This window comes from Dipteris shenzhenensis, chromosome 9 (genome assembly GCF_047967505.1).
Source record: "Dipteris shenzhenensis isolate YYH24624 ecotype China chromosome 9, Dip_SZ_1.0, whole genome shotgun sequence".
In the NCBI taxonomy this organism is placed as follows: Eukaryota; Viridiplantae; Streptophyta; class Polypodiopsida; order Gleicheniales; family Dipteridaceae; genus Dipteris; species Dipteris shenzhenensis.
In genome coordinates, this window is record NC_141604.1 from 48,213,652 (window position 1) to 48,285,740 (window position 72,089).

Here is a 72,089-nt window from a genome sequence, read left to right on the forward strand (position 1 = left end):
ATAGGTGTATTAGTGGAAGGGTATTAATCCCATAATCAATATTGTATGCTTGAGGTTCTTGTATATGTGGGCTAAATTGAGGACCTCTAGAGTATCCCTCCTAGGATTTCTTGGGAGGCTATGGAGGAAGAGCATGGCTAGGAGGTAGGGGATTGGGACCCCCTACACTCATTGTTATTCAACATGTGACAGCCATGCAGAGGCTGTCCAACATCCCTTTGTCTCTCTCTCTCTCTCTCTCTCTCTCTCTCTCTCCTTCTCTGTCTCTATCTCTTTGTCTCTCTGTCTCTCTCATAATATATATATATATAATTATTATATTATATTCTCTCTCTCTCTCTCTCTCTATATATATATATAATACATTATATAATATGATAAATATTATATTATATTATATATATAGTATAATATTTCATATACTTATTATAGGTATATCATATATAATATTATAAAATTTAGTCTACGATGAGCCACACCACGTCACCTCATTGCGTGCAGTTTGCACTATGCCATGCCATGTCATTGGTTTATGTAATGCCACATCATCACTATGCAAGTTGCGCTTCACCACGTCGACAGGTGTCATTGTCCTATTTGGGGGTGGCCCTTGTAGCACTAGCCAAATCGCCGCTGTGCCACCTGCAATCTGCCTCTTTCCCCCCACATCGGTCGCCGTGTGTCTGTTGTCCTCGTTGATTGTTTCCTCCATGCATGCGCATCGGCACGTGTCTTGGTCATTGAGGAAGCATTTACACGCATGCATCAGCGTGTAAGGTTGTCAGGAGCACGGGCTTAGGAGGCAAGCCTTGGCGATGTGACACGTGGCGACGAGTGGGGACAAACTGGAACTGGCAACAAACTACGTTGCAATATGTGGTGGAGATCAAACTAGCGCAGACTCGTGCGGAGCAGCAAACTCATGTAGAGCAAACACGTGGTGCAACAACGCTCAAACTGTAAAGCAAACTGTCCCCCATGCCCTCCACTCCGTGTGACGTGGGACCGCCTCCCCAAACCTCGACCCGAAGCTCCAAAATTCCTCCTCCTCTTGTTGAACCTCCCGCAAACCTCCATTCTGGGTGTTTTCAAGTTTTTTTCCAAATCCAAACATTGGTATAAGTGAATGCTAACTCTTTAGATACCAAATACATAGTAAAAAGCACACATGGGCCGTCCTCTCTCTCTCTCTCTCTCTATCTATCTATCTATCTACATGTATGTATTTATGTATGAATGTATATATATATATATGTATGTATGTATGTATGTATACATATAAAAGAGAATGTTCATATTTTCAATACTTAATACATAGTAAAAAGTAAACATGGGCCATCGTCTCTCTCTCTCTCTCTCTCTCTCTCTCTCTTTGTGTGTGTCTATGTGCACATATATGCACGCATGCACTTGTCACAGGCACACCTTGCTAGCTACTATTAGTGCACAAGTGGCCCTTCCTAAGTTATAGTTCTATATGAATTTTTATATATGCAATGAATCATGTAGATCACACTTTGATTTGGATACTATATATATATATATTTATTTATTTATTTATTTATTTTTCGATAGTACAAATCCATCTTATACAAATAATCATGTCTATGCACTATACATCTCATGACCCACATATAGATAAACATACCATCACCATTATTTGTATGAGTCAAATCCAAGGTGGTATTGAAGCCATGATAATTTTTTAAATGCTTCTCCAAAAAAGAGTGCCTTCATTTATTCTCTATAAGAGGAATTGAATACTTATCATGAGTACTACATTCTATAAATGACGCTATTATATAATAAATTTATCATTGTTGAAAAAAACTAGCTTGTGTATTGCACTAAAATGTATAGATGCCTCCCTCATGAGAGCGCAAACTAAGTGTGAAAAGTTAGGGGTATATATATATTTTTATTATGGAATAGGGACACAATAACTCCATGGTAACTTTGTCATTGCTTCAAAGAACTAGGTTGTGTATTGTAATAAAATGTACAATTGCTTTCTCACAAGGGTGTATGCCATGTGTGGAAAGTAAAGAGTATCTTTAAACAAAGGAGACACATATGAGAAATGAACTAAATGGGTACAAGTAGTGATGATTATGGTTCTTGGATGTGGTAAAAGTAATTAAGAAAAAGAAATAATTCTTGTTAGGTTATAAAAAGAATAAGGACATATGTTATGTGGTCAATGTAGTTTGAGTTGGAAATGAGAAGGCATACAAAGGTTGGAAGTATTGGGGGGATAGTTTGCATAGTTAAGGGTGGATGGTCAATGAATAAAAGTGGAGTAAAGGTGGAAAGGTTGGCTGAACAAGGCATAAGGGTTAGAAGCTTTAAGGACTTAATTAGTGTATATTCATGGTTGGGGTGTAGAGCTATATATCCTCTCTTCCTTGTATATTTCTTAAAGCGTGAATTCTTATTGAAGCATGAATTCACAAGTAATTCTAGTGCAACAAGAAGACTAATAAGCCTTTTTGAAATCTTGTCAAAAGTAAGCTTGTCAAGTGTGGATCATCTCACATTCTCACGGAGAGTTGGTCATGCAAGTATAAGCTTGACGTACAAAATTTGACATACAAGGAAAGGAACATGCCACACAATCAAGCATTGCTCGCATAAAGGATGAAGAAATCAACGACAACTCACAAAGAAGATTGGTGATATGATCTTTAGAAGGAGAACATCAAATATATAGAAACATTAGCCTTAGCATGCTAAAAAATGCAAGGAAGGCTCTTTCTATAGTAGTAAAATAATTTAAAAGCGACACCAATAAAATAAGAAAAACGATAGCAGATACTAGGAGCTACCTTTGGTGAGCTATACGCCCTATCACCCAATGTATGCGTATGTGTATGTACATATGTATGAGCAAGGTACATAAAGCCTACGTTAACACTATGTCAAGAGTTACAACAACTCATTGATTATCGACGTAATAATAAGCTTGTGTTTGCATCAAATAGTTCCAGGCCAAATTTTGTGAAAGTGATGAGGCATGTCAACATATGATTTTCAGGGGCGATGGATTCGGATTCGATGGACACTAGAAAACCTTGGTTCCATTAAAAGGTGGAATACTAACAAGATTCAAATCTCTCCACAATAGAGCTAAATGCATATAGCATGTGTCAACCTCTTTGTTAAGCATGACAAAAAAACAAAGAGGCTAATGCTCATGGGATTGGGTACTCATCTCTTTGATCCAAAGTGGGTGCTCCTCAAAGTGGGGCCACATAGCTGAAAAGAGCCCTATATCCATAGGCTTATTGTATTTTTTTCATAGATTGGATAATGTGGTACCATGTGGCACTAGCGCTTATTGCATTTTCTTGGCATATTAGATATTGTGGTGCCATGTGACACCTTGCACTTGACCAAATCCACAGAAGAAGATCGTTAGAGTGCCAATTTATGCATACCTCATACCCATGAGATGTTGAGGGGTAAGTCATGAAAGCTTTTGAAGGAAGGTTGCACCAATGGAAGTAATTGGCATCAATGTGGCATGACTTGCGTCAAGTTTCTCAAGAATAACATCATGTATTCCCCTCCAATGACAAACATTGTTAGATTTTGTGGAGACTCCCACAATGAGTTGACTGTCGCATGACTAGAAGTATTGTGGGGACTCCAAGAACTAGTGGAATTTTGAGACAAATCTTAATCAATAATGAGTGGAATTCTAGAGGGATCAAGCATGATATTATTTGTCATATCGAAAGATTCTAGATGGGGAATTGATGAAAGCAAGGCACCAACGTGTCACTAAACTCAACATAATTACTTTAGTTGTATTAAAGAATTTCATTTCCATTGGTACCCATTATATTTTGCCTAATATGACAGTACACTCAACATAATTACTTTAGTTATATTAAAGTTAACGATGCGTTATTATTTCGGAGGGTCCAAGATACGTCGTTCTCACTTTGCCCGAACTCACCCACCCACTCACACATCCTACGAGGAGGCCTATGCTACAAAGCAGTAGGAAGGCATCCCAAAGGATTAGAATGTGGGTGGCCAGCTCAGATGGGCAAACGTCCTATTGCCTGAGTTGTTGCAACTGTGCACTCCCACCTATAATCAGGCTAAAGCAGCAGTAGGATGGCATCCCAAAGGATTAGAATGCGGGTAAGCGAGCTCAGGTGGGGCAGACGCCCTACTATCGGAGCTCTTGCTATTACTAGTGTGCACTCCCATGCGTAATTGGGCTTAGTTTTTTGACCTGCCATAGGTAGGTCTTAAGTGAAGGCAAAAATAGCCAAGTTTTATTTTCAAAAATTTCTCCATTTTTTGTTGATCCACATGCTATGTTAGCCCCCCCCACTCTCTCTCTCTCTCTCTCTCTTTCTTTGTCTCCCTCATCAGTATCAATTCATCATCTCAGCCCTCTTTAGCTACTTGGATCTTGGGGAGGCCTTATGAATGATTTGTTATCATTCACCTTGTTATGTTTGCTCGAGGTAATGTGCTGGCTCAGCGACAGAGTATGCTGACGCCGAGGACCGGGAGTCAGAAAGTGGTCGGGAACGGGCGAGCGAGCGACAGATGGGGAGATGACGTCATTATCATCATCATCATCGTCATCATCTTCCCCATTGAAGACGCTTTCAGTCGATACAGCGAAGTAGGAAAGCCATTGCTGTCTGAAATAATAGGGTTTCCGCCGTCGCCATCTCTCCATTGAATCCAGTGTGTAGATTCATCCTTCACCAAGAATCTTCTACTTGTTCATCGTGATCATTTGCATCAAATCAAGCATATTGCTTTCATGATCCTCACGCAGCATTTTTGCGTCAAGCAAATCCAAATCGTCGCAATGATCCTCTGAAGTAGCGCGCTTTGCATCAAGGACGCTGAAAGATGCCTCTCGATCATGACTCGTGAGATTCTATCGGCAGACAGTCGTACTTCGAGTAATAGAAGCCAAAAATCGTCGTGGGCTCCTTCGGCGGCCGTCCAGCCCACTTTATACAATATATTGAGAGGGTACTTAAGTTTCTACAGGAACATATCGATCTTGCGAATGATCTGCGTCCCATTCATGATTAATCTGATAAGATGGCTCTTCCGGCATGCAGTTCACAGAGATATCTCACAGGCGACGGAAGTGTCTGGTCGTACTGCTGGAACTATCTTAGAATTGTGGACTATGCTGTTGCGCTCTTAATGGGCTGCTTTGGGTCAAAGCCTCTGAAACTGCCCCCCGGCTATGAAGATCCGATGATATTAGCATCGGAGACAGCATGTAAGTCTATGGGGTGGAAATCAGAGGAAATTGACGTTTTGATTGCTGCTATTCACTAAAATTTAATTAATTTTTGTGGGAACTGGAGTCCGTACTGTTATTTTATGATTCTCGTAAAATCTTAGATTAGGACTTGTGAGCGTTAGAATCAATACGAGTATTACGCGCAATGCATTTGAAGTTGGCCTCATGTTTGCTTTGTCAATTCTCTAATGTTTGCATTGTCCGGCGGAAACATTTTCATCCTGACTGTTTTATGAACTAACAGACAGTCCGATGCAACAGAAAAAATAGGACCCTATGTCTAACGTTTCAGACATAACAGACATCCCAATGCAACATGAAAAAATACGACCCTATGTCTACGGTTTCACCGGAAACTTTACGTCATGTCTCATCGGAAATGCTTAGTCAACTAATTTGTGTACTTGATGCTGCCGCATTCTGAGTCTCATGGCAGTTGAATGCCTATACTCGAGTCTCAGTTCAACATGGACCCATGTCCAGGGTAATAGATCCAATAAGAGTTGGCAGAGTTTTTCAGAAACGCACCAGCTTGCTGCGCGTTATGAGCCGATGTACAGCAGCAAGAATAAAGCCTGGGTTGCACCGCAGAGAAGTTCCCCACTCCCAACGTGGGGGTTAGTTCAGTGCAGTACACGGGCAAAGGAGAGGAAATTGCTGGAGGACATGCACAGAGATGAAGGCCTTTGAGGTACTAGCACCTACAGCAAGCCATCGGTTGGTGAGTTCAAGCACAAGTTCCTCTGCATTGTGCTTATACCGTTCAAGGAGACATATCAGAGGTGTAAGGATCCCCAAGAACGAGATGGAATTGCAGATTGATTGAGATCCTAAAATCTCTGGTATGCCACGTGTCATGCATAGTACCATGTGCCTAACAGCTCTGATGTCACTCCCTGTAAAAGGGCTTGGATGGTGACCATTAAGCTCTGCCAACTAATCTCTTTGCCTTATATACATGGCCAGCATTGTGGCTTGTGGTTCCAACACCCGTTCTCATGCCACAATTGGGCTCAGGGGGGTGCATGCAGGTTCTATGCCTGCCACCCTGTTGCTCAAAAAAAATTGTTCCCACCCTGCATCTTTAGAGGGAAAAGTATTACGGGCTCCTTTTTGCTGGGGAAGTGTCATCATCACCTGGGGGTCCTGCTGCCACAGTTGTCATCTAAAAAAATAAAATGAAAATAAATATAATTTATAAGGGGCCATGCTAATATTCTCTGCTACAGTTCTGTCTTTTTTTTTTTTGCGCAAAAAGTAGTGCTAGTTATATTACTTGAAAGCGAGAGTACAAGAGAGCCTAAAGGCCAGCGGGCTGTAATCACAAAATGGATACAGCCCGAGGAGCCAAAATGCTAATTACAAGCCTCTCATGGCATAATCATCGGAGAGTGGACAAACAGCCACGTTGGGGGGGCGTAATGCCACTGAAGACTCTGAGCAGAGTGCTGGAAGAACAGCTCCCAGTGGTCCTAGTCGCGAAGGAAGCGCCGTCTCTTTTCCTTCCCTGCCCGGGACTCCCCCTGAATCTGATCCCACTGACCCTTGAGCGAGTGAATGATCGTGCTCCAAATGTCTGCTAGGGTCTGGGTAGCTGAAGAAGCCTGATCTCCTACGGTCTGCGCGCATCTGGAAGTCCAGATATGCCAGCCTGTAATGCTCCCTATGATCTCCCAAACTGGGTGCCAAGTCATCGCTGCTGCATCTGTCTCTGTCAGATGCCAAGGGAAGCTGTCCATGTATGCCCAGGTGGCATGCGTGATGAAGAAGACTGGATCCTGCCTAGAGAACTCATAAGCCAAGTGATGTCCCATCTCGGTGCTGCACCAGCAAACGGCTCCCCAAGTGATCGGTCCTAGCTCGGGTGCAGCCCTCGCTAAGATCCCCATGACTCCCTTCCAAACTGTCTGCGCATGCAAGCAGCTCCAAAGGTAGTGCTTCAGGGACGACTCCTCCTGAAAACACATATGGCAGTGCCCCTCCTGCCCCATCTGTCTCAGCCAGCTGCCAACTGGTAGCCCCTTGTGTGCCACCATCCAAAGAAAGTAAGAGATCTTCCTCGGCCACCAGCTTACCCAAAGAGTCTTCCAGAAAGTGCGAAGAAAGACCAGAGATATCCCTTGGGCATACCAACTATGTGCCTGTGTGGGTAGCCCGCGCTGGAGAGCCCCAAGAGCACGCCTACCAGTACGCGCACTGTAAGAGAAGAAGGGGGTAGGGTTCTCTGAGGTCTCCAATGGTGGCCAACGCCACTCCCCTGGGTCCCACTCCACCTCTGTCAAGGAACGGCCCTCCCATATCCAGAGTCTCCAGTTCTAGTCTTGCATAATCAGGGGGTCTATATGCCACGTTTTCCCTTGCAGCCCTATGATGCGAAGGCGTTGCCAGGGAAGCTGGGGGTCGATCACAGCCTCTCTGCTCTGTAGGCGGCTATCATCGGTGACGGAGAAGAAGTGGATCGAGGTGTTCGAGAAAAGGCCTGCAACCACCAAAGGAATGCCCCGTGGAGTGAACTGTCCTAGCCACCTCTCATCTCCTGGGAAGAGTTGTTTGGTGACCATGGGAATCCTCCAACCTGCAGGAATGGTAGCATCGATCTCTGCTCGCTGAGCCTGGATCCCACGTGCCGTACCTACTGCTGCTGCCAGCTCGCCTGGGCTCAGCTGGCTGTAGATGTCCCTCCAAACCCGGAGCGAGCGCGCGGGCCCACGCTCCCAGAGTGTCCAAGGGATATGGGATCTCTCTCCAAGCTGGCGACCTGTATCATCTGTCACTTGGCTGCTCCAGATCAGGGGCTGTCTGTCTATCTCCTCTTGGCAGCTAGGAGGAACCTGGGAGAGGCTGTGTCGCAACTTCCTCCAGACCGAGACGAGGCTACGGAGGAAGGGGGAACGGGGCTGAGTCAATGGGACAGAAGTGAAGATCCACCAGATAGATGGCTGCCAATCACCCGGGTGCACACGCTGAGACCATGCTGAAGCAAGAGCTTCCACGTCTGCCCTCCTGGGGTCAGACCGCGGATGACTAGCTTGCCAAGTAGTGCCTGACTCTGTAGTTTTGGATCTATGATGCCAAGGCCGCCCTCTGTCTGGGGGAGAATGACCGTCTGTCAGGCGACCCGGGCCCTGTTGGTGCCGGAACCATCTGAACCAGACCAAAGGAAGTTCCGCACCAGTCTCCTAAGCTGGGCTACACGTGATCTCGAGAAACACCAGCAAGAGGCCACATACCAAGCAGTGGCAAGAAGGACCTGGTTGACCACAAGGGCCCTGCCTGCCAAGGAACGCCGAGCCGTGCTCCAGAAAGCTAGCTTCCGTCGTATGGAGGCTAGGACCGGCAAGAACTGCTGAGCCGGCGTGATGTCCAGGTCTACCTGGAATCCCAGGTAACGTGTCGTCTGTCCTCTAGGGATCCATCGAAACCCCAAGAAAATACCCCACTGTGAGCTGGCTGCCGGGTCCGTAAGAAAACCAACTGATTTATGCCAATTGATTTTCGCCCCAGCGGCTAGGCAAAAAACCTCTAGGGACAGTCTCACTCGCTCCAGTGACTCGATATCATCCTGCACATATAGGGTTGTTTCGTCTGCATACTCGGAGTCCAGAAGTTCTGCATTGTCTTGAATAGGGAGACGCATCCCGCGAAGACTAGTGGTACGGGCTCATAGGAAGTGGGTCATGGCCTCCGCAAAAAATAGGAAGAGGTAGGGCGCAAGCGGACAGCCCTGACGCACCGAGCGCTCGAGGGTGAATCTCTCCCCCATCTTGCCGCTGATGATAACCCGGCTGGAGGCTGACCTGTAGAGGCTAGCAATAACTCTGATCCACTCGTCTGGGAAACCAAACCGAGATAGTGTACCTTCCAAGAAGGACCAGTCTACCCTGTCGTACGCCTTCTCAAAGTCAAGAAGGAGTATGGCAAGGTGCTTGCCACTGTGCTGGGCCCACTCCGTCGCCTCTGAGAGAGTGAAGATGTTGTCCAAAATGCTGCGATCTTGGACAAAACCAGTCTGGGTGTCATAGATCAAGTCGTGTAGCAGGGGGCGGATGCTGGCTATTGATCATCTTGGCGAGGATTTTGTAGGCGGTCGGGAGGAGGGTGATAGGGCGCCACTGTCTGATCTTTTGACGGTCCCCCCCTTTGGGGATGAGGCAAATCAAGCCTGTCGCAAGGCTCTCTGGCATCTGTCCACTGGAGAAGATATGCTAGAAGGCTGCGAGCAAGGGCCGGTGGATTTGCTCCCAAAAGGTGGTGAAGAAAGCTCTGGAGAGACCATCCTCACCTGGGCATTTCTGCCCATCAATAGCGCTCACCGCATCCTGCATCTCTGCCACGGTGAAAGGGGCGAGAAGGGAATCACTTATGCTAGGCTGCACGAGCAGCGGTGTAGACCTCCACACCTCTTTGCATAGGTGGCCACGAGGGTCTGGGGGCTCCTGCTGGAACAGTGATCTGTAGAAATCTGTCGCCAAGTCTCGGACCTAGTCTGAATCTGTCTTGACAATACCATCCTACGCTCTAAGAGATTAGAGCTGTTCCCCTGCTGACCTCTAACCATGAGTCCTGAAGAACTCTCTGCACATCCTGTCGCCTTTCCTAGCCCAGAAGGACTTGGAAGCATGAAACGAGAACTCCGAGCGTCGCTGGGTGATCTCCTCTAGCATGGCTCGGGCCCGAACCTCCTGCTGTCTAAGCTCCTTAGAGCGTGGCGAAGACTGCTGCATGCGTTGAATCAAGGCGAGATCTCGTGTGAGACCCCTCTCCTTCGCCCAACACTGTTGCCTGACCTAAATCGCCTCCTGCTGATAGATGAGGCTAGACTCAGCAAGCGCCTGAGCTACCTGTGCTGCCATGTCCCCCGTGGGGTCCCAATCCTGCTCCCACAGGTCCACTATCCTACTGCGAACCGCTGCTCTAGAGTAGATGGAGTCTAGGATTTGGCGTGAGCGTGAAGGTGAGGAGTGAGAGGCTGAGTCCAGGACTAGGATGACTGGGGCATGGTCTGAGAGTGTCGTCCCTAGAACCACTCCTGACTCTCCACCTCTGCCAAGCGCCCAATCGCTGACATAGAAACGGTCCAGCCGCTCCAGAAGTCTGCCTCCCTCCCTCCTGTAACCCCAAGAGAAGTCCAGACTCTCTGTCCATCTGCGAAAGGAAGGCTCCCTGCAGCTGTCCCGACTTCCCACTGCGAATAGGAAGGAGTCCCAATCTGCCTGCTCTGCCTGAGCTATACCGAGGAACTCTTGGCCCCGTCCCTGCTGATCCTCTAGGGTCTCAAGGTTGTTGAAGTCCCCTCCTAGAATCCATCTCTGGCAACAAGTCTCCAAAAAGAGGCTCTCCGTCTGAGATCGGTCGGGGCATAGATATTGAGGATGCCGATACGGGATCCCTCAATATTCAAGCCCACCCAAAGCGCACGTCCTGGGATCAGAGTGCCAAAATCACACACATGCTGAACTAGAGAAGCGTCGATGGAGGTACAGACACCCTCGCTCCTCCCCTGCTCGCCAATCGAAGGTTCCCAGTAGGTGTGGGAGCGTCCTGTGAGGACCTTCCCACAACTACTGGTCTGAGAAGCCGAAAGCTTGTGTTCCTGCAATAGGAGCACATCTACCCTTCCCACCAAGGTTGGCTGGAGCTCCTGTCTGAGCACCGTCTTCCTGGGGCCGCGGGTTCCTGATGAGTGGAACCCATTGACATTCCAAGAGATAATGCGTATACTCATGAGGAGGGAAGGTGGGCCACAAACAGCTGTCTGCTTGCGGTCGATGTCGAGGTGGTCGGAGGATGTCCAGTGTGCAGACGAAGGCGTTTCTGTGAGGGTTTCGAAGGAGAGGCTGGATCATCGGGCCCATCCTCTAAAACCTTCAACAGAGGGGAGAGGCCCTTCGTCCCATGGTGGTAGGCTCTTTCTAACCAGCTCGACGCCTCTGCCAGGGAAATACTGTAGAAGCCCGCTACCTCTGAGGTCCTCCACGGGTGGAGCCCTTCTGCGTAGAACCACTCCAGAGGCGGCCGAATATTGACCAAGAGGCGGAATCGTTTGTTGGCGCTGTGGCGCCATCTCAGACGAACGTCACCCTCCTTCCACTGCTGACCTGCTCCTGGGACCGATCTCGTATCGTCTCCCAAACATTTTCATTCGTCCATTGCTCATTCCCGTCACTGGTGATAGCGAAGGAATAGCTAGGACCATTGTGTGGGGCAAGGTCTGACACCTTATCCTCCGCCCCCTGGCGGAGGAAGAAGATGTTGATGTCTAGGCATGCAGGGAATGAGCCAATACCCGCTGCATCCAGATAATCCCAAGGTCCTGCTCGGTAAAACTCCAAAGGTAGAGCTCTAGGAGCAGCCCTTGGGTGTGGGGACGAGGATGAGGAGTCTGAACCAGAGAGAGGGGTGCTGGCCTTCTGCGGGGAAGGGCCTCTCCCCTCCGCCGGGCCAGGAGGGATAGGCACGGGGGAGGTCTGTGCTGGCTTCGGGGCTGCAGGTGGCTCAGGTGGAGAGGGGGGTTTCCTCTGGATCATGCTCGAGGAAGAGAGGGGAGCGGAAACCACCGGTGCTGGGGGGGGATCCTGGAGGGGGTGCGGGTCGGGGGACCGAGGAGGAGGGGGGAGGGGAAGGAGGGCGGGGTGAAGGATGAGGGGGAGGCTGGCTGATCTTTTCCTTCCCTTTCTCCTTCCCCTTATCGGGCTGCTGATGATTAGTGACCACAGGGGGGGGCTCTTGCTGTAGATGGGAAGGCTTTTTTGGTCCTGCTTTGTTTCCTTTCTGTTTTCTTTTGACCTCAGTCCAGCCTTCCCCTTCGGGAGGGGGTGTCGAAGCCTGGTGGGGGGGATCCTTAGTTGCCTGGATGGGCCTTCTGAGGTTCTGTACCCGTGAAGCGAGGGCAGGAGCGCCCCTGGTGCCCGAAGCCATGGCATCTTAGACACTGATTTCGGCGACTAGTGACCAGAATGCGCTGCGTCACCACACCTGTGTCCGTCTCGATCTCGAACTCCGAGGGGATACCCTGCGGATCTAGGACTGCCACTCTGACACGTGGCACCCCTCGGGCTGCCGCCGCATCAACGTAGGTGTCCTGCATAGGCCAGCCAAAGTGCGCCCCCAGGTCCTTGATGATCGGGCGAAGCTCGGTTGCGAGGCCTGGGAAGATGAGGGTAACTGGATGGCGAGGAATGCGAAAGCGGGCATCGAAGTCGGCTACACTGAAACCCCTATACCATGGGACCATTAGGATGATCTTCCAAGTTCCCACCCACAAAAGTAGGGGATCGCCTGACCATATCGCTCGCAGCCTATGCTGAGGAGAGCTTGAGCCAGAAGATACCATGTCCCATGAGTGCAACCTCCTCAATGTGGCTGTCCTCAAGGTAGAGGGTGGACTGCAACCAGTCCCTGATGTTTGCTCGTGAAGGGGAGTAGCCAATGACTCTCCCATAAACGGATGTATGGGAGAAGTCCGTGGCGGCCTGCTTCACCAAGGAGACCTGGTGCTCTGTTAGTGTTACGCGGTAGGCTGATGGAGGGGGAGGGTCTGTCTGGGCCACCGGTTCCGGGCTCGTGGCTGCCATACCGCACCGACAAACTGCGAACGCTCCAAAGTCGGGGGAAGGAGAAGGAAACGGCAGAGACGAAGGATGGGGGGAGTGGTACGGAGGCGGGGGAGGGAAGAGGGGGGGATGGAGAGGTACGGGGAAGCGGGGGGGGAGAGGTGATGACGAGGGGGTGGGTGGCGGAGGGAAGGAGGAGGAGAATAGGGGGGGGCAGCGCAGCGCAGGGAGGGGGAGAGGAAGGGGGAAAGGGGGAGGTGTGGCAGCGCCGCACGAGAGGGGGTAAGGAGGAGAGGCGGGGAAGGAGGGGGAGAAGGGGGGGGCAGCGTTGTGCTGCAGCGGGGGGGCAGGAGGGGGCGGGGGGGTGGTAGCGCAATGCGAGGGGGGGAACTGAGAGTGGAGAGGGAAGGAGTGGAGCGGGAGGGGGGGCGGAGAAGCAGGGAGGGAGCGGAGAGTGGAGAGGGGATGAGCGGAGCGGGGGGGGAGACGGGCGGAGGGGGAGGAGAGGGGGGCGGAGGGCCGCGGCGGGAGGCGACGGTGAGGGAGGAGGGGGAGGGGAGGGCCGCGCAGCGCGAGGGGGGTAGACGGGAGTGAGGGAGGGGAGGGCGTTCGCAGGAGCCTATTCCTCACATATGCATTGGAGTAGTGCTACAGTTCTGTCTTGAGTGCTACATATTGTGGGGCTTACCACCATGTGTGTCTCTTTGTAGAGTTGTTTGACTCTGCACAGCCTTATTCGCTAATTGCTCTGCCCTGCTAGTGCCATGGGTTGGGGCGCGTGCAGGGAGCAGGCGTGGATCTTTGAGAACTCATTGGTACTAGCCAGCCGTGTGGACTCTGTGCCTTTGGCACCGGTGTCGTCGTATGGTGATATTGTTGTGTCTGTGTAGCCGATATTGCAATTCACTCTTGGATCTACAAGATCAGCTGTGATGATTCGCCTCCCAGCGACCAGTGCTTTGGAGCCTCCCTTTATTGGCACTGCTGTTGTGATGTGTGGCGATATTGTTGTGTGTGTTAGTATTCACGTAACACCTATCACAATTCAGTCTTGGACCTATGAGAGAAGCTTCGATGATTCGCCTCCTAGCCATGAGTGCTCTGGAGATCCCTTTTTGTTGGACCATATGAGCAATAGTATGCACTGGTCTATGAAACCAGGTCCACTTTTTCTCGCGAATTGCAAATATCATACTCATCCTGCAAAGGGCAATGTAATTTGCAAAGCTAAACTTTTACCAAACATAATGGGCTATAACTAATATTTGCATCGTATTAATATTAATAGGTACTGAACTTGCAAGTTTGTAGTCGAAAGTAGTAATCAATTACTTGCCTGGCAATGTGCATGCATGAACGGCCTCGCTACCTTGTCCCTAAGTTTAGATGCGAGACTTATGATGCTGGGCAATGTAGAGAGGTTGAATGATCCCCACAATGTGTGAAAAACCAGACTTTTCGAGAATGCAAATGTGTGCAATGCATGCAGAATTTGAATGCCAATCGGCCCTCCAATGGGGAAGAGCGCCCTCGTGAGAGTACTTGTTTCTATTTTCGACCTACATGCAAGGTGTGTGAGAGATGGCGGATGAATGCAAGGTGAATGAAGAATGCTACGTGAGATTCACAATGAAAGGGTGATACCCTTTCATTAATGTCCTTTGAGATCACTCAAGTTCCATCTTCCCATTTACACCTACCCTTAGCCTATGACCCATGCATCTACCATTCAATGCACCTTAATGCACCCTTCCCTTCCTATTGCCCCTAGGACCTAGACACGTGTGTGCACATTTTTATTAATAGAATAAGTATCACACGTCCAAATTCGATGCCGTCTGAAGTAGTGGCTCCAGCTCGACTAGTCCTATCTACTCAGATGATCCACTGCCATAACAAATCGGTCGGTGTCCATCATAAATACAAATATATGTTACACCATTGACGTATAATATATAATAATGTCTTAATGTCTACTAATCACAGATTAGTGATTTCTCTTGTCATGATACAATGCATGTAGCATTATGCCAGAACTCCCCATCAAACTTAGTGTTGTCAAAAGTGCGTGCCTTGGGTGTCTTATTCCAACACCATGAAAAGATGAAATAAAGTCACCACAGAAGAACCTCACATACCAATGGAATGCGAATGAGGCTGCTTCCCTTGCTTAGCAAAAGGTTGCTCAATCCTACAAAGATATTCTATCCTTATCCTAAAAATAGAACATTTGTGACTGTTGGACATAATTCTAAGGCCCTAACTATCTCAAGCATTAAACTCATATACAATTGAAAGTAAATCAATCTGGTGGTTCGGATTCAATTATAAAAAGTTTTCGTCCAAGTTGCGGCCTGTTGGTATTGCGATAATTCTTTCTATCTTAAATGGTGCGTTGCCCTATCAGCTAGATGTAGATGCTCGTTTGGGAGAGACTAAAATGAAATTGTTTAGACTTCACAAGCAAGTGTAGCTTCAATGAAGAGATTTTGGACTACTTTTTGATTAGCTTTCTCCTTTAGTGCTAGCCTTCGTTATGGCTGAGTCTGCCCTTCACCTCCAGAGTGCCAACAGAGACTCAGTACGAAGACTTTGTATAAATGGATGCTCAAGTATGTGACGGTGTGTGGATTTGTATGTGCGAGAGCATATTTTTATACTATTGTCTACACCCACTGTTGGGCACTGATGACGTTAGTGGGGATGCCATAGTAGCTAGTCCCTGCTATGCGTGATGGAGTTTATGTTTTTCAATCTTATGAGTAACTATCATGAGATTGAAACTGCACTATGTGTGTTTTTAGAGGATGAGTTTGGGAATGTTCCTGGATTCATCTAGTTATATAGCATTTTGCATAGATTGGATCAGTCTTGTCAGAATTTTAGGAGCTGAAGTATGCCCCTGTGCGCAGTGTAAAATGTTTGCAACTCTATCGCAATACACAACAGTAAACTGAACCCACAAACTGTAAACAAAACAGGAGATAGAGCAGCAAAGGAATGCCCAAAATACACTCAGTTTTAGGTCACCGCAAAAGTGGCTGAGCTGCTTCAGGGTGAAGCACAAACATCCAGCAGGGTGCCAGGCAAAATACAGTCAAGGAGGACTGTTCAAACTGAGGTATAGATGAAGGAAGAGATGCTCCAGAAGTTACTGCTGCTGCGTCCTTTGAAAGAGCTCAGTGGGATGCAGGATAGTGAGGCGAAGGCCTCGTGTATATAGGGAAAGGAAGCCCTAGAAAACTGACTGACTGGGTCTATCCCAGCCAGCCAACCAGCCGACCAGACTGACCTGCAGGTTGTTTGACTGCAAGGTCAGCTGACCTGGTCAGTCCTGAAATTGTGCCTATCCAAACAGGTGCCTATAATGCGCACAGTTTTCTACCCTGTTTTTCTGCTGGTGGAGGTCGCTGTATTTGCTACCCTAAACCTGCAGAGTTGCAGCTCAGCCTACCCTCATCTGCCTACAGATGCACTGCCCGTGCCCTGTGGGGCCTGATAGGTGGGTCAGTGATTTTTTATAACACTCCCTCTCAGTGACTCAATGTGGGACAATGCTCGGACCTCGAATGAGATCCTCCATCTGCTAACGAGAAAGAGCCTTGGGTGAATTAATTGGCAGCATTTTCTTTTGCAGGGTAGGAAGTCAGCTCGATCAAGTCGTCCATGATCAGCTCTGATGAAGTGGTAGTAAACCTCAATGTCCTTCGTCCAAGCATGGAGCACTGCGTTCTTCACTATTGCAATGCAACTCTGGTTGTTGCAGAAGACCTTCACTATTGAGTCTTGTAGAACCTCCATGTCTTCAAGGATCGACTTGAGTCATAAGGACTTGCATGATGCCATACAGGTTGCTTTATACTCTGCCTCCATAGATGAAAGAGCGACTGTGGGTTGCTTCTTACTAAGCCACTTGACTCTAGTAGAAAGCATAGCCAGTCATGGAACCTGGAGGGTCCCCATCTCTGGTCCAATCCGAATCACAATACCAAAAGAGGTCAATCTGTGTGTGGTATGTGATCCCATGTCCTGAGGTGCCCTTCAAAAGTAACGTAACACAAGCAAGAAAGCTTGCCAATGATTCTCTCGGCAAAGCAGTCCCACTGATAATGCAATGTCAGGAAGAGTGTTTGAGAGGTAGAGCAAGCTCCTTGAGTCCACCAACTCAGAAGAAGCTTCCTTGCTGAGGTTGTTCCCAACTTCCATAGGCGACAATGCCTCTTTGCACTCTTCCATTTGGAACGGCTTCAGAATCTCTTGGTAGTGGGAGATGAAAGTCTTCTCCTCCTCGTGTGATATCTCTATCCCCAAAAAGTAGTGCAGCAAAGCAAGGTCTGTCATTTCAAGCTCTTCATGCAAGAGAGTTGTACCTTCCTTATCTTGCAGCTGTGATCCTCCATTAGGATAAGAGGGTAGATGTCGAGAATCACCATCATTCTCCTGTCCCCCTTTGAATGGATGTACAGATTTGCATTCGCAAAACTTTGAGAAAGGTCAGTCTATGAGAAGTAACCGTCGATGTGTTGGTACCATGCTCGGGAGCCTGTTTCAGCCCATAAAGCACCTTCCTCAGTTTGCACATCATGCTTCTCGTGGTCTGAAATCCTTGTGACTTGTCCACCTAGACTTCCTCCTCCAAGTTTCCATTGAGGAACACATCCATCTGCTAGATGGGCCACTTGTGGTGGGTAGCTGGTGCTATCAGTGTCTTGGATGGTCTCCATCCAGTCTGTTGATGCGAAGGTCTCGCCACAATCTAGACCTTCATCCTGTAAGTAAATGTTGGCCACCAACTCTGCCTTGTACTTGTTGAGTCCACTGTCTGACTTGTACTTGGCTTTGTAGACCCACTTGTCCAATCACCTTCCGTTTGGTTGGCCGTTGTATCAGGTCCCATGTGTAGTTCTTCTCAATAGCAGCCATCTCAGCCTCCATTGCTTAGGAACATCCTTTGCCTTCTCGAAGATCTTTGGCTCATGAATCAACTTTATTTGAGCCCATCAAGGTGTAGTTCACTGTTAGAGCTTTCTGGTTCCTCTGAGACTACCTCTCACCATTTGAACTCGCTTTAAGGATATTGGTCACCCCTACGTCTTCCATGGTCTTCAGGTACCACCAAAGTAGTCTCTGTTTGACAAGAGTCTCCTTCTTGGTCGGCTCCAGCTCTTCTGGTTCTGAATGTGAACTTACTGGACTTGCTTCTGTTTCTTTTGCTTTGATCTGAGGCACTTCCAGGAGTAGTGCAGGTGCAGAGGCAGTCTCATTGTCGAGAGAGGGCTCACTCTCTTGGGAGATCTACATCCTTGTTGATCACCACCTTCTTTGCTTCTTTGTCATACAGCTGATAAGCCTTGGACTTGTCACTGTAACTGACAAACATGCATTTTGTGCTTCTCACATTCAGTTTGCTTATGGTCTCTTTTGTGAACATGCACCCATGCTCAGTACCCAAAACTCTTAATTGCTTGATGAATATGTTTCTTACGTGAGTAAGCTTCTAGAGATATCTTCCCCACAACTGTTTTAGAGGAGAGCATGGGTGAGGTGGATTGAGTTAGATTAGGGGCCACATGAGCTGAACTAAATGAAAGGTTGCCACATGGACAGCACATCGGCTGTTACAAGCACACACACAAAACAAGTCGGAACAATACCTGGCTGTGTGGAAGACTCTTGTGCAGGTTCAGAGATGCATCAGGGCATGGAAATCTGCCAGGAAGTGGTTCAATGCCACATGGCATCTTGTGGGGCTTGTAAACGCTCTGGAACGAATGAATTGGAGCAGGATCAGATAGCGCAGCAGTACGGCTAGTACATGTGGAGGTTGGTCCAGGAAGAGGAGCTTGGAAGAGCCCGGGGTTGCAGGCACCTCTGTCTAGTACAGTACGAGGGCTGCAACAGGTTGTACGCAGCCTTCAAGGCAGCAGCAGGTCCAACTTCAGCAGCATTGCGTCTGGCTGGAGCAGGCTTTGGGCCAGGAATGAGGCCTCAAAACAGGCGAAAATCAGGCAGGGTTGACCCAGGCCAGTGTCATGCTGACACGTGGCAGGTTGGCCTGTTTGGTTGGGTGGTTGGTGAGCCAACCAGGTGGCTGGTTGGGGCTAGGGAGCCAACCAGCTCAGCTGGCTGGTGGAATCCAGTCGGTCAGGTTGGGGGCCAGTGGGAGCTATAAAAGGAGAGCCTAGAGGCTCATTATCTAGCTATTTCAGGAGCAGATTGGTGCTGCACAAAGCCTGCCCCAAGGTCCTACAAAGGAGCATCTACTGCTGCAAGGGACGTGGCTATTGGCAGAGATCAAAGAGCTCAAAAGAGTCTTCACTATTGGCTGTCCACAGAGCAGCAAGAAGATGGGTGAAAGGGGAGCTTGTGCGTCACTATTGGCTGCATTCAGAGCAGCAAGGAGGTCAAGATTTCAAGGCAAGCACTGCCTTATGTGTTACTGTCCGGGAGGAGCAACTTGAAGGTGTGTTTGTGGGGCACGACGACAAGCTCATAGGGATCACGTAGGCCAAGTGTTTTGGGAGTGCCACTGAGGTAGGAGAATAGCTTTTGTTTGTGTACAGGGGTTCACACCTAGATAGCACTCTATTCCTAGAGGGTGATACACTTGACATTCATTTTGTATTGTGTCCATCTTGGATGGAAATATAAGTTTTCTGGTTCTATATCTTTCTTGTCCATTGTCCACTTGCTTGCTGCACATCTATCTAAGTACACACTAAGGAAAGAAGTTTTGAATTCCAAGTATAGCACTGTGAGTTCCTGGGTTACATAACTCAACGCTTGGGTTAGCTTCCGGTACATTGTTATTCTGTAACAAGCCTTTCCATTGCTCAAGGTTGTGATCTCATGCTTTATGCTCATCCATGTTCAGCCTCTCATACTCATCTGCGCTCAAGTTCTCAATTTATGTGATGTGTTATGAGTCATATCGTAGCTCACAATTGCATTCAGACTTGTAATATGTACTGAGTGTTAAAACTTCTCTAGAGTCTAGCCTAAGTTCTCATGGCGCAAGGCAATTTAAATTTCCATATTGCAGGCTGATCAATGGTGGTTATGTTTCCTATGAGAAACATACATGTCTTGTGAATCTGTGATAGTTTTGAAGTCTAGTCCGCCCTTGGAAAATTAAAAAATAAAACCATAGCTAATGCCTCTTTCCCCTCTAAAATTAAGAGTCTTTAGAGTCTCTTACCTTACATGCCTCTTTAGGCCACTTATCAGCTTGCCTTGAATGCAAGGATGTATGCAACATAAGACAATTGGGACAGCCGAGCTCATCATGATTCTGAAATTATCACATGATGAAGGGGATCTCATGGATGCTTTAAGATTCGCAATGTGAGTCATTTGAACCCAGAAAGTGCCCAGGATGCAAGACAATCTTTAGAGTCTAGGAAGCAACCTCTCGTTTGCTTTGACCCGAGTGGCACTGCAAAAGCCAGTGCTGTTGCTCGTGACAAACCTAGGATCATGGATTGTAAAAGGGTTGCTTTTCAGCACATTGCTAGTAGGTCTTGCGGGGCTTCTAAGAGCCTCATAAGTTGAGCACCATGATGCTTTGCCATTCCATGCACAGAACGATGTTGAGGGTGACATTCCTTTAGGTGAGGAGTAGTACTGGAATTCAGATTTGTACTTTATATCCAAACATGCCAATGGGTGTGAGAAACGCCTAGACACTTAGATTGAAACGCAAAATCAATGGCAACACTGTTCGCATGTTAATGAGCACATGACTACACATGACTAGTTACACCATCCTAAGCTGTGCACAAGGATTGCTTCCATGATAGTGTTAAGCATTGATATTGAGAATGATTGGAAGAGCAAATTTGTAATATGCTGAATCGTTGTGTGGAAACCCGGGGCTAGAGTAGGTGAAACTATATGTATCATTACAAGTATATTGGAGGCACACAAGTGGCACAGTTAAGAGTAGTGCCCAGGCAGAGATGTTGTGTAGAGAGAGAGGTGCTGAAATCTGCTGGCATTTTTGAACGAGCAATGCTGATTTGATGGAGTAATAACAAGGGCAGTGGTAGTGAAGGGCTTGAAACTTTTTTTTTTTTGGTTGGGGGGGGGGGGGGGGCTTGATTTAAGGGTTGTAGTGCAAAACATGAGATGTAGGAGTACATACAACAAGGCAACTAGATATCTCAAATCATCAATGGTTTAGGATTTAATTCTTATAGAGCTAATTCAAACACGTGGTTGGTTGTCCAAGGTCCATTTGACTAATTTTGACCAACATTTTATCACTCAAAGACATATTAGATGCTCTCATGCATTTGCTACACTGGCCTTTTATAGATGGAAACTACTCCAGAGTTCTCTTGATAGCCATGATTGGTATCCATCCACTAGCTCCCTAGAATGACTTATGGGTAGAATGAATACATTGGATAGAACTTGTACAGTATCTTCAGTTTGAGCACGGTGCCCAAATTAAAATTTATACGGGAATTGTCATCGGTTTGCTGGCTGATGTCTCGACTGTTTATCATCCCCTTTGGGAATGGCACACAAATTTCTGCTATTTGAGAATGCAAGTGCTTCAATGTTATTTGCAATTTCGGGGAATGTCATATCTATGTGAATTTTGTTGTCTTTTCTGATAAGTGGCACTGATCTTGTATTTTCTACATTTGTTGTGCTGTGGCAGTCAGTGTTAGTGAGGTTGAAGCTTTATATGAGCTCTTCAAGAAACTCAGTAGTTCTGTCATCGATGATGGGCTTATCCATAAGGTACCATGTATTCTCAAACTTTTCAGATCTGCATGAGAAGCTGTATATTTTGCAAATGACTGTAGGTATGACACACTTGAATGTATCATTTTCCATGAGGATGCTGCTGTTGCTAAATTGAAAATTTGATAGCTGAGGCTGATACCTTTTCTCACTTTTATGTTTTTGAAAACAGGAGGAATTTCAACTAGCATTGTTCAGGAATAGCAAAAGAGAAAACCTTTTTGCTGACAGGGTAACTATCTTTTTCATTTTGTCTTGTGATGTTCTTGGTTTTCCTGATTACTCTATCCAGCCCCGGCTCACTTCCTTAAAAAGGAGTGACTAATGTAGCTCTCAGAGATTAGGGTATTGATAATTGTGTAAATGTAGATATCACACTTCATACTTAAGAATACAAGAGCCTCTTAGGATATGGAGTCTCTCCCTTGACTTGTTGAAGTGGTGATACCATTAGATATTGTCAATGCTGTTGCAACTAAGGATACCTCACCAATGATGAAACTCTCCCTCTACTTAAAGCTCTCTCTACTCCTTACTTCATCCCTCTTCCAGTTTTCTTGCTTCAATCCAAATTGCCTGCATCCTTAAAGTTTAGGATGGGCAATTGGGCAGCCATGGCAAGAGATAGAAAACTCGAATATAGGCTGGAAACTTCACACCGCGCTATAGTAACTATGAACAAAAGTATCTTGCTGAAAAACTGGTCTTGCCTTCTTCATCAGGGGGCTCTTCTCTTTAACGTTGGAGTGGATCACAAGATATTGTCATAAGAATTAAAATACCATGAGTTCCAGTGGATAAGGATTCAACACATGGTAAGACTCCTAATAATAACAGTTCAGCAGCTGAAGAGTTGTGTCAAAAATTCCATGAATATAAGTTGCTACCAGCAGACCTTAGGGCAGCAATGACATTCCAGCAATATATACAAACAATTAAATCTATTGAACCAAAAGGATCTGCAAAGATATGAAAGACAAGATTATACTTCCTAAGTTCAAAGGTGATTCTACCTCTCCTGAGGAATTGGAGAAATGGCTCAGCAAGATGGATGACTACTTCCTTCTATACCCAAAGGGTGATCAAGGTAAAATCAGATTTGCTGTTCTTCATCTTGAAGATTATGTCCACTCTTGGTGGAGGCATTTACAGCGAGAAGGGTTAACTTTTAATGCTTGGGATGAATTCAAGGCTGAAATGCTTAAAACTTTTATATCTCCTTTTACTAGAGATCAATATATCTGTAAGTGGTATACCGTATGATCTTACTCAGCAAGGATCAGTGAAAAATTATATCAAATAGTTTTGGAAATTGGCTCTGTCTGTTCATGGTATTGATGAAAGAGTTAGAATGCTCAAGTTCATCCATGGTGTGCACCCTAGTATTGCTTCAGATGTTGCAGCTCAAAAGCCCAATTCTCTTAAAGAGGCCATGCAGTTGGCAGAGATTTATAAGCCCAAATACAATTGGAAGGAGAAGACTTTGGGTATTGGTCACTTTGGAACTAAGCCTATGGTCAAAGGGGTTTCCAATGATGAAAACAAACTTCCTGCACCTGCTACAACCTCTTCTATTTCTAGGTTCTCCACAGTGTATGGCAGTGGTATGGGATAGCCTAAGGCTTACAAGGCTACAGATGTAAAGCCATCTTTTAAACCCACTCCAAAGGATGATCTAGGTGATAAAAGAAACAAGTTGGTTAAGTAGTTATCTCAAGCAATTATTGATGACAGGAGGAAGAAGAATTTGTGCTACCTTTGTGGTGAGAAGTGGACCCCTAAACATAGGAACGTGTGCAAAGCAAAAACAGGAGCAAAGTTGAGCTTGGTTCTAGAGATTGATGAGGATTTATGTCCTAATACTTCTGCAGAAAAATCTGAATTTCATGAATATCAGGACTGTGTGAATGAAGGCCTTGATGATGATGAGGATCATAGTTTCAACAAGGGGACCACCTTTCCCTTTGATCCAGGTGGGTTATCCATGTTTGACACCATGCTTATGGATGATAGTTTGCCAAGGTGCTCAAATAGATCTAGACAATGGAACATTGAAGTTGTTGAAGGTTATGAGGATGAGATCTGAAGTTCTGATGGAAATGATGCTGTTGATGATGATGAAGTGTATTGGGATACGCAACAACATATCTCCTGATGTTTTTATGGGCTGCAAGGGCTCTCAAACCCTCAGGTTAAAAGGAACAATCAATAACAGAGCAGTCCACATTTTGGTTGACAGTGGGAGCACTCATAACTTCATTAATGCAAAGACACTTCAAACAGTGAGGTTATGCCCATCCACTTTGGATCATGGGATCAAAATCGAGGTGGCTAATGGTCAGCATTCCCACAGTAAGCAATATTGTCAGGCTGCGCAAGTGCAACTTCTCAAGACTATACTTTTCATGGAGATCTAATTGTCTTGGAAATGGGACCTATTGACATTGTCCTTGGTTGTGAATGGTTGAGAACCTTGGGAGAATTTTCTATGGACCTTAACAGGCTCTATATGAAGTTTATGCATGAAGGAAAGCACATCACCTTGATGGGTCACCAATCTACTAAGTTGTCCTTAATTTCTGGAGGAAGAATGGCTAGAGACCTCAAAAGTGTTTGTGGAGTCTATGCTATTCAGTTGACCAAGCCTCAAGAGGGTAATGGGTTGTTGGTGGAGGATAAAGACATGCAGTCTCTATTATAGCAATACTCTGATGTATTTGCTGATCTCCCCAACCATCTTCCTCCCATGAGAGATGTGGATCATGCAATTGTGTTGGAGCTAGGATCTAAGCCAATCAACAAAGCTCCATACAGACTTTCTAGAGCTGAAAGAGAAGAGGTGCCAAGGCAAATAAAGGAACTTCTTGACAAGGAATTTATTACACTCAGTCAGTCACCCTTTGCCTCTCCTGTGTTATTGTTTAAGAAGAAGGATGGCTCATTTAGAATGTGTATTGATTACCGGGAATTGAACAAAATGACAATTAAGAATAGGTTTCCTATTTCTAGAATTGATGATCTACCGGATGAGCTTAGAGGGGAAAAGTACTTCACAAAGATTGACTTAAGGTCAGGCTATCATCAAATAAGGATGAAGGAGGGAGATGAACATAAAACTGCCTTCAGAATAGAACGTGGGCTTTATTGATTCAAAGTGATGGCATTTGGTTTAACCAATGCACCTGCAACTTTCCAGGCCCTAATGAACAAGGTATTGCAGCCTTTCCTTTATAAATTTGTGCTGGTATTCTTTGATGATATATTGATCTACAGCAAGACACACCAGTTGTATGCCAAATCAAGTAAATGCACTTTCATGGCTGAAGAAGTGGAATATTTGGGCAAATTGTCAGTAGTAGTGGCATTAAGGTGGATCCCAACAAGGTGACCTATATCTCAAAATATCACACCTAGTTGAGAGGTTTCCTGTCTAGCATCGAAACTCAGCCTAAATGATCTGGTGAGGAACGGATGACTTACCACGAATCATTCGTGACAACATGAGAACCTGTAGCCACTCCACACGGGCCCACTCTGTATCCGACTAGTGTGGCCTCCAACAAGGTCTGCCGTACATCCCTGCTGGGCGAGCTAAGGAGTCAAAAAGCAAAACCCCTTGGTGCGTGGATCCTGAAAGTGCGAGTGGAAGCACTGCTTCTCTAGCCTAGCCAGTGAGGCATACCCTCTACTCAAGCGTGCCTGCTTTTGGAAGATTTTGTTTCTTGACTTGCTTGTTTATTTTTGCTTAGTTCCCTGCTTCCTTTCTTCTTTATTTCTTGTTTTCTTTCTCTTTTGTTTATTTGATGTATTTTAGTAAGCACTGGGTTTGCCCAAGAGACTCCGCAGGTCTTTAGAAATCCAGTATAGTTGCTTATGCTTGGGCATTGATGACGACATAAGTGTTGCTTTGCTTGCTAACTATGTCTTTCTTTTCTTTTTCATAAAAGTTTTTGTTTACCTCTTTTTTTCTTCTCTTTCAATTTCTCTTTTATTTTCCGTATCTTTAGAACAACAAAAAATCTAAATTTGTATGATTGGACTTAATCTAGTCTTACAAAGGTATATCTCTTTCTCTGTCTCCCCCCTCCTTCTCTCTCTCTCTCTCTCTCTCTATATATATATATATATATATATTCTCCCTTACCTTCTCTCTCTCTTCTCGTTTTCCGCCACCCGGTCAGCTATCTGGTATCTTGCCCTTCTACCCGACATCTCCTTCTCCGCCACTGTTGGCAGCCCTTCCAATCGTGCCATGCTTTTAGGGTTTTGCTCATTTGAAAATTGCTTTTGGGAGTTTTAATTGTTAAAAGTAGTAGCCTCTCCTTAAGTTTTGGATGGCTAAAGGAGAGAGAGAGAGAGAGAGAGAGTGAGCTTTTTGGGAAAGCTATGCTTTCCAAAATAGCAGAAGCTTTTGGAAAAAAGCCTATTTCCAAAGAAAAGAACAAAATTCGTTTTTGAGCTTTTGGAAGTTTTTTTGGGTTTAAAAGCTTGGGCCAGCAACTTTAAAGCCTTGCACAGCCTATCTTTATTGTGATTTAGCAAGAAGGAATACCAGGTAGGTTCTACAGTGCACAGTCTACTCCATCACAGCACTACTCCAACTCTTTCTCGCTTCCTGCGCCTGGCATCCTTCTCTCAGGTTTCGCCATCATTGCTAGCTCCTCTGGCTGAGATTCTCTTGCAATTTGCCATCTCTACCCATCTCTTCTCAGCACAAGCTCTGTAGCTGCTTCTTGTTCCGGGCTGAATTCTTCATCCCTTGTGCTATCCTCCTCCTCCTTTACCATTCCTTTCAGCCATCATCTTCTAGTGGACAATTTCCCTTCCTTGCACACGTGGTGGGCAGAATCGAAGCAGCTTGCAGCTTGCAATTTCAATTTCAATTTCACAAGTTTTGGCAATGGAGAGCGACCATAGTAACAAGACTCCTTCCTTGGATTATTGTCTTGTGGAATTGGAGGACGAAATCACCTCAAAAACTCATTCCACGAAGACCGGAAGCTTGTGGCCTGGGAGCATCAGTACTAAGTTTCAAGTGATCGTGTTGAGATGGTTCATGCCAACAGGGTGCTTCTTCGACAATACTTGTGGCGGTCTTCAGCGATGAAGCATCACACGGTGGATTCCTCGCGGCATACCCAGGTGCTTGGAGATCATGTTCCATCCAGGAGCTGAGAGGGCCTTTGCTTGTGGGTGTGCCCGCCCCATGAGAGGTTAGGTTAGGCTGCGTAAAGGCCTTTGTTGTGGGTGTGCCCGCCCACTGTGAGGTAGAGTAGGGTAGGGATGAGGGTAGATCTGCCCATTCTGGAGGCCCCACATGGGGCTCCATCTAGGCCTGCTGGATGCCACGTGGTAGCCTCTTATCAGGTTCCTCATGCTGGTAGGTCTGGGGGCCTTCTCGTGGAGTATTTTCCCGTCCCTTGGAGGCCTTTCGAGGTTGCCACTTAGGCCTACTGTCGGGCCATAAAAAAGGTGGGGGGGGGTTCAGCCCCTATAGGATGTATGCAGCATCGCTTATAGGGTAGGAGGCTGTGGCAGCCTGGTCGGCGTTGTGGGGCAGGCCAGTCAGCGCTAGAGCCAGGGGTAGAGGCCCCTTTAGGGCTGCGTGGCTGCCCCTACTTATAGGGCTAAAGGGGTTGGCCCCTAGGGTTGCTGAGTCGGCTCCATAGGCAGGAGGGGAGCCCTCTTATAGGCCTGTGTGCCAGCCCTATGGGCTGTAGGGGGGTTGGCCCACCTCAAGCCTGCTGGTCGGCCTAGTAGACCAGCCGACTAGGGAGGGGATGACCTATATATAGGCCCCCCTTCCCCCATTTGTTGCATCTCAGTTGGGGGCAGTTGTACCCATATACAGCAGAGGTGTTTTCCCCACGGTTTTGGGGTTTTGTTCTGAGATCCCTTGCAGTCTCTCTTGTCTCCTCAGTTTTCTCTGTGTGAGGTTCTCTCTCTCTCTCTCTCTGTCTCTCTGTCCATTTCTGTTCAGATCCCGTGCAGTTCTCACAAGGTAGTATCTTAATTCTTATGACAGTTCCCCTTAACTCTAGGTGAATGGGAGCTAGTGCTCCAAATACACATCTGGGTGCCATAGTGGCTCTCTGATGGGACACGAAAGTGTTAGGTAATTGCGTCTGCTCGAGTCATCTCTCGTGGTGGCAGGGGGCATGGTCTCCATGGTTTCTGTATCCGGTGGGCCATATAGGGAGTGACACTTTGACTCGGACGGTCTCCTCTGAGCAGAGCAGTGATTGGTTGGACCTCTATCGTGCGTGCTTTGGTTATGCATTGTGTTGCTGGCTCCATCGCTCTGCATCGTCTCTTCCCACTGATCCATGCTGCCCTCAAGTTGGCTATCTCCTCCTCCTCTACCCCAATGTGTCTCGGAGCTGACTCGAAGGCATAGGAGTCGGTGACATGTTGCTGTGCGCTACTATCACCTCCTATTGTCTTTGCTGCAATAGGGTTGCTGCATCTCCATCAAAAAGAGGCCAACACAGACCTGGTCATGGAATTGGATCAGCCGGGAGAGTGGCCTGAACCTGTGTCCCTCTTGAAGGAAACAGTGGTAATGTCCTCGGATCTTATAGTAGGGGGGCAGATACATAGGAAATGCTCCTTTGTCTCCACCTTTGCCGATGTATATAGTCTAATCTGTTGCTCTCTAGGTGTGCCTGTGGATCTCCCCGCCTTGATCCTCAGCTGATGGGATGAGACTTGCATCTGTCCGATGGCAATCTGCAGTGCATGTGAGACAGGGGCCTGGTAATTACTCCATCCTCTAACACTCTCAGGAAGTGGTCGTGGTAGAACTAGATCTTGGTGGGAAACTCTTGGTTCCCACCCAAGTCCTTGATGTAGAGTTGGTGTCACCACAATGTAAATATCGTAAGTCAAAGTACAGTTGACCATTTATTTGATCATAATTAAAGAAATTTCCATCGAGGTTAATTATGGTCAAAAGAGTTCTTCTATTGGTCAAAGAATTGACAACAGTCAAAGATACTTGACTTCGGTCAAGTAAGCCTGATTTTCGGTAAGGAAGGCTTGGTTTATACCAAGAAGGTTAACTGCGGTTAACCAAGATGTGCCAACTTCGGTTGGAGAGACTTGACTATAATTAAGGCGCCTCGACCCTTGGTCAAAGCCCCTTAATTATGATCAAGAGCGCTGACTCCGGTCAACCAGAGAATAAATATATTTATATATTTGTTATGTGTGCACATGTGTTCAGTGGGGATGCCCACCATGTATTATTTGCATGCAAAGCGCTAACAATTAATGGGTGCCATGGTGGTGCGTTTTAAATAATTGTTGCAAGTACTAGAAAGGGTTATTTTTCCCAAGCGCTATGGAGCCTAACAAGCATCTAGGAAGCTGTTTGCATGACCAAGTGCTTCGAATACTCCAGAGTTGCCCTTAGTGGCATGTAATTAGGAAAGTAATGTAGAATTTGACAAGTGGCTTGTTGGCAAGAAAGAGAGCCTAAGAGCTCATGTAATATTATTCACGTTTTGGAATTGGTAATAGCAGCTTCCACGCTGAACTCATTTACTACAATTCTTTCTGATGAATGAAAACCTTCGGGGGGGTCTAGCCCGACGATTGTCCTGAGCTCTAGTGTATTTGTAGAGAGAGGGAGAGAGAGAGAGCGTATGAGAGTGAATTTGCAATCTTTTATGAAGGAGGTTTCAATTGGTATCAGAGCCTTGAAACACTGCTTTCCTTGGCAGTGACGTTCCAAGTTACGAGAGTTGGCGCTGACGAAGATACTACATCAGCTGAGTGGAGTATGGCCGAAATTGATATCGCACTGTAAAGAGAAATCCCTGCTTGAGCGAAGGATTGGCAAAAGCAGCGCAGGGACTTGTAATAGATGCCTATGTCAAATAGAGTTCCGTCGGGGAGTTGGTCAGGCGCAGATGATTTTTGGAGATCTACGTCACATGCGGCAACCTAAGGAGCGTACTTGCCAATGGATGGTTATGTGAGCGCTATTGACGATGCTTTTGGCGTTTGCCGTTGAGAGTAGAAACTTGTCGACAAATTGCGTTGAAGAGAGAGCATCCTACGCCATACGTACGGCGCAACAGATCGTTAAAAGGCGTCATGAGCAATAATTGAAGATTCTCCAGTCAAGTCCTTCTCATGTGCTCTGTCTTGCAAACAGGCGGACTACACTGTGATCATGCGCTATCGTCTTTGAAGCTCACGGGCGAAAGCTTGAAGCAAAGGTTTGTGGCAGAGTTTTGGTCCGCCAGCTAGGTGACCTGACGTGGACCGTCGTGCCATCCAACAGATCTGACACGTGGTAGGCTGACGTGGCAGCCAAGGCAGCCAGGTGGCATGCATGTGCAGATGCTGACATGGCAGGTGAATGAAGTGGCACACTGCTGACATGGCAGCCAGCTCAGTGGATGATGTGGCAGGACACGTGGCAGCTGACGTGGACTGCCAGCTAGACAGCTGAGGTGGCAGACCTGAGGTTAAGCTAACCCAACCTTGGTTCGTGAACTGGTTAAAGGTCTGGTTAACTTGACCCAACCAGACTAGTCTGGTCACTGTAACCAGACTGTGACCAGTTCAGTTAGTCCAGTTGCAGACTAACCAAACCAGAACTAGCTAGTCTGGTTAGTGTAACCAGCCGGTTACCCATCCAGTTACTGTCAGGAAAAAAGAAAAACAAAGACAGTTGCAGTGACTGTTTCTGCCAACAGTTTTCACCCACCTGAGAGAGTATTTACTGTCAGAAAAAGCAGAAATCAGAGAAAATCAGAGATTTGCAGAAAAAGAATATGCATGCCTTTAAGCAGTGAAAAGAGGGAAAAACAGATGCTTTTTGAAGTTATTTGCAGCAGCCAGAAAAGGGGCACACAGCTTTGAGTTTATGCCTTGAGTTAACAGCCCGGCACTGGCATAAGGAAGGAGGAAGGTAGAGTAGATAGGATTAGATGTCACACCGAAAAGTCCCCAAGTGCATGAGATGATGGTACTTATACAGTGCCCCCTTAGCTATTTAGACCCCTCTATCTAGCAAACACCCCCAAATACTAATTTTTCTAACCCCCACTAATTTGACCCACTTTTGGCCTTCATTACAAACCATTCCCCAATATAATTTTGTCCTCAAAATTGCAAGTGATGGTTGAACTCCAAAACTTCCTGCTGTGGAATAAACATGTTCCAACATGCGGGCCACCTGGGTCAAAAGGGAAAGCCCAATTCTTCCCTTCCATAGATGTCATGGCACCTCCTGGGTCATGTAGGCGTTGATCCCACTTAGCATGCCTATCATCAATAAGCTCCACAATCATATAGCCACTGCTCGTCTCCATGGAGTCCGCTTTGCACACCTCTTTATGCCTTGCTGTCGCTTTCTGCCTACATTGGGAGCATTCATTGCTTTTGCATATATCCACTGCATCTCTGGCTCTGTTATCTTGCCCAAATGCAACGAACTGAAAATCATCTTCATTATAGATGCTATATTCAGGCTCAAACAGTTCCAAAAGTTCTTGTGCTTCCTCAACATTCCAGGGATCTTCAATCCTCACATGTAAGGCCTTCAACCCTGGGCTGGACCGCTGTAATTTTCTTCTAACCATGACACCCATGAGGTCTTTGAAATCTGCACACGTGTAGGGCTTCCAAGATGAAATCCTCATCTTCAACCAAGCCTGGACATGATGGATGCTCTCATAAAGAATCTTGCCCTCATTATCCATTGGATAAAATCTGAGATCTCCTTCCAAAGCTGAGAGCCATTCTCCCTACTTATTAGGATCCTACGTTCCTCCTTTGAATCTATGGTCTGCCAAAATATCATTTGAGTTTGTACCACACACTTGTCCAACCAAGCTACTGCCATAATGCAAGAAAGACAAGTTATCCCCACCCACATAGGCATGGTGCTGTTTTGACAAGGCATCATCAATGTCCCACTTGCCCTGCAATATGTACATATTGGGCATGTGGCGTCCTTCCACATAAATCTGTCCAGGCTGCGTTCGAGGTTGTCCAGACTCTATGTAAAGCCTACTATCTGATTGAGATCGAGGCCAACTCCTCTCACAGGCATTGTGCTGAAATAGAGCTGAGAAATAAGTGCTGGAGGGATATGCTTCCCCAAAAGCATCCACATGAGGTTGGGATACGCCAAATGGCGGTAGTGAATACCGGTCTCTATCCCTTGCATGTAACTCAAGGATATCACCCCTTGGAAGAGTCACTGGTGGAAGTCTCTAGCAGAAATTTCCCATGGGCAAGATCATAGTGGACTGCTTACTCATAGGCTTTCCACAGATGGAAGGACCTGGCTGGTTGTGTAATAAGTACTCTGCCCTTTGCCCAAAATGCACCTTGTGTGGGGTTACAATGAAATTCCCATGCATTAGTGTGTCTTGGTGCTTTGCTGACAAGGATGCAGCATTATCGTGCCATATGAGATCACCACCCTCAGGAAGAGGCCCTTTGTTCTTCGTGATCCTCAACTTCTGTTGTGGCAAGTTTGCCTCATCCCCAACTATAGACTTATCTTGCAATAGCACTTCCATGCGCTTTCCCATCAAGTTGCATATCTGCATTACCTTGCTGCTGTGCACTAATGTACTCCTGGGGACAGTAAGTATTTAGACCAATGTGGTTGTGCAAGGGCTGATTGTCATCAATATTATAATACTCATTTGCAAAACAGTCATAACAGCCATCTTCCTTTTGCTGTGCATTATCTTCATAACTTTGGCTGTCATTTTCAGATTGTACCATGTAGATGCCGCTTTTGTGATTGGCAGTGGTCATGAATATATAAGAATCAGCTGTAGGGCTCTGCCATTTGGCATTATCCCTGTAATCCACATGCTTGGCCAGGTTTCCATCCCCACCATTAAGTTCAGTCCTAGATGAATGCATCTCTGTTGTGTGCTTCATATACATGTCATATAAGTTGAAGAGCTCAAATTCTGATTGCCCTTTGAAAACTATCCTCTCAAATCTTGCAAGTGCCAATACATGGCAACAGTATTTTTGATGCGCTGTACGCAGCATGAGGACATCCTTCCAAAGTTTTTCCTCTGCATTTATAACACTCCTGTGTGATGCTGTTGTTCCCCTTATGGCTGCTAATTGTAGGAGGTAGAACTCCCACGTATACTCACCTAGTGAGCAGTAGCGAAGGGCATTATTCATGTGGCCATATTGCCCGTTGTCGTGCTCCTGACTGCGTTGTGATGCAGCTTCCGGGATCAAACTGTCATGCATATCTTGTTCAAGCTGCTTCTTGTCATGCATATCTTGTTCAAGCTGCTCCTTGTCACTGTGTGTAAGTTTACTTTGGTATCCCTTTCTGTGGTTTATGGAGACCATACAATGCTGGATGCTCACCTCCTCCTCAAAAACTTTGTCCTCAAAGTTTGCATGCCTAGAAGGATCAAGTGTAAATGCATCCCACATCATTACTTTGCTGGTGAACATGTGCATCTTGATTCCTATTAAAGACTTGCTCATCATTGCTTGGCTCATCATCTAACTTTTCACCCATCAGGCTTGCTTCGTTGTCACTGTCAGGTAAGCGTTTTCCATCACCCTGCATAGAGGTGTTAGTATGCTGAAGTGCCAGGGCATCATCCCGATCAAAGTTTTGTTCCTGCAAACTGATATAACAGCCCTCTTTTTCTTGCTGGCCATATTTGCTTCCATCATGTGGGCTGCTCTTTTTATCTGAGCGGCTATCTCCAAAAATCCCATTCGTATTTGCAGCTATAATTGCCTGGAAATAACCAGATTTGTGTCGTGCGTACAAAGGCATGTTCACTAGTTTTGAAGCATGATTTGGCTGTGTACGAGTGAGAGGCATAGGATGGCTGGGCTGCATTGGCTGTGTTACCAGCATTGGCATACGTGCATTCTCCTCAGATGTTGGGTGGCTATTTTTATCGGCCTGCTTAGCCTTTGCCATCACACCTCTAGGCATCATAGCTCCAAAAACAAGTGGCTGCTTTATGGCATTTGTATCTCCACTTTTAGCATGGAATGACCCCACAAATGACACAACTCTATCGGTTTTAACAGCTGAAAGTGTAAGGTACATCCACCGTCATATATATTGCGACCTTGCAGAGTGTTTTGTGCTTGCAATGCATTGGCCCACGAAGCAAAGTGTATTTCAGCTTGGAGACCACCTGAAAGCTGATGCATGATAATCTTATCAATAAGCTCAAACGGAAAAAATACTTGATGCAACACATCCAATGTAATGGGGTACAACAGATGATGGATGGTGATCAGAAGGATTCCCTTGGGCTGTGAATCTTCCTCCTGTTGAAGCTGTCCTAAGCTTCCTGCATACGGCGCAAAGCCCTGCATAAGCTGCCCAAAAATCGAGGCACGTTGCCCGATGTTCCCTCCAAAGGCATGTGGCTGTCCCATAGTGTGTGACCAAGCTTTGTTGCTGTCCCACTGCGCCAAATGCGTGCACATGTGCTCAATTCTTACCTGTTTCAAAGCGCTAGAGAGGCTTGGAAGAAGGTGGGTGAAGAAGTTGCCATGCACTAGGCTAGCTCCCTACAGGACAGTTTCAATCTGATAGAGGTGGCTGCCCCCACAAGCGAGTACAAATGCAAGGCAAAGATTTGCTGTAATGAGCATCAGATACAGTGTGTGAAACACTGAAAATGTTAATGGAGAAGCTCAAGAGGAAGGTTGATGAAGAGGCTTCAAAACTGAGTCCAAAAGAGCCCAAACGGGGCTGTAAAAGGCTCTAAGAAGGGGCTGTGAAGAGCTGTCTTTCTTGCCCCTCTTTTTTTTTTTTGGGGGGGGGGGGGGGGGGGGTTCCTTAACTCACCTATGACAATTAGGACTCCTAACCTAAAGACTGCTAAGAAACTTAGGTCCACTAAGACATTTTTGGTTAGTATAACTTAACCCTAATAAAATTTAGCTTCCTCTGTAGGAATATAAAAGGAAGAACTAGAAACTAGAAAACTAGAAGTAAAATAAGAACAAGATTGAAAGACAGACAAAGAGTTACCTTGTAGATGAGTGTAGACAAGACACAAGCTAGATAGATTGATTGCAATGATGTGACCCATGAATATATGGGCCAAAGTACAAGACATAAAGCAAGAGTGCTTATGGGATAATTGTAGAGGTGCCACATGGCACACACTCAAGACACACAGACTAGACTAGACTTAGACAAATGTAGACTAGGGAAATAGTACACTTAGTGTGCACTTATCTCCAACACCCTCCTTAAGTGGACACTAGGAGTAAGACAGAAAGACAAGACTAGAAGACAGACATAAAGACTGATAGACTGAGAGACAAGATAGAAGACATGACAGACAAAGATCCTGAGACACCCCTCCTCAAGTGATATCCTCATATGGGTCCACAAGGGTAGGGACAAGATGGATCTAAAAACAAAACACAGTCAGATTGATAGACAAATAGACAGACAGACAAGACTAGATAGACAGAAGACTGACTGTAGACAAACAGAAAGACCAAGACACTAGAACCCCTTAACCTACATCATCGGTGGTCAAAGTGGTAGACAAGAAATAGAAGTAATCAGAAAGTCCACTTCATATGAGGAAGGAACAACAGGATCTGCTGATGGAGATGTTGCAGCAACATGGGCTGAGGTAGATGCAGGGGCTGATGTAGAGGGTTTGGAGTAGCAGTCCCTCTCCCGGTGATTATCACGGCCACAAATGGTGCATGGATGAGCCTTGAAACAGTCCTTCTCCATATGATTAGTTTTGCCACAATGGATGCAAGGCTTTCTTACCTTAGAACTTCCTTTCTTTGCTAAAAATGCAGTGTCAGTTACCTTTCGTTGTTGAGTTCTTTCTTCCTCTTGGAGAGCATTGATGATACCTTCAAGAGAAGGATTATTGTGATACTTGAAGGTAGTGACAAGAGTAGCATAGGTGTCAGGTAAGCTTTTGAGAAGCACAGCAATAGCAATATCTTCGGAGATGGGAGACTTTACTGATGCAAGCTGAACCATAAGACTGCGAAGATAATTGACATGAGAGGCTATAGTAGCTCCTTCTTGCATATGTAGATCAAAGAATGAGATCATAAGTGCAATCTTAGAGTTTTTAGATCGGGGTCCAAAAAGGGTATCCAAAGTGATCCATGCTTGAGGAGCAGACTGTATGTCGGAGATGTGATGAATGTAATCATCTCCAAGACCGAGCAAGATGATAGCATAGGCTTTGTCGTTCTTGGCAGTGACAACTTGCTCAATGTCGGGATCTTCGGGAGCAGCACGGTGAACAATGTCCCAAAGACCTTCTTTCATAAGATGGCACTTAATTTTGATTTGCCAAGTATGAAAGTTGGACCCATTAAATTTGTCAATAGACATGAGAGAATGAGTAGAAGAGGCCATGTGGGAAGGTCTTACCTCTTGCTAAGATGCAAGGGCAGTGTCTATTCCCTTACAATGAAAGGAGAGATCCAAGAAGCCGGTTCTCTCACCACTTTGTCAAGGCCATAGCATGTGACAGCCCATCGAAGCAGGAGGAACCAGCAAAAAATGACTGCTCAGCAGACTGAAAGAGGCAATGCACAGTACCTTAATCCCAGGCAGAGGCAGAGGCGAAAAAAGGGACGCGGTCCACGAGCTCCAAAGCAGTCACGAACAGATGGCACAGATCACGAACATCAGCTGGAGAGGTGCGGCCTGTGCAGGTACAGATTTCGTACAGTCGTACGGACTGTACAGACAATCTTGGCTGTACTTCGTACGTTGATGCAGGTGCAGGAGCGACAGCAGGAGCGGGAGCTACAGCAGGGCCAATAGCTGATGGGCGCAGATCTGGAGCGGAACTGTGCAGCAATGGGGCGCAGATCTGGCGCACAGATCTGGCAGCGCAATGGCATGCTGTGGTGGCGCAGATTTGGCAGAGAGATGGCGGGGCAGATCTGCAGCGGCAACCTGAACAGGAGCGGCAGCAGCGTGGAGAAGACGGGCAGAAGAGGGAGATGGCGACCAGCTGAGCGGAGCAAAAAAATTGAGAAGAGGCTATGGCTACAGCAGACTGAGGGGAGAGAACAGGGCTTTGATACCATGTAGGAATATAAAAGGAAGAACTAGAAACTAGAAAACTAGAAGTAAAATAAGAACAAGATTGAAAGACAGACAAAGAGTTACCTTGTAGATGAGTGTAGACAAGACACAAGCTAGATAGATTGATTGCAATGATGTGACCCATGAATATATGGGCCAAAGTACAAGACATAAAGCAAGAGTGCTTATGGGATAATTGTAGAGGTGCCACATGGCACACACTCAAGACACAAAGACTAGACTAGACTTAGACAAATGTAGACTAGGGAAATAGTACACTTAGTGTGCACTTATCTCCAACATCCTCAACCACTAACCTAACCCCTTAACTAAATCCCAATTACCTAACCGACCTAACTAACTAAACCTAACCTATCTAACCAAACGTGAATCTAACCTAACGGACTAACCCTAGTTAGGACCTTGGACTAAGGTCTAAGGTAGATAAGAAAAAAAAAGAAGGGTGGCGTAAAGGCGAGCAATGGCGGCGCGACGAGGGCGGCATCACGACGATGCACAGCAAGGGCGAGCAAGTTGTGACGGAATCACAGAGTCACGGGAGAGGTCAGCTGCAGGGGTTGATGATTTGACGAGCAACTAGTGGCTGAAGGCCTCACGTATGACCTAGGATCCTTGATGAGAAGCTTGCGGGTGAAGACCTCACGTATGATCTTTGAAGGCCTCAACGCAGCTTGCAAGTCAATTGGTCGAACTAGATAGCGAGAGAGGAAGGATCACAAACGGAAGAGCTGGTTCGTGGTTTAGGACTGGTTGCTGATTCGAAAGTAGATGCAGGAGGGCTTGCTGTCGTTTAGGCGTTGCTTGGAGCGTCATCACTGATAGTCAAGATTGGACCGTGTCTGTTGCATGCCCTGGTGGCTTCTGCAATTGCACTTGGATGAAAGCTTGTGGTTGTGCCCTTCAATTTTCACAGTTGGACATTAGCTCAACGACTGAAGGGTGAAAGGGAAGCGCAAAGGTGCCAGAAAAGGGTGCTCTGATACCAATGTAGAGAAGGGGTAGGGACATATTTGGAGAAAGGGGGATAGAGGAGCAGAAGGGAGAGAGAGGGGAAGAGGGAGAGAAAAGGGTAGGAGAGAGAGAATGAGGTAGGAAAGAGAGGGAGATATTGAGAGGGAGTAGGGAAGAGAGAGAGTGTGTGGGTGAGCGTAGGCAGGATGAGGAAGGGAGAGTAGATAGGATTAGATGTCACATCAAAAAGTCCCCAAGTACATGAGAGGATGGTACTTATATAGTATCCCCTTAGTTATTTAGACCCCTCTATCTAGCAAACACCCCCAAATACTAATTATCCTAACCCCCACTAACTTGACCCACTTTTGGCCTTCATTACAAAGTTGTAGGAGAATGGCTCAATCTCCTATTCAGTGGGATTCACAAGATAGGGATGCACATCCAAGACAGAGAAGTGTGCAGCAAACTCATCAATAATTTGAGCAGATGGTACGCATTCGTATGGAGGAGATGGAAAATCTCAGAAGGGATCCAAGAGCTCAGCATTTGTTTCAAGCAGAAACTATGCCTAATGCAGGTTATGATGTGCCAATGCCAGAGGCACACTCTCGTGTACAGCCCGAGAGAGAGGGATCTCATAGGGGATGGTCTCATAGCAGGAAGAGATCGAGGCATCATCATCGATCTCCAAGCCTTTCACCATCTACCTCGAGCTCAACTTCTGTATCTTCTTCTTCATCAGATAAACCATCCAGGAAAAGAAGGAAACACAAGAAGTCTAGGAAGAGCAAGTCTTCCAAGACCAAGGAATTCAAAGATGGAGGTGAATCTGTCAAGTTTATGACCTATAATGGACAATATGGTCATACAGACAAAGCACTGCAGTTCATTAGGCAGTTTGATGATGCATTCGGTACAGAAAAATTTTCAGATCCTCCAAGTTGAGAATGGCCAGTTTGCACTTGACAGCGACAACTAGTGCATGGTAGAGTGCACAGACCACAGATGGGTTAGCCCCAAAGAGGTGGAAGGGCTTCAAGAAAGCCTTCTACCAGTAGTTCATGCCTAAACAGTTTAGAGATCATGTTCTTCAAGATTGGGATAGTTTACATATGGATGCAGGAGATACAGTGGATGTGTACAATCAAAAGTTTTGGGATGCTTATTTGTAGGTTGCACCCTTCAAAAAGATCTCCAAAAGAACCCAAATGAGAAAGTACAGAGCAGGTCTCAGATAAAAAATTCAGATAGTGGTGAATGCTTTGAGAGCAAAGAACATTCAAGACATTATGCATTCAACTTCAGTAGCTAGTCTTATGCAGATACAAGATCCAACCACAGTGCTATCCTTGCCTGCAGGAGGTACCGAAAGGAATAAACCAGATTTTTCAAAATCAGAAAAGAAAGAGTATCCCAAGGTTGAGAAGAAAGGGTTTCAGCCTCAGAAGCCGAGGGGTACTTATCTTTCAAAGTCATATAAAGGCAAATCCCCATTCACTCCTGAACAGATAGCCGAATTCCACAAAGATGGGAAATGCTTTAGATGTGGGAAAGAGGTGCATATGGCTGCCCAGTGCCCTAAGAAGCCTTCGGGTTCTAAGGAGCAGAAAAGCCACAAGTACCACTGAGACCAATGGTGGAAGTAGTCCCAGATGCTTTGGGTAGTACCTCAGACCCAAAGAAAAAAGAGCTTTTGCTATCATGGGGAAAGGTAAGAGATCAACAAGCATTAATCCTATTTGATCCAGGGTCTACAGACAATTTCATATCTGAAGACTTAGCCTTGAGATTAGGGATTAAAACTGAAGAGCTAGGCAGAGCTCTTGATGTTGATCAAATGCTCCAAGGGAATCCAGTGTAAGTTACTCCTTAGATTGGAAAGCTTCGTGTCTATGTGCAGAGTTATGTAGATCAGGAGGACTTCTTAATTTCTCCTCTCAAGCAGCATAATGTTGTACTTGGTACACCGTGGTTCCATTGAAAGGGAGTAAAGATAGAGTAAAGGGGAAACTATCCCCATTGTATCTGATGTTACATGTGGTAAAGCAATAAAGTCTGCAATTTTCGCGTACATGGTTTTTGTAAAAGAAAAAGAAAATGATATGCATGCTGAAATGAATGATGCAGACAAAGATAAATTACAGTTTCTTGTAAACTTTAAAGATTGTTTTTCAGATGCTTTGCCAGGGGAGTTACCCCCAGAGAGACCAGAGGATCATCAGATAGAGTTAGTGCATGGTAGTGAGCCACCAAATAGACCACCTTATAGAGTCAGTGTGACTCAAAGAGAGGAGATTATGGCTCAAGTCGAGGACTTGCTGTCCAAAGGGTTGATTCAGCCCATTTCATCTCCTTTTTGCTCACCAGTACTTCTAGTACAGAAGAAAGATGGTTCTTTTCGAATGTGCATTGATTACCGTGCATTAAATAAGATGACCATCAAGAATAGATTTTCGAAACCACGCATAGATGATGTGCTTGACTAGCTCAGAGGAGCAACAGTTTTCAGCAGGATAGACTTGAAGAGTGGTTATCATCAAGTCAGAATATAACCGCAAGATGTGCATAAGATAGCTTTTCACACTACATTTGGGTTGTATGAATACTTAGTGATGCCTTTTGGGTTGACAAATGCTGCAGCCACATTCAATAGAATGATGGATCGCATGTGCCGAAAGTACAGGCAGTTCACGGGTATCTTCTTTGATGATATCCTAGTCTTCTCAAAGACAGAAGAAGAGCATAGGGAACATCTTACTTTGGTGTTTCAAGAACTTTGAAACCATTAGCTTTTTGCCAATAGCAAGAAAAGTGAATTTTTTTTGGAAGAGATCCATTATTTGGGGCACATAATATCCAAGAATGGGATACAGATGGATCCTGCAAAGATCCGAGCCATCCAAGAATGGCTTGAGTTGAAAACTGTGCATGAGGTTCGTAGTTTTTTGGGACTTTGCTCCTATTACAGGAGATTCATTAGGCATTTTGCTGATATCGCAGCTCCACTACATGACCTTACTAAGAAAAATGCAGCCTTCACATGGGGAATGTCCTAGAAGAAAGCATTCAATACACTCAAGGAAAAGTTGACTACAGAGCCTATTCTTGTAGTCCCGGATCTTTATCAACCTTTTGATGTTGATTGCGATGCTTGTGGAGAGTGTGTTGGGGCTGCATTACATCAGAACGGACATGTAGTAGCGTACGAAAGCCGAAGATTGCGTGATGCTGAGAGATATCTGGGAATCTAGGCTCCGCAAGTTTAAAGGCAAAACGGAAAGTGTATGCAAAGTTATCTCCCAGGTACTATGGCCCTTTCAGGGTTACAGAAAGAATAAATGAGGTTGCATACAGGTTAGCATTGCCAGAGCATTGGAGGATTCACAATGCATTCCATGTGAGTCTTCTAAAGAAATTCCAGGGGCCAGAGCCTACAAAGGCAAATATCAGAGGATCCAACAGAAGTGGATGAGCTGGAGGAGGTCCTTCAGTCAGAGCAGATTGTGTACCATACTATACGCAAAGGCCCTTAGGGCAAGGAATTTTACAGGTACCTTGTAAAATTCAAGAATTATACGGCATTGGATGCCAAGTGGATGGATGAAGACATGTTGTCCGATCATCCATAGCTTTTGGATGTTTACAAGGAAGCTTTTCAGTTGAGGTCAACTGAATAGAAGCCCAGGGGATGTCACCACAATGTAAATATCCTAGGTTAATTATGGTCAAAAGAGTTCTTCTATTGGTCAAAGAATTGACAACAGTCAAAGATACTTGACTTCGGTCAAGTAAGCCTGATTTTTGGTCAGGAAGGCTTGGTTTATACTAAGAAGGTTAACTGCGGTTAACCAAGATGTGCCAACTTCGGTTGGAGAGACTTGCCTATTATTAAGGGGCCTCGACCCTTGGTCAAAGCCCCTTAATTACGATCAAGAGTGTTGACTCCGGTCAACCAGAGAATAAAAAAAAATATATATTTGCTATGTGCACACATGTGTTCAGTGGGGACGCCCACCGTGACTAGAATTAGTCCACAGTGTATTATTTGCATGCAAAGCGCTAACAATTAATGGGTGCCATGGTGGTACGCTTCAATAGGTACTAGGAAGGGTTATTTTTCCGAGGCGCTATGGAGTCTAACAAGCATCTAGGAAGCTGTTCGCATGACCAAGTGCTTCGAAGACTCCAGAGTTGCCCTTAGTGGCATGCAATTAGGAAAGCAATTTAGAATTTGACAAGTGGCTTGTTGCCAAGAAAGAGAGCCTAAGAGCTCATGTAATATTATTCATGTTTTGGAATTGGTAACATCAGCTTCCACGCTGAACTCATGTACTCCAATTCTCTTTGATGAATAAAAACCTTCGGGGGGGGTCCAGCCCGAGGATCGTCTTGGGCCCTAGTGTATCTGTAGAGAGAGGGAGCGAGAGAGAGCATATGAGAGTGAATTTGCTGTCTTTTATGAAGGAGGTTTCAGTTGGAGTAGATCCAACCGTATGATATGGTTGATCTCATCTTGTGGGATCTAGAGGGATGGGGCATCCAAGCTGTACTGAAAGGGGGGAAGGCAGTCCATCCGAATACCATGATTGTCGAACCATTTGGATATGTGTGCGTTCTAGGCTTTGCTAAACCCACTCTTGGCTAGTGGTCTACACTCTAATGCCAACCTTGGCAGCCTCCCACTAGGTAAGGCCATATATGTCACTATCCGGAAGATGACGTCAAGCTAATGTTGTGTCATAGTGAACTCTGCTTGTATGTTTTGATGTGGGACCGAGGGCTTGCTCCGAGTCATACTACCCCATAGTCACTCGTTCAAACCTTTCTTGAACCAAAACACAGCTTCAATATTTAATTCGAAGCAGATATGAGCATTTACACTTCATAACAAATTTGAAGACTGGCTGGAAACTCAATTCTGCAATTAAAACTCAACGATGAAACTGGAACATGATTTGCAATAGCGGGAGAGAGGGAGAAAGAGAATAAGACGCCACACTAGGGCCCAAGTAATAAGGACTGAAACCCCCGCCCCCCCTGGGAAGGTCTTTATTGCAATAGAGAGCTCTTGACAATGGGCTCACGGTGGAGCATGAAGCTGACACAACTGGGATTCTTCATATAACTGAGAGCCTAGAGGCCTTTATTTCATAGTCTAGGTTAGCCGGCTAGAAAGCATGTGCTTTCTAAAAGCTGGGTTTACTTTCCTTGCCAAAAATAGGTGTTTTTCTCTAGAAAGCAATAGCTTTTCTTCTCAAAAAAGTGATTCCCTCTTTCAGCCCTGTGGGTCCTCTTTTAAGCTGCTTGCTCCCCTTGCCACATGCTTTCTTTCCAAAATATGAGTGCTCCATATCTACTTTTCTCTTGTAGGACCTGCTTTTTTGTGCTTTTCCCCTTAAAACGAGAGCCTTTTTGCAGTCTCCAAGGTCCTGCCACAATATCCAACACACTTAACCCATTAAAGGTTAGCTAATGCATGCATTTTGTTTCTTTGGGCTAATCCTAGTCCCTTGTGGGTGTCCCCATAGTGTTATTTAACCAATGCAATGCAAAGCAAAATAAAACTTGGTCTAGTTAACGGGAGTTAATTTTCTTTCATCGAAGTCAATCGAATAAAGATTTCTCTTTATTTCTTGAGAGAAGTACAAATTCTTTGACATCCCCTTGTCTTCTAATCAGTTGTCCTCAACTCAAAGCCTTTTAGTACAACTTTAAAACTCGAAGGATACTTTAGAACAAGAGTTCTTACCATACCCACCATGAACTTTACAAGATACCTGCAATTGCCCTTGCCTCGATTGTATTTTCTTTTCGTGTGTGATACATAATTTGCTCGGGTTGAAGGATATCCTCCATCTCTCCCACCTTGGTGGCTCTTGATATTGGGTAATTTTCGATCATTGACTTAGATCGGTTTTGTGGTGTTCTTTGCTCCTTTTGGCCTTCTAGAGCACTGGGTAGTCACACTCCCTTCTTTCCTTGCATCTAAAGCACTTGCTTTCCTTGCGGAGAATTTGGCATTTCGTGCTCTTCAGGAGCATTGGGCAGCCATGGAACCTTTTTTTCTTGGCAAATCCATGTCCTTTTTCTTAGCAAATCCATGCCGTTTTCTTGGCCAATCCATGCCCTTTTTCTTGGCAAATCCATGCCCTTTCCTTGTCAAATCCATGCCCTTTTGCTTGTAGAGTTGATTGCTTCCTAGTAAGAAAAGATATTCCAATACAACGACGGTAGAAATCCATTAATTTTCAATTCTGCCGTAACATCTTCCTTGCGGATAATCCTCAAACAGTTTTTGGGATAAGACTGGCTGTTTCTTCCAAAGGCTTTGTATTCCCATCGGCTTCTTAATCTACAACTCTGTTTCAAATCCAAATAATATAAAGCCATAAAATTACAAAAACACTTGGCCAACTATCGCACGCATTAAGCTCCATGGACTTCTCATTTATGAGTAGTGCATCTTCTTGAAACGAATTTCAAGAAAACAATCCACTATTCTTCTTGCATTGCTGTACAAAGGTTATATCTTCAAATAAACGTAAGGTAAACTTTATCAACATAAAAGAGATACTTAGCCTTAGATGTTTGTAAAAACTATTTCTTGGAGCCTTTGTTTGTTTTCTTTCCTTGAGAGACTCTTCAAGTCTTCTCAAATGAAGTGTTTTGAAGATAAATTCCATACTGATACTTTTCCAAGTAATATGAACCTCTTCTTGGAATTGTTTTGGAAAGAACCTTCTTTGAAGAATTCTCAAATTTCCATTCATTTGATTAAGTCGCAAAACCCTTACCATACCAGTTAGGTGTCAACTTATTGCTCCCGAAGTTTCTCCATCTAGATAAACTGTAAAGCTGTGTCACTCGGGCCACATTAATCTATGAGAGACCATAAAGATTTCTATTTATTCAATAAACAGGTCCCAATAAAGGAAAACTGTAGGATGATAAAATATAAAAAATACAGTCATGTAAAGAGCTAGTTCTTGAGCATATCATGCTCCATAATAAGAAATAATAAAACCGAATGTCATAGCAAAAATCCTAAAATGAGATAACTGGAACATATAACCGTGTCATAATGGAATAAACCATGTTCATGACTATTCAGTGGGCTAACTTAGAACATACTACCCTCAAGTGGGGTCTGGCCTTTAATTATTAAAGGTACTTGTTTTCCAAAAACTCTTCAACCCGTGCTTGAATCATATAAATTGATTGCCTTGGAATGGGCTTGTGAGACCAATCTTTCCATCTGTGTATCTTTCATCGCTTCCGTTGCTACGTGCTTTCTTTCCAAAATTGGGTGCTCCGTATCTTCTTTTCTCTTGTGGGACTTGCTTTTTGTGCTTGTTCCCTTAAAACGAGAGCCTTTTGGCAGTCTCCAAGGTCCTGCCACAATATCCAAAACACTTACCCATTAAAGGTTAGCTAATGCATGCATTCTAGTTCTTTGGGCTAATCCTAGTCCCTTGTGGGTGTCCCCAATAGTGTTATTTAACCAATGCAGCACAAAGGAAAATGGAACGTATTCTAGTTAACCGGAGTCAATTTTCTTTGATCAAAGTTAGTCTAAAAGATTTCTCTTTATTTCTTGGGAGAAGTACAAATTCTTTGGCACCGATTGCCTGTCGAATCTCGACACTCGGTCGCCTTGAGGTGAGTCCCCCAACAAGGCGTTGCGTACATGGCTGTCAGCCTCACAAGCGTGTCAAAAAGCCATCCCTTTCTCGAGGGTTCCTAGAATTGTGCCTGAAAGCACTTCGCTCTAGTCAAGCTAGAGCTCAAGGCCCTCATGTGAGTTGTGCTCTAGTTGTTGAAAATTGGCCCCTCGAAGACTACCCCTAGGTAGGTGTCCGATCGAACGATCTCAACCGGCTTCCCTTGGTAAGTGAAGCTGTGCCGGTGGAGGAGTATTGCTTGTGAGGTGTTGAAGATCATAACCTTGGTCTTGCAAAGGTTGCTTATGAGGTCTTTGTCCTTGCAAAACACCTCTAGGGCCTCTAGGTGTCTCTGTAGGCTTGCCTCCAAAGAGGAAATAAGCACTATGTCATTTGTGTACAATAGTGTTTCTATCCTCATATCAGCAAGTAAGAATCCCTTCTCTCCTAGAGGCGATCAATAAAAGTCGTGATCTCATCAATATAGAGCCCAAAGAGCGTTGGTGAGAGGGGGCATCCTTGTTACACTCCAATTGTGCTCTCGATCCAATCTGACAAGCCTCTAGAGGCCTGTGCTCTCCCTCTGACTGACTCGTATAGACTAATCACCCCCAGATTATGGCCCTTGGGATCTGCATCACTTGGAGGCTTCTAATCAAGCAGGCTCGTGGAACCATGTCAAAGGCCTTCCGAAAATCTACAAAGGATGCGTGGACTTTCTGGGATCTCGATCTTGCCTCCTAGGTGATGGCTCGTAGGGTGAATATATGTTCTACAACATGTCTCTGTGCGACACGCGTGCACTTACACACATACACACCTCGTCTCCTTGTGACCATGATCTGGGGGTAAAAAATAGGCACGTTTCATAGGATGCTTGTATTTATGAATATCACTCTATTAAATGGTGAAGCGAACCCAATTTTTTATGTAGGTAATTTGTTGCCATTCGATTTGGTATATAGCATGACCCCATTCGGGTTTACTGATCAAATGTTATGGGCTCGAAAAGTTAGTTTGTTATTTATGTATTGCTGAAATTTTGGCCCCAAGCCCAAAAGAGCACTAGGGAGGGAGAGAGATTGAGGGGGGATTTTATAAATGTTTGATGGAGATCAAAAGGGTTTGATACTAAATGTGAGCTCTATCATGAGAAAAAAAACCTTTTGTATGAGAAGCACACCCCTAAAGACTTAATGTACATTGAAATTGGAAATGAAAATTGAAGCACATAAATTGTGTGGGCATTTTTTAAGGCAAACCTTGGCATACCCTCTTGGGATTCCCATATGTCCCATCGAGGGTCCCAACGTCCTTGAAACATGTCGAAGGTTTGTTCTTGTAGTCCTTTGCTTTGTAGAATAAGACGAAGTTGCGGGTTTGTGAGTGAGCTTGGCATCTGGCACTATAATGAGGATATCTTGAATTGGGCAACGGCTTGTTGGTCTTGCAACCAACCTCGTGTTGGTTTTGTTTCTTTGGAGGATGAGTTCAGGAGTTGAGGATGGGCTCGGGATCCACTTGGGTTCGGCTCTTCTCTTGTGAAGAGGAAGTGTGTGATTATCTTCTATTTGGATCTTTGTCTACCTAGAGTTTATGACTGCCTTCAAAAGACCAAATTGATCTACGAGACCGAGTACATGTTGTATAATGCATACAAAGGAGATCCTATGTGCTGTTTTTGGAACAAAATTAAAGCAAACCATGCCACTAATTATACATATTGTTGGGGAAAGAATGTCGACACACCATGGTGATATTGCATGGGTGCTAGAGAGTGAAGCCTAGGTTAGCATAATGACTGGTGCTGCTACTTAAAACTATTCAATTTATATCCAAGTTTGTTCTAGATTGTGAAGAGGGGTTTTAGATATGACAAAACTATTTCTCTTGTTAGCCACAGCCACATGGGCTTGCTAGATAATTTTAGGAAGCCAATCATGCTAGTGTAGTTAGTATTCAAAGCCACGGTTATTTGGACCAAGCTTGGTGTTGAGCATGGAAACTGTTGATTTGTGCCATGGATGCTGTGTGCTCACATCGTGGGCTGCTTATCCTCTTTAGGTCTCCCTAAAGGCGGGTGATTGGACCAAGTGTGCTGCCTATCACACAGGACTTGTGCAACATGAAGTCTATGATGGAAACGTCTCATTTGTATCAGATATTGCACGCCTCAATTATAAAGAGATTTGAAGATGCACCTTCAATTTTGGATGTACCTTTCTAAAATTACAATCGTATGTATAATACAACTGTTGGAATTATTTTCAGTTTTCCATTTTATGTGAGACCTTGGCAAGATGACTAGAGGTGACTAGAGGCTGAAAGAAAAGGGTATATGAATTATTTTGTAAAATCCTCTCAATTTTCTATTCCAAGCAAGAGAGAGAATGCGCGGAAAGTGAGAAATGTTGTGCATACTTGTGAAGTGTTTAGGAGGAGTTAAGTTTGTAGAAAGAAAGAAAGAAAGAAAGCAAGTTTATTAAAAGTCTTCAGAGACCAAAAAGGGTCTATGAGACTAAAAACAAGCTGATACAATGAGATGAGGGTTGGAGTCACTATGCGGGCATCAACACCCATGACGAATACAAAAGAAAATTCATAATCCTGATCTTAATGGCATCGATACATAAAGAGAAAGCTCTCTAAGCTCATGGAGTATAGTGTGGATTGTGCCTTATAGTTGTGTCATGCATAATAATGTGGATTGTGGCTTAAACTGTGCCTTACATAATATTGTGTACATCATTTCTTAATTAAATATGAGTGAGCCAATACATGACAAGTCTTTTTGAGTGCGTCTCTTTTGGAGATAAAGTAAGGGCTCTATGAGGCTTATCTCTATTCTTGTCATCATCTGTGGCCTACACTGCAAAAGCCTAATGTTTTGGTAATTACTCTTCATAACATTGATTATTACCATTCTCTATGCATATAGCAGAACACAGATGCTATACTGAACGCGTTTTGTGTCCTGTGTGCTTACTTACTACTTATTGTCTTCATCTAGCTACAAAATATTTGATTCGAATTATTTTACATTTTGAATTATCTTAACTAATAATGTGATTTTTATGATCAACTTATACAGGTCTTTGAGTTGTTCGATGTGAAGAAAAATGGGGTGATTGAATTTGGGGAGTTTGTCCGCTCACTGAGTATATTTCATCCCAATACATTGCTTGAAGACAAAATTGACTGTAAGTAAAAAGGGCGGTTTTATTAGTTATCTTAAGTATGGAGATATATTGACACTGGTGGTGTTTCTTTTCTTTCTTAATTTGGAAAAAGATGCAGTGGGGGAGTCCTTGTGGCAGCCTTATGAACTGGAAATTTTTAATAAAATGTTCGTTCTTTAACATTAAATATAGTATTTGGAACTCCTCAATTGTCTGTATTTATGAAACACGAAAAGTAGCTTGCTTTCTGCTTCTTGAATTTTGGCATTGAAGGGTCTTTGGGTTCATGTTTCTGTGCTTTTGCACATTGGTTTTTGTCTTCATGATCTATTCTGTATTCAAGAGGACCTTCTTGTTCTCTTATTGCTCTCCCATGCTATAAACCATGCGTCAAAAGAACTTGCCTTATTATGATACAAAGATACTTGGAATGAAAGCGTTGTGCAATGGTAAGACAAAGAGGGAAAAACATCACCTAATGATTGTGAATTTGCACTGGCAACACAAGTCACTTCTTACAAAATCACAGTTTTCTTTTTTCATCCAATCACATTACTTTGATACACCCTGAGGTCTAGACCATTATCTTCTGTCGTGAGTGGAAAGTCTTGGATTCTAACAAAGTAACTCTCTGTTTTGCAGTTGCCTTCAAGTTGTACGACTTAAGACAAACGGGATTTATTGAACGTGAAGAGGTGAGGGGAAGAGTGGGATTGGCTTTTTGGTTTGTTTTCAATTAGCAATAGAGTCAACGTGCCATTCAATTTAATATGCAATTCTAGGGTTCATACTTCTTAATTATGGAAGTTTCATCCTGGGATTGTCTTATGAAGGTATATGGTATAGTGGCTTATGTGTACCATCTTAGTTATATCTCAGCCAAGACAAACAGATTCTGGAAGAGGTCTAGGTGATGTTGTTGGGAACAGCCTCCTCTTTCACAGACTTGTATTACTAACTCCTATCAGAGCAGCACCCCCATGTACCTCTCTTCTTCTTCTTACATCCTCTTCTTCTCTGGCTTCTCTCTCTTTCTCTCTCTTTCTCTCTCTCTCTCTCATCCATGAGGCAGTCAGGCACACACACACACACTCTCTCTCTCTCTCTCTCTCTCTCTCTCTCTCTCTCTCATCCATGAGGCAGTCAGGCACTGCGAGCATCTACTTCGGTCTCGGAGACAGGAGCAGACCTCCTCCTTGGTAGACCCTTCTCAGAGCTCAATCACGGAGTTCTTCGAGCCAGAGCATGTGGACCCCCATACTACGAGGCTCGGACATGATCGAGATCCAGAGCTAGCGACAATGGCAGCTTAGACAGAGGGTTGACGTATAGATTACAATAAGGGATATCCCCTCTCTGTTCAGAGTTGGAGCTCGACCGACAGGGCTCAATGTAGCCCTTGTTAGGCACAGAGCTATGACTTGGAGATGACACAGGACCATGCCCACAAGCAGGTGACAACTTTCAGCCGTAGACGTATTTTACAGGGAGAGAGACAACCTTGGAAGACCCATAGGCGATATTGCATCGACATAGTTTCGCATACCCAAGTGAGCAGGTGGAGATTGTGCGGACTCCTATGGCACTTTCCACAGGACTAATGTTCACAATGGTTAATTCAACCAGCACACAGTGAGGTTGAAGCAAGTGTTTTCAGGTCCATTTCCAAAATGTGAACACAAAATGCCTTCTTTTGGACTCTCTAGACAAACCAACAACCCTGCATACAAGGGCCCTTTGTGCAATACCTCCAAGTGGATTATTAGGTTGGAATCGATAGGCTATCAGCCATGATGCTCTCAAGCCAAGAGAAAGAGATACACTCCACATGATAATATAATTGTAAAGTTCACAATGGAACCCCTACTCACAAATGTCTCATTTAAAATCGTCACCCACATGATAGTATGGCTACACAGAGGACGGTAACCACAGATTGCAGTGAAGGCCCCTCTCAGCGTCCATGCAGCACCCAGCTGATGGAGATGGCAAGTGCTCGGACATGCGTGCCGTCGAATGGTCAACGCCAGAGGCATATCCATTCAGCTTATTTCCCCATATTAGTACTCCCTAGATGCCCTTTTCTTAGGCCCAACACAGCAAGAGATCCATCATGTCATTTGAGACTATCTCTTACATGTGTACATTCAATGGGCATAGATATTCTCATCATAGCCACATGCCACAAAATTTGCATTCTATAGAGAACATTTCCCCCCTTGAATGAGGATCGCTTTCCCCCCTTGAATGAGGATCGCTAGCCACTAAGTGTTGGGTACCTCAAAGATTTTGAAGCAACGTTTCAATTACAAACACTCACCCTCGCTCATGAAATCACCATGGAAATAAATTGGATGAAAGCCAAGATTGGGCCAAGTTAGTGAGGGTTAGGCTAATTTCTCTAGGAGATGTTTAGACTTAGAGGGCAAAAAGGAGATCGAGTGCAGGGAGACACCCTTTGAAATTACTTTTTGATGTGACATCTAATCCTATCTACTCCCTCCCCCTTCCTCCTACATGCTGCCTACACTCTCTCTCCCAATCTCTCTCTATCTCTCTCTTCCCCTCACCCTTTTCTCTCCCTCTACCCCCTTTCCTCAGTTCTCACTCCTTCTCCCCTCTTCTTTATCCCTTTTGCTAATTCTATCCCCTTCCTCCAATCTGCCTCTGCCTCCTTCATTGCATTGGTATCAAAGCCCTTTCCTTCGGCTTTGTACTTGTCCACTACTTCCTCCATTCAAGACTTTTGTTTGTTTGAAGGCAAGTGTTGCTGTGAAATTTCTTCTGGTGGTGTATCTCCAAGTCAAAAGAAGCAGAGGAAAGTCAGAGGCAAGTGAGCCATTGTTCCAAGGCAAGGAAGAGCAACAGGACGTAGAGCATCGGACAACAGTGGAAATCAATGAATGAACGTGGGGCTTCCCGACGCTCAAACTCTGAGGATGCAAACGAAGAATTTCAAGAGGTCAGCCACAGTACGTGATCATTCGGCAGGAGTTGCAGAGGGCAGTGGTAGGGCAAGCAGTGGACTTCCTTTTGATTCAGGAGCACACGTTCTCAACATCAGACATCCGACGGTCATCACCTTCTTCCCAGGAGAGGCCTGGAGGTGTGGTCTCCTGCTGTAGGACGAAGCAGACGGGTCTGCATCTCGGTCTCCCAGGCGGTGGTCCTAGAGGTCTACGATCAAGGTGAGCTTATCCCAGGGAGGGCAATTTGGATGGGAGTCGGGATGGGAGAGTCCAGGATTCGGATCATGAATGTGTATGCCCCACCGTGCAGCCAGCACCGGCCGGCCTTTTGGAGGAGGCTAACAGAGTGTCTTCTAGATGTTGACTCCTGGATCGTTGGAGGAGACTTCAACAACCTGGAGTTTGGGGAGGACAAGCAAGGGGGTGCCTCCTTTTTCGAGATGCCAGCAGCAGAGCGGAGCACGTGGGAGCAGTTTGTCTTCACGATCAGTGGTAGAGACCGGTGGAGAGAGCCAGAGTTCAATAGGATTCCTGGCAGCCTTCTCTTCTCATTCAACTAGAGGCGACATGATGGATTGCCTGAGAGGCTGGATCGCTTCTACGTCGAGGACTGGGCACTCCGAGTGGTCCGAGAGGGTAGTCCCTGCTAGAATACCAGTGGCTCCACCCCTATGCATGGCCCAATCTCCGACATAGAATCTATCTTGTCTCTCAAGTAAACCATGTTGCCGCCGCTGCCCAAAGGAGAAACTGAGATTGCTAGGAGACCTAGAGAACTTCGGTTCCCTTTAGGGGTCCCGACCACAGATCGAGAAAATGAATTGCTCCCAAGTGCTTCTTTCTGAAGCCAGCATCCCGGAATAAGAAGCACCCCCACGCTTGTTCTCCTCAAACTAGAGATTGTTGAAGTCACCTCCAACAATCCACGAGTCCACATCCAGGAGGGACTCCGTCAACCGCCTCTAGAAGGCGGGTCACTGTTGTCTACAAGCTGGGGCATACACATTGAGAACCCCAATCCTAGAGTCCCCAACCCTCAAACATGGCCATCCATACTGCTCTGCTTGGGATGAGCTCTCCCTGATTGTACACATCCGCTCCAATGGACCGGGACACCGAAATGCAGACCCCCCCACTCCTGCCAACCGCCGGGGACCATACCTTAGGGCTTCTCCCTGGAAGGAGGTGCCGTCTACGTCGAACATCTGCGGCTGAAAACTGCTGACATGCGCAGTTGTGGAGCCTGTGCACATTCCAACTCACCATGGTCAAACTCATGGGGAGGTGGGGGGAGTGGAGAACAATTCTCGCCTATGAGTGGGAGCCTATACTGAAACCTGAGACCTCTAGGACTCCGTTGCGGGTTTAGATGGGGAGTAATCTGTGTCAGTACGACGTCATACCAAGGGAATAACTGGCTCGATGCCTACCTTGGTGGCCCACTGCCTCAGAAATGAGGAATCAACCCCTAATCTATCTGCACAAAGCTGTAGAGTCCAATACGTGGCCTGTTTTAGCTGACCTTGGGTCCCAGGCGAAGCACACATGCTTCAACACCCAGCTCGCGACGGTCAACTAGAAGCCAAGGTGAGAAGTGGCGGTGTGACCATGGGTGACCCACATCTCCCTCCCTTGGGGGCCAAGCCACTATCCCATCATGTCAAACATTTGCTAGTCCACTACCCCTCTCCAGACGCCGTGAAGAGAAACCTCCAGAAAGGGCGCCACCAGGAGCCAAACACTCCTATAGAGCCTCCTCGAGGATGCAAAATCAGGACAGACACCTCTAGAGCCATTGGGTATCTGTTAGGGATCTCAAGATAGTTCCACGGTCCTAGCTGTCAGAACTCTATAGGTAGAGGTTGTCCTGGATGAGGCTTGGGACCTAGAAGGTGTGAAAACGGTCTGCTTGAGCTCTGCTACGTGGAGGACGACGCAGCCAGACTAGGCTGCGCCTGGGCCCTAGGAAGAGGGGCCCGAGGTTTGCTGCAAGGGAGAGGACTCTGGCACCCCCTTGCTTGAAGGCACGGTTCTTGAGAGAGAAGGGGAACGGGTAACGGAGGGGGCGGAGGGGGCTTCTGTCCTAGAGGCAAGGAGGGGAGGCGGGCAAGAAGAAGTGGGGGGGGTGTGGTACGGGTGACTGCAGGTTCAGGGGGAGGGGGGGACCGGGGGGGGGGCAGAGGCAGGGCGGCCCCGATGGAGGGTCCATCGAGACTTGCTCAGCGGTGGCTCTAGGCTCCTGTTGCAAAGGGACATGGGCACTTTACTCTGCTGGTGCCTGTGGCTCATTCTGGAGATTGAAGAAGGTCTCTTCCTTCTGCTCCATAGGGGCAACCTTTGCTAGCTTCTCTTGAGGCTGGGGGATCACCGATCGGGCTTAGCCTGATACCTGCGATGCTTGAGGGCTGCCTTGCTGGGCTTCTTGTGTTCAACCTTGGTCCAAGTCCCCTGAGAAGGCTCAACCCAAGGTGTTTGCCTGCCCTATGATGATCTAACTGCCTGGCCCGATGTTGGGGAGCCCTCTCCCTCTGCCTAGGCTGAGGAGGATCCCTACCTTGGCCTCTCATGCAGTCTCGAGATAAGTGTCCCATCTATCTACATCGGAGGCACTGGCTTGGAAGCCCAGAGACGTCAACTCTCTAACGTAGTTCGCCTCCATCCAAGGTCTCCAGAAGGATCTCCTCAAGAAGTGCCTCGAGGATGTCCACAATCACTCTGAGCGTGGGGACCCCATCATTTGCGACCACTGTGGCTGCCGAGGGAGGAGCAGACTCCAGCACCGTATCAAAACATCCCCTGATAGATTGGAGAATGGATCTATACTCCTTCGGGAGCCTCGGGAAGCGAGGTACGTGGTGAGTCGTGTCCATGTCCGCCACTGTGAAGCCATGGTACCAAGGGAGGAGGAAGACTAGATGAGGACCAAGAAAGATAGGGCTCTGCTCCACAAGTGACAAGGTGGTCTTTGGAGAACTCAGCTGGAGAAGGAAGACCCCTCTCCCATAGATGGTGACCTCTTGGATGTGGTCATCCCCTAGGGATAAACTTGCCTGAAGCCAATCCCGAATCTGTCGCCTCGAGGGGGTGAGCCCAACAAACCGGCCTAGCAGGGCCCTATCCTTCAGAGCCTCCGCTGCACTTTGAACCTGTTGCTTATCCTCCGGAGAGAGCAAAACCTTAACAGTATTGGGAGTCGAAGGTGCTGCCATTTGAGCCCCTCTTGCCAGACCAAGGGTCACTGTCAAGGTTGATCTTCAGAAAAAAGCAATTAGCCCACTGCTGCATGAAAAGGAAGGCAGAACAAAAGGATACCCTCCACTACAGCCGATGGGCCCTGCCTGTCCAAAAAGTCAGCTGTCCTTTGGAACAAATGCCTCCAGCACTCGTAGACACTTCAGAGGGCCTTGTTGTAGTCGTGACTTGCTCTTAAGGTTGGGTAGAAGATGCTCCAAGTTCTCTGCATGTACCAGGGTAGCCTGGGCCAACCAAGCGGGCTGTAGAGCCCCCAATGAAACTCGTCTGCTAACGGACCTGCCCCGACCTGAGTGCAAAAAGACACCCAGCCAGAGCCTTGGTGGGTAGCAGCAGCACGCACGGGCTGCTACAAGACACTGGCTCTTGCTCCAGCCAATGCACAGCTCTAGCCTGAGGGCTATCTTGCGAGCTGGAATGGTGACGCGGCAAATATGCGACCTGAGCAGCTCCTTGACGGATGGACGCCGGACCAAGGTGCCCGCATAGTAGCTCTTGATCAAGGCAAGTTAATACATTCCCTTATCATGTGCTGTAGTTTTAGCATTCAACTTGTTAATCTGACACTCTTGATTTAAACCAAAGAATGGAGCTCTTTCAAACCGTACTCTCCAAAGAGAGTATATCCCATGGTCAGCTTTCTCAAAGGCAGCAGAGGCTGTAAAAAGCACTTAGCTGTGCTAATTAAATACCAAGCACACCAAAATAACAATTTACTATTAAATCTGCCTGAGAGAATGGGCTATTTATGTCTCTTTGTAGTGACAAAAAGCAACGTTGTGAACAGCAAGTATCTCAGATGTCTGCCTATATTGCCAACATTAATCCCGAAGCAGCTAATCTCCCTTTGCCTCAATATGTGTGTGTGTGTGTGTGTGTGTGAGTGAAAGTGAGTGAGAGAGAGAGAGAGAGAGATTAATTAATGATTCACACATGTGCAGGTGGAGAAAATGCTTGTAGCTTTGTTATCTGAGTCGGACATGCAGCTGTCAGACGAGGTGATTGCAGCAATACTTGACAAGGTATGTTTAGCAGTTCTTATTGGAGAATGCCAAAGATAGCTGTAGCAGAAGAATTGCTGGTGGCTCTGTTATTTATACCATTACTTGTGTAAACAAATCACTTGTTGCGCGTGGAAGCCTAGGTCTTCTCCAGTTAACGTCTTAAGCCTCCCGTGTGATCGTCATCTTATGTGACTGCACTCACCAAACTCGGGGCCATAATTGTCTCGTGCATGATGCATATGTCCTCTTCATTATCAGCGCTTATGTTGTGTTCTATGACATGAATATGCATGGGAATTCATTTTCTAGCCCTCTAGTATTGTGGGAAGAACCCAAATTTCGTTGATAAAGGAAGTTTGAAGTGCAAGTCAGCACCGTGTGATGCATGCTGATCATAGGACAATATAGCAATAGCTTATACAGCTTGGGTAAAGTTCAATCTTGAGTTTTGTGGATATAAAGGGTGGTTTAATATGGGAAAAAAACTTACTATTGGCCACCAGACCTTCTCTGAGGCGGATACAAATTGTGATGGAAAAATTGATCGGGAAGAATGGAGGAATTTCGTATTGAAGAATCCTTCACTCATGAAGATCATGACGCTCCCATACCTCAAGTAAGATGCCAAGTTCTCTTGTAGTTATTTGTGGCTGCCTCTTCACGCTGAATATTTGAAGTTATTACTTGGAATAGTGTTCTTACGGTCTCCATATTCTCCAGGGACATCACAACTTCATTTCCGAGTTTTGTTTTTAACTCAGAGGTTGAAGATGCCTGTTAGTCACGTTTTTCATTGCCTTACTGCTGGGTTATTCCTTAGCTCAACATGTCATTTTTTCAAATTATACATTGGGCAGATTGGTGTATCTTATATGTGAAGTCCTAGTGTTTTATTTTTGGATATCAAGGAAATGTAGAGAGTAAGAAATATTGCTAGGGACAAAGCATTCTTTAAATGTCATTGGTTTTAAATTTGGCGGTTTCCTCCATATGGTTCTAGACAAGCTAGAAGGCAGCGGCGTCAAGAGGCTACCAAAGGAATGACTGACAGATGTGGAAGATTTAATTAATGCTCATGTTGTTTCTTTCTCCTCGCCATCACCTCTATAGTTTCTCTCTCGCTGCCACCTTCTCTCTACCTCCAATAAGAGGGCTTTGTACTTAATTTTGTATTTTGAGTAATGATGGCACAGATTGCCTGCCCTGATTGGTTCAAGACAGTAGCTTATACTTAGACATGTAGGAATCAACATTTTGGCTGGAAGGTTGAGTATTGCAGCATTTGTCTTTTACTTGGTGACATAAAATCTTGAAAGGAGAAGACTAGAATGAGATGCTATGTAGGGTGCTGCAAGCTCACCTAATTCCAAATGAGGTAAGATGACGCTTGCACCACCAAGTTCTAATGAGGAACGATGACCCCTTTTGAGGGCAGAAATACCAACTATTGAAAATGTTATAAACTACACGTCTATATAGGTAGATAGAACTGAAAGGGTATAGGATCCTTTTCTAAGCACATTTCATACGACCGACTTCAAAAAGGTTGATGTTCTTAGCTACATGGTGTTTTATCTTTTGTATGGAAAATAGAATATTACAAAAGATAGGTTAACCCTACATGATCTTCATAATCATCACTTAAGGTAACAATTGAGAGTATGACGTCGGTTTCTTGGAAATACAATTAAAATAATATGCCTATCCTCGTTTGTCCCTCCTTCCTTGCTTTTGATATGTGGGTGCTATCTTTTTATGATATGGTACACCTCTCTTAAAGGCTTTCTCTCTTGCATGATGCCAACACCTAAATACAAGGAGATTATACTTGGTGTGGTGTTACTAAGTAATGTGGATTACAATAATACCATACACCTTGCAAGGGATAAGTTGTTAATGGGAGTCTTAATATCTACAAAGCCAAAACAAGGTGGCATTCCATTAACATGAAGCAAAAATGATTTGATTTTGAAAATCATGGTGATACCACTATAGCCCTTCTATTAGTGATTGGCAATGTAAACGCTTTTATGCTTCTAGAAATGCTTGAAGAAGTCCATTTTAAGAGTCATCATTGGCTTGTAATGTCCCTAACTGTCTAATGGGTCAATCGATTTCAAAAATTAAAGACCGGCAAACTAAACACAATTTTCAATTTCAAAACATTTCTATTTTTGAATTAAAATTCATGTATGTCTCTTGTCAGCGTGTGAGGGAGAGACGTTGAGGGGAGAGAGAGAAAGGAAGTAGCAACGAGGGGAGAGAAAGAAAGGTGTAAGATAGTGAGGGAGAGAGGTTGAGGGGGAGAGAGAGAAAGGAGGCAGCACTAAGCGGGGCAAGAGAGGGGGAGGGAGATGAATGAAGGGAGAGCGCAAGGAGGTAGTGCTCAGCGACGGAAGGGAGGATTGAGCGAAAAGGAAGGGGTTGAGTGAGCCGCTTTATGGAGGGCAGAGGCGGTGATGAAGGATGAACCTTCACAAAAGTTCCATCCAACTTTAATTTTTCGAAAGGGCTTCCAATTCCTTGTTTAATCACGGGCACCTGACTCACTATTACTAATAGGGTTTTTCAACATTGTGGGCGCATATTGTCCCCAAAGTCCAAAAAGCAAACTAAAATCCTTCGTAAATTAGAGAAAAGGGGAAAAGGGAAGAATGAAAAGGATGTAAAGGAAGGAGTAAGATGGGTGGCCATCTTTGTTGCCATGCTAAGTTTAGCTTTGTAGGTAGTAAGAATTTTGCTAAAGTGGGACATTCACATCTTAATTTAGTTAACCATGGAAATAGGGTAGCTTTACATAGCATCACCATAGGCTCTATTGTTCAATTGTGATGTCGAGTACCAATGAAGGTGGTGACTAGTTAGGTTTGGTGAGCCATCAATACAACAAAAATTAATGGTTGGAGTATCAGGTTAGAAAGATCGTTTCAATGATTTGCTCATATGATGGCGGTTGGTAAGTTGAAGAATAATGGTAGAGAAACCATGATACTAAGAAATGTGGTGGTTGGCGAGGGGATGTGAAGGGAGGCCATGAAGCTCCTCAAAGGTGAGTGTAAGGAAAGCCATTGTTTGTAAATAGAAGGTGGCATGTAAGGAGGAGAGAAAATGATTGGAAATGGCAATGATGGAAAAGTTATGAGTGGAGAAAAATAGAAGGGAATCTTGGGGTTGAGATGGAAGTAGTTAGAAATGGTTGAGAAAAAGCTATTTCCAAAGAAGGTGGGTGTGGTTTTCAAGGAGGAAGTGAAGGAAATGGCCAAACGTAAATATAAGATTTTAGAGAATAGAAGCTTCGCTAAGTATGCTAGGGGCAAGAGAGGTATGGAAATGTGTCCTTGGGATGCCTCGTGGGAGGATGTGGATCCCCCCCAACCTAAGATTCATTATCCTTCTATGAATTTTCTTGTTTAACTATGTCAAATTAATATATATTTGATAAAAAATTAATACCTTGAAGGTTGTGAAAGTGAAGAGAGAGGGTGAGAGTGAGGGAGAGCACACCATAGAAACCTACAATGGGGTTATATACAGCTTATCCTTAAGGATAGGGTTAGGGTTAAGGTAAGGGTCAGAGTTTCCCCATGTCCCCTTTTAGAATCCTCTATAGAACTTAGACTGTGTTGCAATCTAGACCACCCCTTCTTAGGTTGCACTTGATAAGTAGAGGACAAAGATATATTTTGGATTTTTCGAAATAACATACTTTGGGTCAAGATTGAATCTATTCGCAGTGTTTTAAAAAAAAAAGCTGATTTTTTGAAAGGGTTGGTCAAACCTGTGAACAAAAAGACCAGTATCAAAGTTGGCTTATTTTTAACAAGCTAGTTTTTAAAAAGAGAGAGAGAGAGAGAAAGAGAGAGAGAGAGAGAGAGAGAGAGATTATAGTTACTCTTTCATTTTATACATTGTTGAAAGGGATCCTGGCAATGCCTCCATGGAAGGGATCATGGTCAAAAGGGATCCTGGCAATGCCTCCTTGGAATCGAGAGGTACCAAAAATAGCATTTGACATGGCTAGAAGGGTCCCTACGAAGGTAGAATTAGTAGAGCAACTGCAGGCTCTGTATTGGCAATATGACGAGATTAATAATGATGAGGTAGACTGGGCGATATTGCTTGAGTCATGCCGTCTTCCTCGTCTACATGAATCTAACAAAGACCCCCAAGACCTGGAAAGGATTGAAGTGAAGGTCCTAGAGGCGGCCATATTGACAATGGTGTCAAAGATTGCCAAGTGGCATAACGTGATTCCCAAATAGTGCTAGAAAATAGTAGAGCAACTGAAGGATCTGTATTGGCAATATGACGAGATTAATAATGATGAGGTAGACTGGGCGATATTGCTTGAGTCATGCTGTCTTCCTCGTCTACATGAATCTAACAAAGACCCCCAAGACCTGGAAAGGATTGAAGTGAAGGTCCTAGAGGAGGCCATATTGACAATGGTGTCAAAGATTGAAGCCAAGTGGCATAACGTGATTCCCAAATAGTGCTAGAAAAATTCGTCCTTTAGTGTATTTTGCACCGGTTAAAACTAAGGAAACCCAGCTAAAGTATTATAGTGCCTTGAGAGTAGTGGGAAGGATTTTTAATATTTAATGTAAAATCCAACAAATGTGTATAATTTGAGATGAAAAAGGGCTTGTTTTGAAATGGTTCTTGTTTTGATTGGCTAGGAAAAAAGTTGTTGGCTAGCACTGTGAACTCCAAATTTCACCCTACCACCCACCCTCGAATTCTTGGGTCCTTTGATCCCCTCTCCCTCCCATCCACCGTGTAAACAGAAAAATTATTTGAAGGAAGTTAATTTGTTGGCATCAGAAACGTGTAAAGCAAGCCATTACTTGAAGGAAGTTATTTCATTGTCGTAAAAAACATGCATCGGGGTCTCATTCAAACATGCATGTCTTTGATGGGCACGATACTTTGCATGTGTATGGTCTCGAACGCATTTCTCCTTATTTTTCACGAGTCATCATACACGAGGGTCCAAGAATACGCATTGGGAAGTCTCATTATAAAATGCGATTTATTGATGGGCACGGTACTTTGCGGCATCTACTTTAAGTCTCGTGAAAAGTATTGTGCCCATTAGATCTCATTTACATAGTCAAGGACATGTTAAGTATCATGCCTATCGGATATCATTTGCATGGTCGGGGAGACATTTTTCCTTGTTTTTCATAACCAATCATACATGAGGGTCCAAAACCATGCATCGGGGTATCTCACTCGAACGTGCGATTACTTGATGGGAATGATAATTTTGCACAGATCCACTTTAAGGCTCGTGCCCATCGGATCTCATTTACATGGTTGAGGATGCATTTTTCCTTGTTTTTCACTACTTGTCATGCATGAGGGTCCCAAAACATGCATCGGGGTCTCATTCAAATGTGCGGGTCTCTGCTGGACATGGTACTTTGCATGGGCATTAACCTCATCCACTTTAAGAGTCCCATGCAAAGTATCATGCCTATTGTATATCACTTGCATGGTCGAACACATATTTCTCCTCGTTTTTGACAACCGGTTATGCATGAGGGTCTAAAAGTACGCATCAAGGTATCTCATTCAAACGTGCGAGTATTTCATGAGAATGATTCTTTACATAGGCCTTAATCTCATCCAAAGTTTCATGTCCATTGAATATCATGCATTGTTGGCGATGCATTTTTCTATGTTTCTCACCACTCATCATGCATGAGGGTTAAAAATATGCATCAGGGTGCCTCATTCAACCATGTGATTCTCTGATGGGAACGATATTTTCATGGGCCTTAATCTCATCCACTTTAAGGCCTATGCAAAGTACTATCCATTGGATATCATTTGCATGGTCGGGGATGTATGTTTCCTTGTTTTCCATACCCGTCATCTAAAAACATGCATCGGGGTGTCTCATTCAAACATGGAAATCTATGATGGGAATAGTACTCTTCATGGGACTTAGTATCATACACTTTAAGGCTATGCAAAGTACAGCCATTGGATATCATATGCCTGGTCAGTGACACTTCTTTCCTTATTTTTCACCGCTCGTCATACATGAGGGTCCAAAAACACGCATCAGGGTGTCTCATTTGAATGTGCTATTCTTGGATGGGCACGATACTTTGCATAGGAATTTCATCCACTTTAAGACCTGTGCAAAGTACCACGTCTGTTGGATCTCATTTCCATAGGCGGGGACACATTTCTCTCAATTTCTCACTATTCGCCATACATGAGGGCCAAAAAACATGAGGGTCAAAAAACAGGCATCCTTTGAATGTGCGAGTATTTGTTGGATACAATACTTTGCATGAGACTTAATCTCATCCACTTTAAGGCTCACTCAAAAAGTATCATGCCCATCATATCTCATGTGCATGATCGAGAACAAAATTTTCCTTGTTTTCCACCACTCGCCATGATGAGGATCCAAAAACACGCATTGTGGTGTCTCATTTGAACATTAAATTTTTTGATGAATACAATGCTTCTCATGAGTCTCAAGTTCTTCCACTTTAAGGCTTGTGCAAAGTATCATGCCCATCGGATCTCATTTTCATGGCAGGGGATGCAATTTTCCTAGTTTTCCACAACCCATCCTGCATGAGGGTCCAAAAAGATGAATCGGGGTGCCTCAATGGAACGTGCAGATCTTTGATGGGCATAGTACTTTGTGGGGCCTTAATCTCATTTAGTTTAAGGATCGTGCAAAGTATCATGCCCATAGGATATCATTTGCATGGTCGAAGGTGCATTTTTTTTCTCTCACCACCCGTCATGCACAAACGTGCGAGTATCTAATGGGCATACGAGTCTTAATCTCATTCACTTTAAGAAATGTGAAAAGTACGATACGCATAAGATATCATTTTCATAGTTGGGGATGGATTGGGATGCATTTTTCTTCATTTCTCACTACCAATTGTGCATGATGCTCCAAAACACGCATCGAAGTGTCTCATTCGAACGTGCGATTCTTAGATGTGCATGGTACTTTTCTTGGGTCTCAATTTCATCCAATATAAGGCTCATGTAAAGTACCACGTGATGCATTTTTCTCATTTTTCACCACCCATCATACACAAGGGTTAAAAAACACACATCGAGGTGCTTTATTCAAACATGCCAATCTCCAATGGGCACGATACCTTACACAAGCCTTGATCTTATCTACTTTGAGACTTTTGCAAAGTAACACACACCAAGGTGTTTCATTCGAGCGTGCAACTCTCCGATGGGGAGGTACTTATGAAAAGAGCTGTGTATTCATGAGTAGAAGTTGCGTTAAGTAGGCAAGTGATACAATGCATGTGCCCAAAAGAGAGAGCATCTCCAGATCCACTAATCCCTCCACTGATTTCTCAATCAGGTCCATGATTCTCTCAATCACAAATGGAACCTTCTACCACCTAACCCAGTCACACTAACCACACATACACACCAAGTGGTCACACATAAGTGCACATACACCTTGCAATCCTTGGTATAGACCCATTACATTAATGTCCTAAAAATCCCCCCACAAATTGATGACCTCACCCTAGTATTAGTACATGGGAAGCTTCATGGCTTGCTCACATCTAGTAACAACACTCATGACCCCAACTTGTGACTCACTCTAGTTATGGCTCTTGGTTTACAATTGGGAGAATGGACAATGACTATGCATGGGAAATTCCCATAGATTTGACAAGGTAAAACTCACACATAACACTAACAATCATTTAAGGGGCACATCCCAAGGTAGAGAACCCTTATTGACTTAGCACACAAAACAACTCAAAAGACAAATGGGTCATCACTCTCATCAAGGTTGACTTGGGTGGTGAAACCAGATAGAGCATTACTCTCCTCTGCTGGTTCTTCTTCTTTTTCAGATTCTTCCACAAGATTTGCTGAGAGTTTCTCCTTAGTGTAGCACTCCTTTTCAAAATGACCAAGCTTTCCACAGAAATTGCACTTCATCTTGATCTTGCTTGTAGTTGCTTTGAAGTTGCTCATGACTAGATATGCTTCACTTTCTTTATAGGTGTAGCCATGCTTGATCTTTCTTTCTTCTTCCAAGAGAGATGCCTCTATATCTACCAAACTGGATTCTGGTAGATTTGTAAGAGTAATCACAATGGTATAATAATCATCACGTAGAATTTTTAAGCAATATAGAAACCACAATATCATCATTAAGCTCAAATTTGATGCTTGCTAGTTGAGTCAATATACCTTTCATGGAGTTTAGGTGGACGATATTGACTCTCCCTTGTCGAGCTTTAGGTCAAAGAACTTAATGAGTAGACTATCCTTTTCATGAGAGTTTAGGTGGAGTCTAGGTGAGAGGATATTGACTCTCCCTTGTCGAGCTTTAGGTCAAAGAACTTAATGAGTAGACTATACTTAAAAAAATTTCCCCTATAGATGCTCCAAAGATAGTCTCAAGATGCTTCCATGTAGCTCCTTGTTGCTAAATTTAATGCTTAAATGCATCAGAATTTGCAAGGGAAATGTAAGAATGGTGAGCTTGCTTTTTAGTTATTTTTTATTTTTGGTTTAATCATGGTCTTGACAAAAAATGGATGCCAAAGGGTCTTCTTACCTTACGTTATCTTATTGTATGGGAGGTGACAAAAAAGGTGGAGATGTATATGGCTTAATTGAAATAGTAGGCAACACACACACTTTAGATTTGATGTGGATTTCAAAGATCCTAACTTGACGAATCGACATGTTTCTCCTCCTGGCCACTTCATGGTTTGGGGATCTAACCAAGCTTGGTTATGAGGATCCATTACTAGCCCCTTTATTAGCATGCCAAGCCATCTTATCCATGTTCAATTGGAAAATCCATGAAGTCACAATTGACTTAAACTTGAAGGAATTTTGCAACCACTCGAATTCAGGCAAGCTGCTAACCATGCAACTATCATTTAATGACTAGTGTAGAGTATTAGTCTTGGGAAAAGGAAAAGTGGAAGAAACAATGACATTGATCAATCAACTGCTGTAGCAAAATTTTGATCAGATTATTGAACAAGATAATAAGGCTTTGTTGGAATTTGCTGAGAACTCTCGAAGCATTATGAGAAATCTTTTCTAAGTTACAACCTTAATTCCCTGGTCAGTTATGCATCATAAAAAAATATGGGATTGAAATGTTGCAGCCCTCCTCAAAGTTTGGCATCCACCCCCTAACACAGCTTTTGTAACTTTGAGGGAATTTCCCAATATGTCTAGGAAAAGCTATTTTCAAACTTGATGAGTATTCCCACAAGTAGCATAAGGAGAAATTCTAGACCCACTTACATAGACCCCTACTTTCCACCCAGGGTGTTGGAAGCAGAGTTGATGGCACACGACAACAAAGTGTGGGACTTACATGACATGAATCTCCTAGCACCTTGTCATGTTGACATGTGGCTTTTTTTGATGGACATGGTGCAGGCTTCAAAGATAATTAAGATTGATGCAAAAAGGAATGCACACGAATTTGATGTCCCCATAATAAATAGACATGCATTGAGGCATTACTTCCCATGTCCTTATTTGTCTCATAAATATGCCCATCACTAGTGGGAGTAATCAAAAGATGTAAGAGAAGGATAGCTGAGATAGAAAAAAGTAAATAGACATGCATTGACGGCATTACTTCCCATGTCCTTATTTGTCTCATAAATATGCCCATCACTAGTGGGAGTAATCAAAAGATGTAAGAGAAGGATAGCTGAGATAGAAAAAAGAATCCCAAAATACATCAATGACATATTCAACATTGGCAGGTCATATGTCAAAGGTAGATACAATGAAGAGAAATTGGAATGCAAGGCCCATCCACCATGGTGCTGTATGGTACATAGTGAATAATTTAACTTCTTCCCTGGCAGACCATTAAAAGATCCACTTAATTCATTTTTGATGCTTATGAAGACACCGAATATGGTATTATTTGGAAAAGCATCTATTACGTTCATGTATATTAGGGATTTGATTCTCATAGTTAACAACTTGGTAAAGAGTCCTTCTATGCCTCCACTCCACCAACCCTCCTTGGGGATATGCTCATATGGAGAGAAGATAATTAGGGGACATGATTTCAGCAACAATAGGGGTGCCAGATCTTCAAGGAAATGGGTAGATTTCAGTCAACTAGGCAAGGCTGTGGAAAGGGTAGGAATTTGAAGCTAGCAAACTCCCCACTCCTAAGGAGAACCGAATGGAACCTTCTTCTAAGAGTTCAGTCCATTTGGACATGGGTGACACTCAGGTGAGACCTTCCAAGATCTTCAGAGGTGACAAGACTATTTCTATTACTCAAAGTGCCAATAGAAGATGGCACACCTACTCTATGATGACATGGATTGATTGGTTGCAAGTATGTTCTATCCCATCCTTCAGAGGTATCACAGCCTTCCCTCATGGAAACTTAACTCTGATAAATAATTGATAACAAGAAAGGAAAAAGTTTATGATTTTAAAATTCGATAACCCTCTTATGGATTGTTTATCAACAATAAAGAAATTGCTTGGCTGCTTCCTCCTTAAGAATGCTCTTCCTATTGTGAGCTCCTTGCTCACTATTCGATAGACTCTTAAGAATAATATTGGGGCATTATTGATGAGACCTTGGATCACTTTTAGGGAAAAAGGGGACCTCCCGTGTCATTACTTGGAACCAAAACTATCCTAATTTTTCAACAAAACATGGAACCATATAGCAATGCTAGATACAAATTTGATTCAAAACAAGCAATTAAGAAATGCAATATGGAAGGGTTTGAACCACATCGCCAGGGAAACAATTGATATTGAAGGATGACGACACTATAATGGATGCTTGGTATCAATTGTCTATGTTTATAAGGACCTAAACTAACTTGACCATCTTATAGTACCATTTCAAGAACATGCAAGAACATTCTTGAAACAGTTGACTGATTCCAAATTCCCTAACAAGGGAAACAATTTAACCTTTTATCACTCTTATGATATAATGAAAAATATTAAGTGGCTCAATGCAAGTTTCTTAATCACTTCTATGGATAAATCGACCTATACCATAGTCTTTATTTGCAAGAAATTGATTTTTTATTTAGCACGGGATAGGTTGAATAGCATGGACTTTGCACAAGTCCATGAGGGTAGTATCATGGACCAACTGGCCAGGGAGAAATTGGAATTTTAAGTATGTCCACGGATTGAGAAATACTCACTACCCTATTTAATGTGCACATACAAAGAACATAATCACTCTTTCAGGTGGATAACAAATGCCCATGCTTGCTGCTTCTTTGAGATAGCAAAATTTATTCATTCAACACTCCAAGCTTGCCTAGGACCACTGATGATAGCTAGTCCAAGAGTATAGGACTCTACCATGCAGGATGTAGGGGTACCATCAAAAGCATTTTGGACTGTAAAGTTAGTATATGATAAACAAATAAACTCTGTGTTTATGCAGCGGCGAATAATTATAAATAATTTGATTGATTGAAGTCATGCGATAAGTGATTTCTTTAGCCTTTCCCATGCTAATAAGAAGTTTATTGGCCTACAAAGGAATCATGAGGCCTACTGGCACAATCAAAAGAAATGCAGTAACCCATTTGTTTTGGATCAGGAATTGATAAAAGTCAACATTTGGTTACCCTCTAACATGCACTTGACATGGAGGCACAAAGGATCCAAATGGAGCAATATGGAAATGCGCATTTTGGAGGAGGGGGTGTTGAATCATGGGAGGCCCAATTTGTAAGTATGAATATCAAATTATATTGTGTTTATGTGGCTTATTAGGATGTTATTTCTTTGTACTAATCCCTTCACAAATTGTGTCATCTTGCAGCTTGATATTGGGGGAAGATACCCTACTCCCATCGAGATAGCCTACCACCGCCACCATCGCAGAGGAGATACATGGAGGCACTTCTATGATGACAGATTGATTACTGAGGAGCAGTATATCTGGGCTACTGGAGTGCCCCCCCAGGTATTTAAAAGTAATTAAATAATGTCAATATTGTAAATAAAGATTTGATTTTTTATACATTGATACATGTTGTCCCTCATTTATAGGGCCCTAGGGATGATTAGAAGGAAAAAGATGAGGAAGAAGGGAGCGAGGATGCGGAGGACTTAGATTAGTCGTACAAATACTGCTAGCTAGTCTTTTTTGTACTTGAAGCCATTGGCTTGGCTTCATGCCTCTTGTATATACACTCCTCTTATTTTTTGTACTTGAGGCCACAAGATGTGGCTTGGTGTCGTGCTATATGTACATACAAGCACTTTTTGGGCTATAAATTAATATACAGTCCTTTTATTTTTTTGGCTTTTAATTTCCTTGTGCAACATTCTATCAATGAATGCCTTGTGAACTAAACGTTTTGGAGTTGTAATGTTTTATTCAAAATTGTAATCATCACTATAGACGTGCTTGGAATCGTGCTAATTAAAATGTGGTTGGCTGTAAGAATTGAATTGCACAATGTGGAAATGGGATTCTTGTAACCACATAGCATACACAACATACATAGCATTCTGTTCAACCACACAAAATTCTACTTTTATTAAAAAAAAAGATTATGCAGAGCGTCTATAAGTGCGTCTATGTATGCATCTTTCTATTTTTTTTAATTTCTAGAAAGCGTTTAAGAGCACGTCTATAGGAATGTCTATCTGTTATATTGATGCGCCTATAGACGCGGGTCTGTAGATGTGTAAATAGATGCATCCGTAAGTTTTTTTAAAAGTTAAGGAAACGAGTCTGTATGCGCGTCTATGGGTGCTTTGTGTTGTTGTGCATTATTTTCATGCTCAAAAGTTTATTCTCAATGGTGCTAGCTTAGAGTTAATGTGACTTTCCTAAACCAGACCAACCATTTCCTATGTACTATGTTTTGCTATAGTTTAATGAATGTTCTTAGCTTGCTCGAATTGCTTTTCCAAGCAACTTGGTGGTTGAAACAACTACATCTTTTAGTAGTTTAGTTTGTGATTTCAGCATGCCACTAGCCCACCGGACACGTTTAGAGCCAATTTGGTGGTTGAACCAAGCTAGTGATTGTAATAACATGTTCTTAGAGTTTAATTAATAGTCTAATTTATGTTTAAAATTGGGGGTTGCAACAGTTGCATTGTTTAATATTTTAATTTATGTTCTTAGTAGCGTGCCACTAGCCCATCGGGTAGGTCTAAAACTAGCCACTAAATTTTTAACGATGTGTGTCCTTGGCATGCCACTAACCCATTGGAACACTAGCCCAATGTTTGGAACAACATCCTGCTATAGTGTAATTAATAGTTAAATTTATGTTTAACACTAGGGAGGTGGATGGAACAACATGTTGTTATAAATGTTTCGTCCAAAATTTTACTTCCTACATGTTGGATGAGAAGATGGAATTGTACCTTAGATCTATCGCTAAGAACCTTGACCTTTCTAGGCAAAGGAGCTTTGAGCATTTTAAGCCCTAGAACATAAAGAAACTCAAAGATAGGAATGTGTGTTTTGTAACAACACACATATAGACTTTGACCTAGCCTAACAAGCTTTGAAGAAGAGACACAGTAATGTCAGGAATGTGTGTTTTGTAACAACACACATTGTTGTAGCTGAATGTCAATTTGTAGGCCGCTTGGATCCAACTTGTGTGTTGCAAGGGAGATACAATTTGGTAGATAAAGATCTATGTGTAAGCTAGTGCTCTTTCCAAAGGGAGATTGTACATGGCACTCCATTAAATGCATTTGTGGCAAATGCTCACAACAACATATCTATCTAAATAAAATGAGACAAGACAAAATTGATTTCCTAAAATGGAGGAGATTTGAACATGTTGATGTTGAAGGATCCAACAAAAAGGGATGGCTACTACAATACAAGAGCACTTAGCCAAGGGAGATTATAGATCACTTGGTTAAATCCATCCGAATATATGTGTTAAATCCATCCAAATTTCATAGCTAGGTAGCAAGACAAGCAATTTAGGACATGCCTTGCTAATTCCCTCCATGACATAGTTATCTTGTGATAGATTTTGATGAAAATTACACATTTCAAGAACAAGATGAGATACAAAGTGCTCATTGGTATAACAAGTAAATAATAATTCTAGTGCATCTCACATACACTCATCTTCTTGGTTCTTTTATGACTGAGACCAACCTACTTGTTGTTGACTCATAGGAGTTTAGGAAGGTGTAGCGCATGCATTATTTCCACATTTTGGACGACATGAAAGATGACACCTTGTATGTTTAGCATGCTTTTCTATTGCATTGTGAATGGTTAGAAAGGGATGACTCCCATGTCTGAGAAACAATAAAAAAGTATTGGGTGTGGTCAAAATTGGTGCTTCCTCTCAAATTAAATTAGCCCATGGATCCTACTTTGTCTCAAGGTTTGAATCCTTGACTAGGCTAAACATGATGTGGAATTTCTTTGGTTTGAGCCATGAAAAGATACACGTGGTGCTGCTACTAAGGAGCTTTTATAGACATCAATTAACATGACCTTAGGGGAATTTGCAGAATTCCCATGATGTTGTAGCATGGCTTGAAATTAACCTCTTTAGAGGAGCACAATCACCATATAGTAAACAAAGTTGTAAGAATAGCTTGGTGCAAAATATTCCATGAAGTGAAAGTGGATAAAGTGCAAAGGAGAAATAGATAGGATTCTGAGACAATTAAAGGAACACGTAATATGCACATGCATATGGGGTGTTTTAAACAACCACATTTCCCTCAAAACAAGAAAGATTCATGTTTTTGTAGTGCATACATCATAGGGGACTATGACAATTGTTAGGACATTGCAATTGTGAAGCAATGTCAGCAATATCATATTTTTCCTCTATATGGAGTCGACCCATACTTTGTCTTGTAGTGTACCAAGCCCAAAAATAAGGGTGAGTAAGCATTTTAAGGTAATTGGGGAACAATATATGAGAAGTGGGTAGTTAGAGGTATCTGGTACCAAAAGACATCCAAGAAAGGCCACAATTATAGCAGTTACATAAGAGTCCATAGACGTATGTGTACTCTCATATAGGAAGAGCTATTAAGTTTTAATTGCAACTGTGTCTATCCACAAAAGAAGGGCAAAAGTGTCTTGAAAATGGATTCAGACACACATGAGCACATCATGTGTGTCTTAAAGTAGAGGACTAAGATAGTACCAAAAAATGCATCTCATTGCATATTCTCATCGTGTAATTAATTTGTTTGCAGAGTAGGATAAGGTGATGGCGAATAATTTATCATCAGACTCAATCATAATGGTGCTATAATTAATCTTAAATCAAGGAAAATGTATTCCTCTTATTTCTAGTAAACCCTAAACTTATCATGGTTTGCAAATAATCCTAAACCACTTATTCCATAAAACTATCATGCTGGTTGTAGTATAATCATGAATTATTTTCTTTTTGTGGAGGTGTTGGCGGTCGCTACCGCGGCCGCCCAATTGGTGTTTTGGATTGGAATGGGGAGGGGTGAAGGGAAGAGAGAGGGGAGGGACAAGAGAGAGCAAGGAGGGGAAGCGAAGAGAGGGAGAGGGGAGAGGAAGAAGAGGGAGAGGGGAGAGAGAAAAGAGAGGGAAAGGCGAGCGAAAGGGACGAGAGGGAGATGAGAGAGGAAGAGGGGAGAGGAAGAAGAGGAAAGAGAGGGAGAAGGGGGGGCAAGAGAGAGAGAGGGGGGAGGGGAGAGAGAGAGGGGAGAGGAAGGGGAAAGCAAAGGGAGGGAGAGGGAAGGGGAATGTGAGAGGGGAGGGAGACGAGAAGCGAATGGTGATATATAAAGCATGAAACCCTAAAAATTTTGAATTCAAACGGGGAGAGGAGAAAGGAACAGGAAGTTTGAATTCTATGAGAGAGAAGGGAGGGAATGGCGAGGAAAGAGAGTGAGACTTTCAAATTCTAAGAAGGGAGAGGTAGAGGGAGAGGGAGAGAGGAAAAAGGGAGAGAAATTTAAAACTTTAGGGCTCTATGGCTTATATATAGCCTCTCACATTCCCCTCCCTTCGCTTTCCCCTTCCTCTCCCCTCTTCCTCTCACATTCCCCTCCCTTCGCTTTCCCCTTCGCTTTCCCCTTCCTCTCCCCTCTTCTTCTTGTCCCTCTCCCTTCTCCCCTCCTGTCCCCTCTCCTTCCTCTCTTCCCTCTTCTTTCTCTCCCCTCTCCCTCTCTCTTCTTGCTCTCTCAGTATTAGACACAGATTCTATTGTGATGCTTACGTATTGACGTTTAGTGTGCGTGGGGTGCTAATCATTGGTATCGGAAGCGGGGTTCGTTAAGGGTTGCTATATAGCGACTTTAGTGAAACATCGCTATATAGCGACGTTTACTAAAGTCGCTATATAGCAACTTTTATCAGATTGGTAATGGTCTTTATA

General features: G+C 44.4%; 1 protein-coding gene across 1 annotated transcript; it reads left to right on the top strand.

Annotated features, from left to right (window-relative positions):
• The first annotated feature begins 4,466 nt into the window (after positions 1-4,466).
• On the top strand, positions 4,467-56,589 carry LOC147898760 (calcineurin B-like protein 1). The gene is made up of 9 exons (XM_087378839.1): positions 4,467-5,010; positions 5,103-5,269; positions 21,515-21,597; positions 21,773-21,832; positions 48,398-48,506; positions 49,128-49,180; positions 55,648-55,728; positions 56,214-56,326; positions 56,431-56,589. Exons 1-9 carry the CDS (start codon positions 4,898-4,900, stop codon positions 56,489-56,491), a joined length of 840 nt encoding a protein of 279 aa, XP_087234965.1. The 5' UTR covers positions 4,467-4,897; the 3' UTR covers positions 56,492-56,589.
• Positions 56,590-72,089: the final 15,500 nt, after the last annotated feature.

Bases quoted from the DNA above. Each gene is read 5' to 3' on its own strand.
- LOC147898760 (XM_087378839.1), top strand. From the start codon at position 4,898: ATGACTCGTGAGATTCTATCGGCAGACAGTCGTACTTCGAGTAATAGA. The intron at 5,270-21,514 runs GTAAGTCTATGG...GTGCTGTGGCAG, and splicing joins ATTAGCATCGGAGACAGCAT to TCAGTGTTAGTGAGGTTGAA. The intron at 56,327-56,430 runs GTAAGATGCCAA...CATATTCTCCAG, and splicing joins ATGACGCTCCCATACCTCAA to GGACATCACAACTTCATTTC.